Source organism: Perognathus longimembris, chromosome 28, assembly GCF_023159225.1.
Source record: "Perognathus longimembris pacificus isolate PPM17 chromosome 28, ASM2315922v1, whole genome shotgun sequence".
NCBI lineage: Eukaryota > Metazoa > Chordata > Mammalia > Rodentia > Heteromyidae > Perognathus > Perognathus longimembris.
The window spans coordinates 74,417,153-74,489,241 of NC_063188.1; the positions used below are offsets into that span (position 1 = coordinate 74,417,153).

General features: G+C 38.4%; 3 protein-coding genes across 8 annotated transcripts in view; 2 read left to right on the plus strand and 1 right to left on the minus strand.

Annotated features, from left to right (window-relative positions):
* Positions 1-5,817, minus strand: part of LOC125343800 (BTB/POZ domain-containing protein KCTD12-like) — an 8,964-nt gene extending 3,147 nt beyond the window's left edge. Inside the window, exons 1-3 of one of the 3 annotated variants that reach the window (XM_048336352.1) lie at positions 5,694-5,817; positions 5,227-5,283; positions 4,487-4,626 (exon numbers count right to left, since the gene is read on the minus strand). The gene's annotated coding sequence lies outside the window, so the exon portion shown is untranslated. Of the gene's footprint in view, positions 1-1,644; positions 1,788-4,486; positions 4,627-5,226; positions 5,284-5,693 lie in introns of those variants that run through there. The other 2 variants (XM_048336351.1, XM_048336353.1) reach the window with 2 other exon arrangements.
* An 11,977-nt stretch (positions 5,818-17,794) lies between these two features.
* Nbdy (negative regulator of P-body association) lies at positions 17,795-47,745 on the plus strand. Of its 3 annotated transcripts, XM_048336556.1 has the most exons (4): positions 17,795-18,129; positions 19,224-19,351; positions 23,532-23,609; positions 33,868-34,084. In XM_048336556.1, exon 1 carries the CDS (start codon positions 17,891-17,893, stop codon positions 18,095-18,097), a length of 207 nt encoding a protein of 68 aa, XP_048192513.1. In that variant the 5' UTR covers positions 17,795-17,890; the 3' UTR covers positions 18,098-18,129; positions 19,224-19,351; positions 23,532-23,609; positions 33,868-34,084. The 3 variants fall into 3 exon arrangements, with proteins under 3 accessions (XP_048192513.1, XP_048192511.1, XP_048192512.1); XM_048336554.1 differs by lacking the exons at positions 23,532-23,609; positions 33,868-34,084 and adding an exon at positions 47,361-47,745; XM_048336555.1 differs by lacking the exon at positions 23,532-23,609.
* A 21,836-nt stretch (positions 47,746-69,581) lies between these two features.
* Spin2b (spindlin family member 2B) lies at positions 69,582-71,862 on the plus strand. 2 transcript variants are annotated; one of them, XM_048335952.1, is made up of 2 exons: positions 69,582-69,804; positions 70,395-71,862. In XM_048335952.1, the coding sequence occupies exon 2, from the start codon at positions 70,417-70,419 to the stop codon at positions 71,194-71,196; it is 780 nt and encodes a 259-aa protein (XP_048191909.1). In that variant the 5' UTR covers positions 69,582-69,804; positions 70,395-70,416; the 3' UTR covers positions 71,197-71,862. The 2 variants fall into 2 exon arrangements, with proteins under 2 accessions (XP_048191909.1, XP_048191910.1); XM_048335953.1 differs by having other exon boundaries at positions 70,415-71,862.
* Positions 71,863-72,089: the final 227 nt, after the last annotated feature.

Here is a 72,089-nt window from a genome sequence, read left to right on the forward strand (position 1 = left end):
GTGCTTCTTTTGAACTAAGTGCTGGAGATTAAATTTATGGCCTCTCACACCCTAGACAAGTAGTTTACCACTGAATCACACCCTTAGCCCTTGCAAATTTTTCTCAAATGACCCTCTGAATTCTGTGTGTCACCTAATCCTTCATCTGAGTTCATGATAGGTTATCACAGTTCATGCCAGGCCCCTTTTCTGTGATTATTATTTAATTATAAGTTATTCTCATACTCCATTCTCTCCTGTATATACTTCTAATACAGGCTGACAAGTTTAGTATATAAAATGTACTTTATAGTTTTAGGTAGATACATACATCATTTTATTATATATTTCATTCTTTTTTTACTCTCAGCACAAAATTATGAAGATTATGCTGATGCTCATATATAGAATCCCTTGCTTCTAATTGAAAAGTAACATCAACTACATTTTACCATTCCTATTCCCAATAATTAAACCCAGATTATTTTCAACTCTCTCTTCTAAATGCACATTCTTACACATGTTCTCTATAATTACAAATTTTAGCCTCTTTCTCTATTTTAAACTTTAATTTTACATTGCAAGTGCTTGCTGACTGCTACGGGAGCATCTTGAATTGAGGGCACCCAAATTACTTTTATGCGTATGAAAGTATTTGGCAAATTTTTAGTTTTTAATTGGATTCATGTTTCTAGCCTAGCCAAGTTATATTTTCCAACCTTTCCTTGCCCCCAGTCAATACTACCATAATTTTCTCAGTAATTTGATTTTGAAATTCAGAAACCTCTGAGGTATCTTAATGTCTTATTAATCCTCCTTATTCACATTTCTCACAAACCTAGAAATCATACATTTGCTGTATTTTCTGTAATACATTGTTATTACTGTCACTTCTCATTTCATATTCTGAGCTAATATGAGATGAGAACATACTAATTGGTCTATCTCTCATTGCTACCCATTCACATTCTTCTGCTCCCTTGTCCAACCCAAGACACTCAAGATTCTGTTAACAGACTAACTGCTATCACATATCCCTGTTTAACCATCTTTAGTGGCTTTGCTTTGCTTATATATCAAATCAAAGCCTCTTACCTTAGAACTGAAAACTCCACAAAGCTAGTCTCGTTCTCTCTTTTATAATAAGAGTATCTAACACTGTACAGGACTTAAGTGGGTACTAATAAATATTTTGATGATAAACCCATAGAGAGAGATGATAAAAGGGTGACATTGTTCAAGATGTGTTGTGATACTAAATTGACATGTCAAATTGAAACTGCTTTGTGAAACTAATTAAAGATAATAAAAAATAATAAGCCAGGCACCAGTGGCTCATGCCTGTAATATTAGCTACTTAGGAGGCTGAGATCTGAGGATCGAGGTTCAAAGTCAGCCTGGGGAAGGAAAGACTGGGAGACTCTTATCTCCAATTAGCTACCAGAAAACTGGAAGTGGTGCCGTGGCTCAAAGAGGTAGAGCACTAGCTTTGTGCTGAAGAGTTCAGAGACAGTGCCCAGGCCCAGAATTCAAGCCCCATGACCAACAAAAATACTTACGTACATACATACATACATACATACAACAGAACTCAAGCCCCATGACCAACAAAAATACATACGTACATACATACATACATACAACTGGTAAAAATATTTGCCCGACCTATAACTAATAAGTAGCTGTGCTGGTGTCCAAACTCAGTCTCCCTTTTGATTATATCTGAGTACTTTACCTGTAAAAATAAAAGGGGGGGTTAGTTCATTCTTGCCTCCCCATGATACATTCATTTCTTTTTTGCTTTTACTCTCCTGCAAATCTGTGTGTGTGTGTGTGTGTGCACGCACGTGCGCACACACACGTGCACATGCACATGCCAGTGCTGGAGCTTGAACTCAGATCCTGGGCACTTTTCCTGGGCCTTATCTCAGACTGGTAGTCTATCACTTGAGCAACACCTGTACTTCTTAGTTTTTGCTGGTTAATTGAAGATAAGAATTTTCTGCCTGGGCTGGCTTTTGAACCAAGATCCTTATATCTCAGCCATCTGAATAGGTGGGATTACAGGTCTGAACCATAGCACCAGACTCTTTTGCAAATCTTAATCCACCTCTTTGACATCCATCTTTACTTCAAGGAAAACCTCAGAACCTTAGTAAAATTAGTGTCTTCATCATATGTCTACATTAAACTTGAGAAACCTCAGTGCTTTTTAACTAAATTGTTTTTCTAGTCTTTTATATAATATAATAATAGTAGTATTCATATAAATAATAATATATAACGTTTATGAAGCACTTATGATATACTTCTTATAACTCCTTTTCATATAACTTCATTGTTTTTAATAATCCAACAAGGTAAATATTATCATTCTTGATAGGACTTCTGCTTTCAGTCTTCATTCACGTACTAATCTGTCCTTCACACAACTAGAATTATCTCAGTAAAATGTAAAACAGATTCGGACCTTCCCAGCATAAACCTTGTCAAAGATACCTCACTGTCTACAGAATGAAATTCATACATGTTATATAAGTATATGAAAAAAATTCTACAATCTGGACTTTTGCCTTGCTCATGCTTTGTCTTTAATCCCAACATTCTCTCCATTTAGCCACACTGGATCAAGATCCAGTTCATCAAACTCATCCAATTTGTTATGCCCATATGCCTTAAACTTATCATTACCCTTGCTTGAAATGTTCATTTCATTTTTGCTCTACTTATGCCCAATCTCCTTGTCCCTTCTTGTGGAATAATATAAGAAATTAGCAAGTCTGGATTTGAATCCTAACTCTACCACTTACTAAGTGGGTAACTTTGGGAAAACTACTTAATTTGTCTGAGCCTCAGTTTCCTTATCCCGACCTGTATTAATAAGATAAGGAGAAAAGTGTAAAGCATATAAAGTACTTAACATACTACCTGGCATGTAGTCGGTATTTAACAGATGGCTGGCTATCTTAGCCAGTAAAAGAACATTTTTTAAACTGATATTTTTCAGCATTTCTCCTATCTAATACATGTCTAAAGAAAAGCAGTGAAAATTTTCTTTCCACTGAGTTGATTATGGCACTAGAAGTCTCATAATGATCCACTGAGATTCTGCTAAAATGAAGACTCCCCTTTAACTTTATTTTTAATTTTCTGCTGCAGCTTAAAAATACTTCTATTAGAGCACTTATCAGAGCATAGATAGAACATATATTTTCTGTATTGTTTACAGAAATATATAAATATATAACACTTCTCTCTCTCTCTCTCTCTCTCTATATATATATATATATACACAACTGTGCCTAATAAACCTTAAGATACAAAACAATCTTATATCACTATGGATCTCCAGCACTGTGAAGCTGGCAAGTAGCAAGTTTGTAATAATTACAAATATCAAATAAATCATCAACAAACAAATATATTATTAATCTCATTAATTTCCCCAAAGTGCAATATATAAATATAAACCCACTTATGGAAATCTCTTTGGAATAGATTTATATGAATAAGAAGTATACATGCACTAGATTTTGCAGACCTGATTTTTTAAAGGTGCATTTATTCCTTCCAAAATAATAACAAAAGTCCAATATGTATTTTCCCCATTTTACAGATTATTTTATAATGCAATTAAGGAGCCAAAAATAATCAGTGTAAAGAGTATGTTTTTTTTTTCTTTTTAGCAAGCTTGTTGGCTTTGGCAATTATTCTGCTCAGGTCATCTGAGGGTCTAACATCCTGTGAGTCAGAGTTACATTCAATTTGAGAAGTCACGCTGTGTATTCGATTCTGCCTTTTACATTTACAAAGGAAGTTTTAGTTAACTTCTGAAAACACAATCTTTATTTCTTGAGAAAGAAGACTGGTGAAGAAAAGTCAGGACAGAAACTGCATGGAACTTTCAGCTGCCACCGCTCTGAGGCACAACCACAAACAGTTTAAAACACAAACAGGAATTTTACTCTGAAAGTTATTCATGAGATGACTTACAGCTAGGTGTCTCAAAAGGACATTGCTTATTTTTTTAAGAAATAAAAAGAGAGGGCTGGGAATATGGCCTAGTGGTAGAGTACTTGCCTCGCATACATGAAGCCCTGGGTTCGATTCCTCAGCACCAGATATATAGAAAAAGCCAGAAGTGGCACTGTGGCTCAAGATGTAGAGTGCCAGCCTTGAGTAAAAATAAGTGAGAGACAGTGCCCAAGCCCTGAGTTCAAGCCCCAGGACTGGCAAAAAAGAAAAGAAATAAAAAGGTAGTTTTCCCAATAATGAAAGAAACTTAATTTTACAAAGCCCTTATTACTGTCATATATTAAGTCAGGCAGGACATACCTCTCAAACAGAAAAATCCCTATCTGTTTCCATGTATTTGAAATGTGCAAGTTTCTTTTATGAATAAAATCTTTTGATATTTCCTTTTTCCACTTTCTCTATCCCAACATTCTTGGTTTAGCGGGTTTTGCTTACAGTGAAGCAAAAATCACTTCATTCAATCTAGCCATACCTCAGTTTTTGAAATGCTTGCTTGAGTAATAGCCTTTTAAAGAATCATGAAATATCTCATTTATCCTCTTTTTTGCACAAACCAGAGGCTGATAAGGGCTTGTGGTTAGGTGCTCTCAATAAATCAAAGAAATAAAAGTCCTGTAAGGGAGAGGTAAAGAAGACAATGTGTAATGCAAATGGCTTAAACCACATGAAAAAATTGAACCCAGCTATATATTGCACACCCAAAAGAGCTGAGCTGTACATTTCAAGCAAATAGTAGAAAAGTAACTAGTTTATGCATTCCTTCTTTCTGCTATTATATTCTTCCTCCTAATTATAGTTCCTTGTAACCAAGAACCAATGTGTTTAAGGCAAAAAAAAAAAAATCAAAAGCAAATCAGATATGTCCAAACACACCATAATGCCCCCTCTTCATAAGGACATGTGATTTCTTCTTGAAAATGTGAAAGAATGATTTTCTAAGGAAATCAGACAGTTTATAAATGACCAATTTGCAATTTTATGAAGCCTGAAAACCTGGTATCCTAATTGCTCTTCTCTATTTCCCTTATCTCCCCCCTTCCTACTCCTCCCTCTTTGTCCTCCTCCTTCTCCTTCCCCCCTCCTCCCCCTCTTCCTTTTCCTTCTTGTCAAGGTCCTTCTCTGTCTCTGTCTCTCCTCCTTTTGATCAATCAATCCTAACTATATACTCATAAGAATGGAATCATCAATTTAAACTAGAAATGTGGCTCCCACCTTTTATGTTGCTTCAATTCAGGGAAATCCAAGAAATCAAAGTAGATAACAGCAGAACTAAAAGTACAAACAAAAAGACAAAACAACTTTAAGAACTGGGAATAGTTTTTCTTCTACTTGTAGGAGAAATTTCTAAGCAGGGTTCCCTTCTCATTCCAACTAGCTTATATCTGTAGCTTTTTGTCTGCTAGTAAAATGAAATGCTAGTACAGATGTTTTATGTTTGTAATTAACCAAATGATAAAATATCATCTGGATTTCCTCAGTTCTCTTTCTCAGCAAAAGCCTCCCTCTGCTTTTGGATCTCTAGTGTGCTTTTCCAATCAGCGGGTTTCACAAGCAGTCTTCTCTCAATAGAGAAAGGGCAGAGACAGGCGCGCCCCCCCCCCCACCCGAAAGGCAAAAGCTCCTGAATTCCAGAAGCAGTGGACTAGAAAGGAAAGACGGAGGAGGAAATCAATAGTTACCTTGAATCTCCAGCCACTAGGATATTGACAAGGAAAGCCTTAGTCCCAGTCTGCTTTGCTGCTCAGCTGGCTCAACTTCACTTGTGAAATGCCTTCCTGTTCTTCGTCTCCCTTTCCGTGTGCTTTAGTGATTTTAATTTCCCCTTTTAATACTAGCAATCCTGTAGACACTCCTCCTTGGCTATGACATACTTGGCTCCCTCTCCTGCCCGCCTCCCAGATGGAAATGGCAAGGAATTCTGCAGTTGGAGGAGGAAGTAAAGGGAGAGAGAAAGGAAAATGATTACAGTGGTGATGTTAATAAATCAGTGGAACTTGGGGGCAAGGAAGAATTTTTGCTCATTGTTTTCTTTGCACTAGCTGAACAAATAAACCTTTGGCAGATGCAAATTACGTGAATGTTTTTGTGTCATAAAAAAACAAATAGTTGCACAAAAGAGATTTCTATTTAACATGTGTAAGATGCATCTCAAAAGTGTCACCCCTTCCACCATCCCCCCAATCCTCCCATCTATCCCTCCCATACCTGTCACCTCAAGTTTTCTAGTCAGTCTTCATGTATGTACTCTCAATATTATGGCTATATTCACCCACAATTCTTCTTTTTTTTTGTTGGTCTTCCCAGTCCAGACTAATGTTCTCAGTCCAGACACGTTTCAAGCTTCCTAGTATTCATTTTGTTGAACTGCCTATTCATTTTTCAAAGGAGTAACACTGTGGGATCTCATATACTATTCTTTAGTCAATTTGATTGTGTAAATATGCATGTGGTCTTTGTGTTTTCACACATAGTTATAATTTAGATCTCACTTCAACATAGGAGAGAAAACATGTACCCTTTGTTTCTCTGAGGCTGGCTTACTTCACCCAATATAATTTTTTTAGTACACCCAGTGTATACATACATGTATACCCACATACATATAGTCATATATATATATATATATGTGTGTGTGTTAGAATTTTCTGATCCATGAGTTAACTGAAAAAATATAAAATTAGACATGCCAGCCTTCTTTTTGTACCTGCGTCCTTTAAGCCATTCTCTTCTGTAGTCACTTTGCAGCCATTTTGGAATCCAGGAAGGTCAAAGACCACAAGCAGTAAACCTAGTTACTCAGAAAGCTGAGATCTGAGGATAATGGTTCAAATTTATGCCAGGCAGGAAACCCAGGCCAGTAGGAAAGCCCGTGGGAGACTTATCTTTAATTAACCATGAAAACCCCAGAAATGGAGCTTTGGCACAAGTGGTAGAGTGCAAGACTTGAGCAAAAATGCTCGTGGACAGTGCTCAGACTCAGCATTCAAGTCCCAAGACTGACAAGCACAAATGTGTGCATGCACACGCGCGCATGCGTGTACATGCACCCCCACACCCCCTAGCAAAAAAGGGCTGGGAGCATGACTGAAGGGGTAGAATGCTTGCGTAGGATGCACATGTTCCATAGTTCAATCATCACTATATCCAAAAAATACATGAAGGAGGACAATTACAGAACAAGAAGGGACCAACTGGAAGGTGGAAGGACAAGTAGAAGAAAATATGAGAAATCTGAGATGTGATAGAAGTGAAGGTAATTAGAATGGAAGTAAGCATTTGCAATCCATATATCCATATTAATTAATATTTGTAATACATAGGAAAGCATTCAGTCCAATAGTAAAAAATACCCACAAACCCTAATTCCCTCTAAACAACTGAATTACAAAATGAGCAAATGACACGAAGAGGCATTTTTCCAAGGAAGATATGCAAATGGCCAACAGGGACATGAAATGTTGCCCAACATAACTAATCTTCAGGGAAACACAAATCAATACTACCACCTACCATCTGGCTGTTCTCAAAAAAGTAAAAAGAAGCCAGATGCCAGTGGTGCATGCCTCTAATCCTAGCTACTCAGGAGGCTGAGATCTGAGGATAAAGGTTTGAAACCAACTCAGGCAAGAAAACCCTTGTGACTCATCTCCAATTAACCACCAGAAAGCTGGAAGTGTCACTGTGGCTCAAAGTAGAAGAGTGCTAGCCTTGAGCAGAACCGCTCAGGGACAGTACCCAGGCCCTAAGGCCAAGCCCCACAACCAACAAAAAAAGGTAAAAAAGATAACAAGGACAAGTAAAGATAAGGACAAAAAGAGAACTCTTCTATACTGCTAGTGGATAGGAGGAATAACTTTTAGATCTATTTACTGGGGTCAATAATTTATTTCTCATATAAAAATATCTGAAAGTAAACCTCAAGTGCCTTACCTTAAAAATGATAGACAGGGTTTAAGGCATGGCTCAGCTGGAGGAGTACTAGACAATGAGTGAAAGCATCAGGTCCTGAGTTGGAGTTCTAGTCTTGGATCTATAAAAAAAAAAAATAGATAAATGAGTTACTAGATATTCAGCTTGATATCAATCAATCCACATTATTCGTATTTTAGGACATCACATTGTATTTCATGAGTATATACAATTAATATTCCTTAATTAAATTTTGCATTTGTTTGATATCTTCTCAGGTAGTCTACTTTCCATTTCTGGTTAACTTGTTTTTCTTCTTTCACTGAATATTTGTCCAAATCTGTGATGGCTTCTAAGATGGCCATCAATAAACTGTACTTCATCACCATTTGTAACTTCTCCCCCTTTAGTATGAATTTAAATTTAGTAACTCCTTACAATGGATAGAACATGGCAGAAGCGAGAGGACATCACTTTTGAAATTCAGTTATAAAAATATTATGGCTCCAACCTTAGGTTGCTCTCATTTTCTCTTTGATCACCCAACTTGGGGAAAATCAGAGCTTTCAGCTATCCTGTAGAGAAGCCCACATGGCTGGAGATCAAGCTTTCAATAATGACATGAGTGAGCTCGGAAGTTAATCTGGCATCAATGAAGCTTTCAGATAAAAGTGCAGCCACAGCTGATAGCTTGGCTGCAAGCTTGGCTGCCTCCACCTGACAAACCTGATACCCAGATGGACTGTATTTAGATTCCTAACCCACAGTAATTGTATGATTAATAATGTTCATTGTTTCAGGTTGCAAAGCTTAAGGGTCATTTACCTTTGTGTCTTTTTTATTAATTAATACTAATAATGCATCGTCAACTAATTCCTCTGCTGTTGGTCCATGCATACTCATATTTTAATATTTATAATCAGACAAATACATTGTCTAGGGATTAGAAATCTATTTGGCAGATTTTTGTTTGGTTGTTTCTGAAGCCAGGGCATAGCTATGTCTATAGATAGGAAATTTATGAGTACACAGTAAATAATCAAGCAACATATTCTTTAGAAAAATAAGACATTTAAGATTGCTTTCTTTCCTTTCAGGAAAAGTTTTGTAGGTCTTTAAGAATATATTTCCACCAGGAAATGGAGTCGAGAACAAAAGAATATATATTCATATTTTATTATAAAATCAATACAAGAGCACTATTGAAATTTCTGACATAAAAGATATAATAAAGAAAATTAAAGTCACCTATAGAGCTAACCACTGAAACCCTTTCCATTATAAAATTTATAAGCATAATCACACCCTTTTTTCCAGAGAAAACCCTAGAATTTAATTCATTAAGGATAAAACCTTAGTAAGGATTAATCTCTTCCTTGATCACACAATGGAAAATGAAAATTGTAGTACTCAATCAGTCTTTTCTGGGAATTCATTCTCTGTGTCTGTGTGTATGCATGTTGAGTGGGTGTGCACATGTACACAGGCACATGTGTGATTTTAAAAACACGATTGTTTCTCTAGTCCTTTCAAAACATTTTCCCAGGATTACTTTGGGTAGTTCTCAAGGCATTTTTCCCCAGATGTAATTGTCTTTTCTTGAAAATGATAGGAATATTTCTTTTTTTCTTTTATTATCCTTAGGTTGTACAAAGAGGTTTCAGTTCATCACATCAATTTGTGAGGACAATGCATATTGATCAATGTTATCCATTTTTATCTTTCTCCTCCATCTCTCCCAACTCCACCCTCAGTTTGCCTAGCTCCATTTTCACATATATTTATGGCTGCCTTTGACCCATCCAGAAACTGGCCACGTAAAAAGCAGGCTAAAATAGGGATAAAACATTCCAAACTAAGAAGAAACTTACACTTGACCTATAACTAGTAAATTGTGCTAATCACAAATTGGCAATTTATGTTACCTATGGTGCAGACAAAAAAAGACTACTAACAGAGTTAATTATGCTTACCAAGAAAAGTAGTGTTATAGGAAACAATGTTCTAGAGACAGAAGAGATTTTCCTGTGAGAGTGAAGGAAGATAATTGGAGAGATGGGAAATTGCTCATACTGTTTTTGTGTATCATTCAGAGATTGTTTTGTTTTTTGCCAGTCCTGGGGCTTGAACTCATGGTCTGAGCACTGTCCCTGGCTTCTTGCTCAAGGCTAGCACTCTGCCACTTGAGCCACAGTGCCACTTCTGGCTTTTTCTATATATGTGGTGCTGCTGAGGAATCAAACCCAGGGCTTTGTGTATATGAGGCGGGCACTTTTACCAGTAGGCCATATTCCTAGCCCGACAATGTTCTCATAGCTAGTAAATAGTGGAAGCAGTATTTGAAAACTGGGGAAAATGACTCCAGAAACTGTGATTAAAAGTTATACCACCAGGCACTGGTGGCTCACACCTGTAATCCTAGCTATTCTGGAAGCTGAGATCTGAGGATCATGGTTTGAAGCCAGCCTGGGTAGGAAATTCTGTGAGACTCTTATCTCCAATTAAACACTGAAAATGCTAGAAGGGGAACTGTGACTCAAGTGATAGAGTGCTAGCCTTGAACACAGAAGCTCAGGGACAATGCCCAGGTCCAGAGTTCAAGTCCTAGGACCGGCATTAAAAACAGTTATTCCATCTCTTGTGCTCCTTTCCTGTGGCTGTAACCCGCTACCACCATATCACATCTGAGTACCATGGATACTGTTTATATGTGTATTAGAACTGGGGAAGGGAGAGGGAATACCAAAATCAAGAGACAAAGAACAAAAAGACAAACCATTCAAAAAATAACACTTACAAAACCATTTGGTATAAACCAACTGTACAACTCTTAGAGGGAGAGGGGAAAGGGGAGGGGTGGGGGTAAATGAGGGAGGAAGTAACAAGTAGAACAAGAAACGTACTCACTGCCTTTCATATAAATCTGGAATGCCTCTGTATCTCACTTTGACAATAAAGAAAAAATGAAAAAAAAATAGTCTAATCATTCTGCTGGTTTCTTCCCTAGTAAGTTGGGTGAATTTTTGATTGATATTAATTCTCTATATAAACATCATGTGTTTGGTTTTTTTAATGTTATACTTTGGCTTATTTTCCTTGGTAGATATGTACACATATTTACTTCATTTTTGTAAGTAATTTCTTATGAGTGCTCATAGTAGTCAACTTGAGAGATTTAGTTTTCATTTGATATATTTCTAAAGTAGTTATTTGAAGTGAATTTCTGGGTTATTTAAATGAAATTGAAGTATTTGAAGGAAGAGTGATATGTGTGTGGTTAATTTCCAGTTTTACATTAAGTCTGATTAATTTCAGTGTCCTATGTTTCAGAGATTTTGTGATTAAGGAGAAATAATTTTCAGAATCTCAGACAGGGAATAGTAGAACTGCATGGTGCTCTTTATCATATTGAATGATACACGCTGATCTTAGAATTGGCTAGTGTTCTTTCCTAATGTTATGCTGCTTATCTTATTTATTAATCTGCTCTTGAATATTTTTAGAGTTTATCCAGGCAGGTAGATTTATGCTTCTACTTTCATATCTTTTAAAATATTCCTGGTGAAATTTGTTTAATAAAAAAATGAAAATTTTGTGTTTTCCCTTTTTTTTTCTCTCACTTTATGGGAAAGCAGGAACTGGTGCTCATGTGTGTAATCCTACCTACTCGAGAGACTGAGATCTGAGGATAAAGGTTTGAAAGCCAGCCAAAGCAGGGAAGTCTGTGATACTATAATTTCCAATTACTTATAAAAAAAAAAGCCAGAATCAAGCAGTATGGAGATTCCTCAGAAGGCTCAATATAGAACTCCCCTATGACCCAGCAGCCCCACTTTTGGGTATCTATCCAAAAGACCACAAACAAAATCACAGTAATGCCACCAGCACAACAATGTTCATCGCAGCACAATTTGTCATAGCGAGAATCTGGAAACAACCCAGATGCCCCTCAGTAGACGAATGGATCAGGAAAATGTGGTACATATACACAATGGAATTTTATGCCTCTGTCAGAAAGAATGACATTGTTCCATTTGTAAGGAAATGGAAGGACTTGGAAAAAGTTATACTAAGTGAAGTGAGCCAGACCCAAAGAAACATGGACTCTATGGCCTCCCCTATTGGGAATAATTAGTACAGGTTTAGGCAAGCCATAGCAGAGCATCACAAGGCCCAATAGCTATACCCTTATGAAAATATAAGATGATGCTAAGTGAAATGAACTCCATGTTATGGAAACAATTGTTATATCACAGTTGTAACTACTTTCAACGTCCTATGTGTATCTGTAGCTTCTATTATTGATGATGTTCTTGTATCACCTTCCTGTGGTTGTACCTACACTATCTCTGTAATCTTATCTGAGTATATTGGAAACCGTGTTTACTGGTATTGGAAGTAGGAAAGTCAAAGGGAATACCAAATTTGAGAGACACAGGGTAAAAAAAGACAAACAACTACAAAAGCAATGCTTGCAAAACTGTTTGGTGTAAGTGAACTGAACACCTCCGGGGGGGGGGAAGGGAAAGGGGGGGAGGAAGGGGGGTATGAGGGACAAGGTAACAAACAGTACAAGAAATGCATCCAATGCCTAACGTATGAAACTGTAACCCCTCTGTACATCAGTTTGATAATAAAAATTTGAATAAAAAAAAAAGAAAAAAAAAGCCAGAAGTGGAATTGTCGTAAAAGTGGTTGAGCTCCAACCTTCAGATAAAAAAGCCAGTTTGACTTCAAGCTGTATTATAAAGCTATAGTAATAAAAACAGCTTGGTATTGGCACAAAAACAGTCCTGAAGACCAATCGAACAGAACTGAAGACCCAGAAATCAACCCGCAGAACTATGCCTACTTAATCTTTGATAAAGGAGCTAAAAAAATAGGATGGAAGAAAGATAGCCTCTTTAACAAATGGTGCTGGCAAAACTGGTTCAACACCTGCAACAAACTAAAACTAGATCCTTATATATTACCCTGCACCAAAATCAATTCCAAATGGATCAAAGACCTCAAAATTAAAACAGATACCCTGAAAACACTACAAGAAAGAGTAGGAGAAACACTTGGGCTCCTTGGCACAGGACAAAACTTCCTTAATAAAGGCCCAGAAATGCTACACATCAAAGAAAGTTTGGACAAATGGGACTGCATCAAACTGCAGAGCTTCTGTAGGGCAAAGGACATAGCTCGCAAGATAAACAGAAAGCCCACAGATTGGGAAAAGATCTTTACGGACAAAGGCCTCATATCTAAAATATATGCAGAATTAAAAAATTAAATTCCTCCACAACAAAACCTCAAATAACCAACAGCCCCCTCAACAAGTGGGCTAAAGACTTGAAAAGAGATTTCTCTGATGAGGAAATGAGAATGGCCAAGAGACATATGAAAAAGTGCTCTTTGTCACTGACCATAAAAGAAATGCAAATCAACTAGGAATTGAAAGGGAATTGAGAGACACGGGGTAAAAAAAGAAAAACAACTACAAAAGCAATACTTGCAAAACTGTTTGGTCTAAGTGAACTGAATACCTCATGGGAGGAAAGGGAAAGGGGGAGGAGGGAGAGGGGTATGAGGGATGAGGTAAAAAACAGTACAAGTAATGTATCCAATGCCTAATGTATGAAACTATAACCTCTCTGTACATCAGTTTGATAAAAAAAAATTGAAAAAAAAGAAATGCAAATCAAAACAACATGGAGATTCCACCTCACCCCAGTAAGAATGTCCTATATCAAGAAAACTAACAATAATAAATGTTGGAGGGGATGTGGCCAAAAGGGAACCCTACTTCGTTGTTGGTGGGAATGTAAACTGGTTCAGCCACTCTCGCAAGTGGTATAGAGATTCTTCAGAAGGCTAAACATAGAGCTCCCCTATGACCCAGCAGCCCCACTTTTGGGCATCTACACAAAAGACCACAAACAAGAACACACTAAAGCCACCAGCACAACAATGTTCATCACAGCACAATTTGTCATAGCTAAAATATGGAACCAACCCAGATGCCCCTCAGTAGATGAATGGATCTGGAAAATGTGGTACATATACACAATGGAATTTTATGCCTCTATAAGAAAGAATGATATTGCCCCATTCATAAGGAAATGGAAGAACTTGGAAAAAATTATACTAAGTGAAGTGAGCCAGACCCAAAGAAACATGGACTCTATGGTTTCCATCATAGGGAATAATTAGCACAGGTTTAGGCTAGTCACAGCAGAGGATCACAAGAGCCAATAGCTATGCCCTTATGAACACATAAGATGATGCTAAGTGAAATGAACTCCATGTTATGGAAAAAAAATGTTTGTGGTTTTTATTTATTTATTTATTTTCGGTTCTGGGGCTTGGACTCAGGGCCTGAGCACTATCCTGGCTTCTTTTTGCTCAAGGCTAGCACCCTGCCACTTGAGCCACAGCACCACTTCTGGCTGTTTTCTGTATATGTGGTGCTGGGGAATTGAACCCAGGGCTTCATGTATATGAGGCAAGCACTCTTGCCACTAGGTCATATCCCCAGCTGGAAACGAATGTTTTATCACTGTTGTAATTACTTTCAATATGCCATGTGAAACCATATCTTCTTTTGTTGATGATCCTGTTGTATCCCTGCCTGTGGTTGTACCCATGCTATCACTTTATCTCATCTGAGCACCCTGGATACTGTATATACTTGTATTAGAAATAGGGAACCTAAAGAGAATATCAAAATTGAGAGACAAAGGATAAAAAGACAAACGACTCCAAAAGCAATACTTGCAAAACCATTTTGTGTAAACTAACTGAAAAACTCATGGGGGGTGAGGGAACGGGGGAGGGGAGAGGAAGGAGGGGGAAAATGAGGAAGGAGGTAACAAACACTACAAGAACTATACCTATGGCCTCACGTATGTAACTGTAATCCCTCTGTACATCACTTTGACAATAAATAATTATTAATTTAAAAAAAATTTAAAAAATAAGCCAGTTTGAAAACATGAGGCCCTGGGTTCAAGCCCCAGTATTGTCAGAGAAAGAAAGAGAGAAAGAAAGGAGAGAAAGAGAGAGAGAGAGAGAAGGAAACAAAGGAGAGAAAGGTGAGAAAGAAAAGTAAAGGAGGGCTAGGAACATGGCCCAGTGGCAAGAGTGCTTGCCTTGTGTACATGAAGCCCTGGGTTCTATTCCTCAGCACCACATATATAGAAAAGGCTAGAAGAGGCAATGTGGCTCAAGTGGTAGAGTGCTAGTCTTGAGCAAAAAGATGCCAGGGACAGTGCTCAGGCCCTGAGTTCACGCGCCAGGACTGGCAAAAAAAAAAAAAAAAAAAAGAAAGAAAGAAAGAAAGAAAGAAAGGAAAAAAAGTTAGTTACAAGCACTTCACTTTTTGTGTTTATATTTGTAATTTAGAACAATGGACAAAGACAGAGATCCTTTATATATGCATATGTGAGAAAAATTATTGGACTTGAGATGAAAAAGCTAGTTTCCAAAGGAGGTCACAATGAAGAAGCCAATTTCTCAATTAAAAAATAGAAATGGAAACTGTTGACTATCACCAAGAAATGAGAATGGTTTTGTTTTTTGATGTCATTCTTCCAGCATTATAAATTACAAAGAAATGTGGATACATAGTAAATCCCATATTGGCATAACAGTCCCACAATCCAATAGCACCCTCTTCTGGTTATATGGCTCATAGTTAGCTGGTTCATTTATGTGAGGAAAAAAGAAGCTTAATTTTAAAAAGAGTATTAGCTTGGAGAAAATAGAGGGGAAAAAGTCATTTTGGAAGGACATAGGCTGTAATTCTCTCATTTTCAGTATAACCAAAACAAAGAAAAATAGTTGTACTTATAACATACTTATAATGATGCTTACTAGGAGCTGGAGGGAGGGGGAAATCAGGACTTGTATTTAATGAGTATGTAAATTCCCAGGAGACTGGTTGTACAGCAGTGGGAATACGCATTACACCACTAACCTGTATATTTTAAAATGCCATGTACAAGCCAGCTGCCAATGGCTCATGTCTGTAATCAGGAAACTGAGATCTAAGAACCGAGGTTCAAAGTCAGCTTGGGCAGGAAACTTGGTGAAACTCTTATCTCCAATCAACCAGCAAAAAAGCCAGAAGTAGAGGTATGGCTCAAGTGGCAAACTACTAGACTTGAATGTAAAGGCTAAGGGCAGCATTCAGTCCTTTAGTCTGATCCCCAGCATCAAAAACAAACAAGCCAACCAAAAAAAAAAAAACCACAAAGAAAAAAACAACCAACCTCTATGTCTGTTTTACCACAATTGAAAATTAACAAACACATTTTGTGCAGTGTAAAAACGTACAAGTTAATTGCAACAGCTTTAAGCTGGGAGTGTTTTCACCTTCTAAAGTGTTTATCATAATTACCTACATATGCATTTTAATTCCTGCTCCTTTGCCAAAAATAAGCACATGCTTCTCTTAAGTTAGTACAATTATCACTATGAGCAACTTCAACTTTGAATGCCTTTTATTCTTGGACGATTTTCTTAAAAGTCCTTCATATTCAGTGAACCATGTTAAATGATTCTAAAAATGTTGATTTACATTGGAAAAACATGAAAAAGCCTTCAATTAAAAAGTCTTCAAAATTTGATTTTGAGAAGAAGGCTAGAAAAGCAACATGTTTGGAGAATTAAGGCTAGACCAATTGTTTTCAATGAAGGGGGAGGTTTTGCCCACGCAAAAGACATTTGGAGATAGTTGTGGCTATCACTACTAACCTGAATTTTCTGCACTGGTAGCATCTGATGCAAAACTATAGGGCTGTTTATTTCCTGAATATTTACTGAATGTCTAATTTACTGAATGTCTAATTTATGTGGGTACTTGGAGGAAATCAGGGAGATGAGATGTAGTTATGGCAGTGCTTTAACTGTATTATCTCAAATTGTGACAGCAGTTTGCACATGAGAAATTATGCGTGGAAACAAAAAATCCAAAAGCGTGTAAGTAGTATGGTTGATTAAAAGCAAGTTCTCTTTTGATATTAATGACTGAACTCTAGTCTACATTAAAAATATGAGGCTGATGCTGGAAAATTATGGTCTAGTTGAGTCTACAGCTAAAGTCATAGGAAGGCTGAATAATGATGGTGTACAAGGTCTAAAATCCTTTCCTGATAACACATATTGTAGCTTCTGCTAGTTATTTTTTTCTAAGCTTATATATTACATTGAATACACTCAAGAATATATAACATGCTAAGATGAGTCATTATGTTCCAGAGTTCTAAGGAAGAAAAGTTTCAAATTCAAGCATGGAGCAGTCATCAGCTGTCTGGTTTGAGAGTGTTCTTTGAGGTTGCTATATGAAAAGAAATACGGTTAGTTTTCAAAGATGACCAATTTGTAATAAAACAATCAAAAAGGGTGGAGGGGGCATCTTGGCTTCAGTGACATTTTCTGCACTCAATTTTCACAGCCAGTATGCTTTTATGCACTTCAGTCAGCATGTTTGTATATTGCTTTTGAAATGGTTGCACAGAGTTGCCTGTACATCTGTAAATGTTGTGTGCAACTGTATATTTCTTTCCTTTTTTCCAACACCAGCAATCCTTGCAGACATATTCTTAACAATTGCGGAGCTGACAACTTAAGAGGCAAACTGGAATTTCATGCATAGGATGGAGAAAACGCTCCTTAGATCTAGTTACACTGGCAGGCAGGGCACTGTGGGGAAACATCCTCTGATAAACACACATTCTTTCCTTGTCTTTCTTTTCCAAGTCTCATCTTTGCAGAAAGGTTAAAGTGGGATGGGGTATGGAGCAGGGCGGGCGCTGCGGAGGCGGAGAGGGGATGTGCGTCTCAGGATACAGGAAATACGGCAAGAGCGAAACCAGGAGGAAGCCAGCCCAGCGCCTGGAGGGGATCCGCCGCCATCTCAGATCTGTCGGCCTTGCCAGGGCCCACCGGAGAAAGCTGCAGCTCAGGTTCTATCACACTTATGGGGGACCAGCCTTGTGCCTCCGGGGGCTCTACGCTCCCTCCTGGAAACACGCGGGAAGCCAAGCCTCCAAAAAAGCGCTGCCTCCTCGCGCCGCGGTGGGATTATCCAGAAGGAACTCCCAACGGAGGTAGTGCAGCCCTCCCCTCCGCATCTCCTCCCGCGCCAGCCGGCCTGAAGTCGCACCCTCCTCCTCCGGAGAAGTAGTGAAATGTATTTCCCCCCCTACCCTACACCAGGTCAGACTATTTGGTTCTCATCTGGGACATCCAGGCTCTCTGAAAGTTAATTATGCATTTTCCCCCAGATCTCTTTCCCTGTTCCCGTGTCTACAATTTCAAAATAGAAGAAAGAACATGCAGGCTTTTAAATAAGCTTTCACAAAATATGCTTAGTGATATGATGGTATTTAGTGACACGAAATAATTACTGTTGACATTTTTAGATGTGATGATTGTGGTTATTTTTATAAGGAATAGGTTAGGTTAAATGTGATCATCAAACCCAAATGGCATAACATTTGCTTGTTTAAGATATTTAAGAAACAAAGAGGATGGACCAAGTCATTGCCATCAAAGAGGAAAAGGGAACTTTGGGAGCATCTTAAAGGTTGAGTGGCACGTGTCATTTTGAGGGGATGGGATTTTGTTTTAGGCCTAGAGTATACCAAACAAAAGCCCTAAGGCAGGCTTGTTCTGAAAACTGGTTTTCATTGTGAATCTTTGAAGACTAGAGGGTGAAGAGAGAGTTTGTTTTAGGGCCTTGGATGTTATACTAAGAAATATGCAGTAATCAAAAAAGCATACATGATTTTCAAGTAAGGATTATTCTTTGTGTTTTAGAAATCTAGTTCTTACTGTCAGAAAAACAACCCCTATTTAAATGAGCTTTATGTAATACTAGATAAATAAATAAAATCTGGCCTCACTTTCAGATCTTTACAATCCAAAGGAGAGGCATTCTTTATCCTCACAGTAAGTCTTTATGGAGCCTAGGTCAACATTGTTCTTGAAGTTGTAGGGGATAGATGAGCAAGGCATAGTACAAAGCAAAAGTGAAATAGATATTCTGAGTAAAGAGTAGTTCAAGAGAAGGTTATAACTTGCTGCAAATTATAAAATACTAAGTGGCTGAGCTGAGATTTGAATTCAGGATGTTTGGTTTCAGATTCTATGCTCTATAAACTGTTATGAACTACACACTTTCTAATATAACAACTGTCTTATAGAAATATGAAAATGGGGACAGAGTGGAGCATGAAGATTTGGAGAGGTCAGTGGAAAAAAGATGGACTGTAACAGAAGAAATGATTTTACCTTTTATTATTTTTCAGTTTTCAAGGGATTGCGGTATGACTCCATTTCTCTGGTGCATTTGTAAAATAATTTACCTAGTGATGACAATTTACAATGCTACTCCACTTTTTCTGATGTTCTGCACTTGGAGGTTGTGATTTTAAAGGTAATGTCTTTGTGAAAATTGTGTTTTGACAAGGAGGAATTTTGACACATTAAATATAATGAGCCAAATAACCAAAAAGGTAGCACTAATGATAAAATTGAATCTCCATCAAACCATTAACACCTAGGGATATTGTAATTTGCAATGTGATACTTTTGGTTACTTTGCTTCCCTTAAAGCTTCTGTTGTTACTGGAGAATGAATTTCTTTTTCTCTGTGCTGTTACCAAGGCTGTTTGTTACTCAGGGCATGAAGCGCTTGCTTACCTTTATGGCTCACAGTTGATGCTCTACTACTTGAGCCTCTAGCCCAGCATATTGCTAGTTAATTGGAGATCTCTTGGACTTTTCTGCCTGGACTGCCTTAGATTGATCACTTTTAAGAGGTTAATATGAGCAGTGCTGGTGGCTCATGCCTATAATCCTAGCTACTCAGGAGATTGAGATCTGGAGGATCTTGTTTTGACCCAGCCTGAGCAGAAAAGTTCAAGAGAATCCATCTCTAAATTAACTAGGTATGGCTCAAATGGTAAATTGTCAGGTGTGAGTGAATGAGTGGAGAGTACAAGGCCCTGGGTTTAAGCCTGGTACTGGCAAAAGAAACAAACTTGATTCTCTCTCCTTCCCCTCCCCTCCCCTCCTTTCTCAGTAATTCTACTTCCTTAACCTGCTTTCATATTATCTACATCCTTTGTCTTTAGAACATAATTCTTTATTGGTTTCATGTAGCTACCATAATAAATTTATTACAAATTCAAGAGCTCAAATCAATACATTTATTTTATACTGATAGAGGTCAAAAGTCCTGGGTGAAGTCAAAAGAGTTGGTTGGCCTTATTTCTTAGGCTCTAAGGGAGATTCTATATCCTGCTCATTCAGCTGCTGGCAACATTCTTGTAATTGAAGCTGTAGGTATGAGATCCCTGTTTTCTTACTGGATACTAGCTGACTGCTATTCTCAGCTTCTAGAGGCTATCTACTATGCCCTTGGTTTGTGGTTCCTCTCTCACTATCTTCAAATCCAGGAAGAAATTCAGTTCTTCTTAAGCTTAGAATTTTTCCATTTTCTTTTTATCTCATCGTATCTCTTTCCAAGCCAGCCAAGGAAAATTCCTCTTTTTTATGTACATAATGTAACTAAGAGTATGCTAGCCAAGTAATGGGCTTCTCTCTTCCCCAATCCTTAACCTAATTACATTAGCAAAATTCCCTTTCTTTTGTAAAATAACATAATCACAGGTTCTAGGAATTATGGTATAGACATCTTTGGCTGATCTGATCCTTATTCTACTACAAATTTCATTATAGAAGCTAGCCATAACCTGATGGCTACTATATGATCATCCATTTGCTCATTCAACCAATCAAATTCAATTATAAGCATTTTTCTAGGTGCCAGGATTCCAAAAATAAGATATCTAACTCACTCAAGAGCTTTATAAACTGGTCTGATAAATTATTTTTTTTTTGGGGGGGGGGGTAGTCCTGGGGCTTGAACTGGGGCCCTGGTCACTGTCCCTGACCTTCCTTTTTGCTCAAGGCTGGCACTCTACCACCTGAGCTATAGTGACACTTCCAAATTTTTCTTTGATTGTGGTACTGAAGAATCGAACCCAGGGCTTCATGCATGCTAGGCAAGCACTCTACCACTAAGCCACATTCACAGCTGGGTCTGATAAATTCTATTGCCAGAGATTAGCACAAACTACAATAAGAGAATACAATAAACTATATACCACATAGATTAAAAGTACCAAGTGTGACTTCTTGGGTAGATCAGTGTGTGAGCTGAGTCTTTCAAAAAGGAGTCTATATATAAAGTAAGTATGGTAAAGGGGAAAATGAGAGAGAATGTTAAGTAGTGAGCATGTAATCACCACATATCTTAAGTTCAAGATAGTCTCTTTGGGGGAGGAGTGTAGGTGATAGTGGCTAAATCTACAAATCATAGCTTCTTGGAGCAAAGAGCAACAGCTAGTGCTATAAGCTAGAGCATTCATATGAAGGCTATGTGCTGTGGTAGGTTTAAGATCAACATAGATTATCTAGGAAAATCCCCTTAAGATCAACAAATTATAGATGTTAATTATATCTACACAATAGCTTCTTAGCAACACCTAGATTCGTGTTTGATTGAATAACTGGCTGGGGACTCTATCCTAGCTAAAGGGACTTGCCAAAAGATGGCCAAAGATGTATCTTGTAAGGGAACTAGAATAATAGGGAATGTTTCTCAAATTTCTGGCTCTAGTATTAGGTTAAAAACACTTATCTGAGATACAGAATACATGAACAAGTTATTAATATTTTAAGTGACATAGGAAGGTGGAAACTCCTGGTAAGCAGGTAAAGGATCTGAAAGTGTAAGAGACATTTTGACTAGATAATTTGATTAAGAAACATTGTAGAGATGCTAGTTGAATCCAGAAGAGTTAGATACTCCAAAAAATACACACAGAACCAATGATGAGCTGTAGAGAATTAAGGGGCCAATCAACCTTTAAATGCAGCCTAGAGAAAGAAGTAGGATGAAGAAGCCTAGATCTTTCATGCTATATTTTAAGTAGTAATGTTATATATGATAGACGTTGCAATATTGACAACTATTCATTTACTTATAGACTAAGTTCACTGATGAATGTAGCAGTTTCAGTGTTGGGAAGACAAAAACTGGATTGTAAAGAGTCAAAAAGTAATTAGAAGGTAGCACAGTGAGACTAGCTCTTGCATAGGACTTGTAGATGAGAAGGAAAGATAAAAATTCAATAATATTAAACCTAGGAAAGTATTATGAGCCAAGGGAATATAAAAGATATTGGTAGAAGCTGTGTGCTGGTAGCTTACACCTGTAATCATAGTTATTCAGGAGGTTGAGGAGGAGGGAGGGGGAGGGGGAAGGGGAGGAGGGGGAGGGGGAGGGGGAACACGCCAGAAGTGGCAGTGTTAGCATTGAGCAAAAAGAAGCCTGGGACAGTGCTCAGGCCCTGAGTCCAAGGAAAGAATTTGTAACTGAGAAAGAAACAGGCCTGCTTGTTAGAGGCAGTTACAGTCCTAACAGTATTTCTTTTCTTTGGATGTGACTTGTAGTGGTTCTCAATGGAGTTGGTATATTCCTGAGGGCTTTGTTTAAAAGTTTGTGAAAAGTGTTCATCATAGTGATTGCAGGACTTCTTGGCAAATTGTGCACAAGATAATATGTGTACTAGTCCATGCAATGCGTAATATTTCTATATCCCAAACATCTTTTTAATATCCTGTTGTAAGCTTATATGGACAAATCCATATATATGAACTCCATTTTAAATGTATACAAGCAAGTTTTAATGTACCCTGACTTTTTCAGGAATGCAACTCCAATGTAAACCAAGATAACATCTTACAGTTTGTTCAGAATCTTGCCCAGAATGTATCACTTTAGAAAGTCCCTCAACCCAAATGCTATTCTTAGATATTTGAGATACCAGGAACCACATGTCTGTTTTAGTCAGCATTTGTAGCTACACATTTATAGACATTCACTGTGTATGTTCCTCCATACTTCACCACTCAGGTTTTTGACAAATTGTAACACATTTTATTTCATTATAAATTTCTTTGTTTTTTCTTTTCCTTTTATTTTTATTTTTTTGGTGGTATTGGGGCTTGGACTCAGAGTTCATGCTTGTTTGTCATTATTGTTCATGATTTGTGCTTTATCACTTGAGTGACGCCTCCTAAATTTTTTTGGTTTATTGAAGATGGAGACTTTCATACTTTTTCCACCAGGCTGGCTTCAAATCACAGTTTCTCAGATCTCAGCCTCCTAAATAGCTCGATCATAGTTGTGAGCCACCAGAACTCAACTTCCAATTGCTTTCATATGTCTCTTTGATTTTACAAATATAATACAGTCAAATGGGTACTAAAATATCTGAGAAAGGGTTAATCCAAGCAGGATTTTAAAACTCTGAACTAGGGGAAAAGACAATAATGAATGAAAATGCTGGGAAGTTTTAAGTAGAAATGCTTTGCTGTAACTCTGATGTTCAGATGAAGTGAATAGCTTTCTTTTCTGTAGCATTCTTCTGACTCTCCATTTATATATGTGACCATTGTTTCTCACTACTAGCACCTCTCCTTGGATCCTTGCACACAGTGGATCCTGAATCCCCTTGTCTTCTTTCCTTCTTTTTTTTTATCAGTCAAGTCTTGCTGTGTAGCCCTGGCTGGCATCACACTCATCTTTTCCAGCTACTACCACCCAAGTGCTGGCATTACAGGTATGTATTACACTTGCCTTTTCCCTGTTTTAATACTTCTGTTTAACAATCTCATCCACTGTAGTGAGTTAAACATATGCATATATACACATAAGTGTGTATATATCTATGTATATACCTGCATTAGTTATCTGCATACACTATGTTATCTACTACACACACACTCACACTGTGTGTGTGTGTGTGTAAAGATACTTTACACAGAACATGTCCAAAACTGAATCACCATAAACCTCTTTATTTCTGTGGCAGCAGCATATCATGCAATGTTTCTCCTGTCTCACACCTCTCCTATCTAATCTGTTCCCCAGTCCTAGTAAATATTCCTTCAAATTATCTCATGAATTTCTTGTGTATTATCAAAGCATTCCTCTCCTCTGTGTTGAACTTTCACCATTTCATATTTTTCTAACAGCTGTCCTGCCCACAGCCTTTAGAATGACCGCTACAAAATAAATATTCTATCTAACCCTATTATTTCCCTACTTAAATCCTTAATGATTTCCTTCTTTCTATTATGGCCTTAGCATGGCTTGAAAGATTCAGTATATCTCTTACGCAAGCCTTGTCTGTTGCCATTAATCCTGACATATCACCAACTATACATGAGCTTTCCTTTTTTTGTTGTTGATGTTCTGTTCCTGGGGCTTGAACTTAAGATCTAGATGCTGTCCTTGAGCTTTTTCACTTATGGCTAGCATGCTACCACTTGAGCCAAAGTGCTCTACTTCCAGCTTTTTGATGGTTAATTGGAGATAAGAGCCTCACAGACTTTCCTGCCCAAGCTGGCTTTGAACTGTGATCCTCAGATCTCAGCCTCCTGAGTAGCTAGGATTACAGGCATGAGACACCAGCACCTGGCAGTACACAAGGTGTCTTTTTTTTAATTTGATTTTTTATGCCACTAGAGTTTTCTGGAACTCAATGTTATTTCATGAACATTTCTTTGTGAATTTGGCTTGCTAATAGCTTTATAACATTGGCTACCTCACAGACTTCTTTTATTAAAGACGTGCTTATCTGTTGCACCTTCTAGAAATTTTACTCTCATTCCCTGTACTCAGCTACAAGAACTACTTCTTCTTTGTTATTTCTGTGTCTAAATATGCATATATAAAAACCCAGGGCTGGGAATGTGGAATGTGGTAGAGTGCTTGCCTAGCATGCATGAACCCTGGGTTCAATTGCTCAATACCACATAAAAAGAAAAGGCCAGAAGTGGCACTGTGGCTCAAGTGGTGGAGTGCTAGCCTTGAGCAAAGAAGCTTAGGGACAGTGCTCAGACCCGGAATTAACGCCCCCCCCCCAAGACTGGCAATAAAGAAATAAACCAAAATGGTAGCTAAATGTTGAGACTTCAGTATAGCTTAATTCTATTTCATTGATTGTGAATGCAAAATAGAATTATAGTACACAACTGTATTAATTTGGTTCTGTGAGGTGTGTGTGTGTGTGTGTGCGTGTGTGTGTGTGCATGTGTGCGTGTGTGTGTGTGTGTGAGTGTGATCCTGAAACCTGAACTCAGGGCTTGGACACTGTCCTTTAGCTTTTTCACTCAAGACTGCCACTCTTCCACTTGAACCACAGCTCCATTTCTCTCATTTTGCTTGTTAATTGGAGACAAGAGTCTCGTAGACTTTCCTGCCAGGACTGACTTCGAACCATGGTCCTCAGATCTTAGCCTCCTGAATAGCTAGAATTACAGGCATGAGCCATCAGTGCCTGGGTGGTTTTTGCTTTTCTTAAATTGTATTAAGATGACCTTGGGAATTCAGAGATCTCTGGCCCATTCGAATGTACTGAGGGCAAGGGCAAGATTAACCTCACTCTTTGCCATCTGTAGGGCACAATCAGGGTCATTGAATGCACTGAAGGGCCATCCCAAGAGGCTTACCCAGGAACCAAGCAATATGTGTTGATTCTCATTCCTTGTGTAGGTTACCACCCAGAAAAGAGTCACAGCAATAGGTTGGTTCATCTAGAACTAGGACTGGCATGAGGCTGGCATAAGGGTGTCAACCCTTCCTCTTTTCTCTCCTCTTCCTCTTTGCTCACTCATTCCTCTTTTTTTCTCTTCCTTCTTCTGCTCATGCTTTTCTGTCTCCTAAGTAGCCCTGCTTATTTGGACAGAGGGCATAGTAAGAATCAAAGAAGTGCTCTGCACAGAGGTCACAAGTCTCTTCAATGTTTCTTGGCTGTTCGGTGCCTCCTGTGAAGCACACAGGTGGGCCTGTGTGCTTCACACAGGCACATAGCACATAGATTGGCCTTCCAACCCATGGCTGAATGTTGGTCTGGTCTTTCCTGGTTGCTTGGTTGTGGCTGCTCAAGGTAGTATGGCCTCTAGTTGAATCCCCAGTCCTATAGCAAAATGACGAGCAAGCCAGCACTGTCACCAGCCTCTTTTGCTGTGGAAAACTGACCTATGGTTTGAATTCTCCTGGGGAATCACAGAGAGCTAAATGATTTGTCCTTTACCTTTTACTTCTTAGAAGAGCAAGAGCCAGGGAACTTGGACAGGATCAGAGGAAAGAGTATTCCCAAATGGCTGATGGGAAGTTCCACGCCCTAGGCTGACTCATCTTGCTGCTGCTACTGCCTATTTTGTCCCAGGGCCTCTAGAAATCCCACTTTCCCTTGGGGCCTACTGGAAGGCAGTCTTTTCTCTGATCTGTGGTCAAGGAAACCCTAACATGACCTTAGTTCACTCAGTCTGGCACCTGAAAGAAGGGAACTGTACCTCCTCCCTGGGGTTTTCAGGTACCATTTCTGATGGTTGACCCTGTGGTTTCACAAAAGACAGTCACCTGTTTCCCTACCCCCACCTTGCCTTTTTGTGGCATGAAAAGTACCAGCTACAGAGCCCTCAACTCACCTTCAGCTAAGCACCTTTATCTTCTTCATCATTCTGAGGACATAGTTGCAAGAGTAACCAAGTTTACCCTGGAGTCACCTGTTAGTGTGGGTGCCTGTGCACAGACCACTGACTAGAAAGCAATTCCATGAACCAGATCAGGTGGGGAGATTGCACATTCTTCATAAAGCAGCACATGCCCCCTAGACAAGCATATGGGTCTCTTGCTTGTGTACAGGTTACTTCCTTACTTTCCACTGGTCTCTCTCCTGCTCAAGCAGCAAACCCCTTGCAGTGCAGTGACCACAAATTAGGGTCAAAGCAGCCTGGGCCATCAGGGCTGTAGAAATACTTGAACCATTCTGCAAGTCCAGGAAAGTCAGAAGAGGCCACTCAGTGTCTCCCAGTGGTATCTATCTCATGTACAGGACTCTGGGCACACATTTGTGCCTGGTATGTAGGTCTCAAAGGATGAGATTCACAGGTGGCTTTCCCTACAATGACATTGGTGTGTTCACAGCTCTGCATTCATTGGCTTACAAGTTGGGATCTCACTCACCCTGCACATGGGAATTGCTAGGCAGGCTGGCAGGCTTCAGTTGGACTCAGTAACAGGTCTCTTCTGTCATGCTTAGCTTGTCTGAATCTTTCATTGGGGTGTGTGTGTGTGTGTGTGTGTGTGTGTGTGTGTGTGTATGTATGTGTGCACGTGCATGCTTTCACATGTATGCATGTACACACAACATTTTTGGGACTTGAACTCAGGGCCAGGGTGCTCTCTCTCTCTCTCTCTCTCTCTCTCTCTCTCTCTCTCTCTCTCTCTCTCTCTCTCCTACTTTAGTCACAGCTCCACTTCTGGAGTTTTTTTTTTGGTGATTCATTAGAAATAAGAGCCTCAGATTTGTCTGGGCTGGTTTTGGACTGAGTTCTTCAGATCTTAGCGACCTGAATAATTAGGATTTCAGACATGAGCCACCAGTGCCTAGCTTTTCCATGTTTGAATCCTTGAGTGGGGAAGCTGAGGTAGGTGCAGTGGAGGAGTATCTTTGGAGTTGGCATATGGGGGTGGGGTGAGTTTGCACCAGATAGATCTTTTGACCTCTCAGTCTGACCTCTGGTAACCATAGATTAGTCACTCTGTAAATAAAGTGAATACTTGGAAGTTTAGCTATTATATTCAGAGTGTCCATGCAGTCCCACAACTCAAGGAGCAGAGCCTTGGTTCATGGATCTCTCTGTGAGGGTTCCATATCCTCCCTATGCAGTGAGTGCCTGGAAAGTAGTGTGTGGCATAACCCTGGTGCTTTCCACAGTGCATATCAAATGCCTTCTCTCTTTGCTTGCACCTTTGCAGACGTGTATGCCACACTAAGAATTTATGGAGCTTTATGATCAACTTGAAAGTTGACCTCCTACAAGATTGCAGTTGTCGAAACTTTCCTATGGACTCTTTGAAGTGAAAAATCAACGCTTTGTTTATTTTTTCTAATCTAAGCTTATGCCTACAAGTAGAACAACAGTTAAATCTTTTGAGACAGGTCTGGGAATTTGGCTTAGTGGTGTGGAGTACTTGCTTGCCTAGCATACACAAAGCCTTGGGTTCCATTCCTCAGTACCACATAAACAGAAAAAAATGGAAGTGGTGCTGTGGCTCAAGAGGTAGAGTGGTAAACTTGAGCAAAGAAGCTCAGGGACAGTGCTCAGGCCTTGAGTTCAAACCCCAGGACTGGACAGAAAATCTTTTGAGATGAAACCAAAAATCAAAACTGAAAATATTAAAGGGGAGGAGCCTGTCACATTTAAACTGTGGAGCTTCTTTCCTGATCTGTACTAACCACAAAGCCACAAAAAGTGGACACATCCTCAACCCCCTCCTCCTCCAAGTATCATGTCATTGTTTTTTTTTTCCCTAGACCTTTGCAGTTACTTCTTTCTTTTTGTTCTTTGTCCTGTTTCCTCATAGCATGGATCCAGTTTCTTATTTCTTTCACCTCAGTGTATTTTGTGGACATTAATCCTTATTCTTTTGGAAAAGTAAATTTGTCTGATTCATTCATATTGACTATAAATCGCCAATCATTTGTATGAGTATCTTCTATGGATACGTTGGCCCCATGCATTTGTTATCATATTATTTGCTTTTCTCTGCTTGAGTGCTTTCTGAGTTATTTCCCCTTGGGATTATTGGTTTTAGATCTGTAAGCTTGTGAAAGGAAATAAATTATTTTGTTGTATGACAATTCTGGGACTTGAACTCAGGGCCTGGGTGCTGTACTTCAGCTTTTTTGCTCCCTACTACTTGAACCACAGCTCCACTTCTGTTTTATGTTGGGGTTCTTTTGGTAGTTAATTGGAGATAAGAGTCTTATAGACTTTCCTGCCTGGGCTGGCTTCAAACTATGATCCTTAGAGCTCAACCTCCTGAGTAGCTAGGATTTCAGGCCTGAGTCACCAGCTCCCAACCAAAGAATATTCATTTTTAAATATTTAAAATTATGTTTGGTCATTTGGAAACATGTTGTAGAATTTTTATTTTATTGTATTTAATTGATCCATGTGATAATTTCCTTGCCTGTGCCAATCAACTTAGGTCTTTAGTTATTCAAAGTTTAAAGCAATTTATAATCTGCTTTAATACAGATCAGATACAATCAGATTTGCTTTGGTTGTATACAGATACTTGTCTCATACCTGCAGGTATTGTATACAAAACCAAAAGGGACAAATATTTTCCCTTGTATTATGTATTCAACTTTTTAAATTTTTTCTGAATAATTATTTACTTATTGTCAAAGTGATGTACAGAGGGGTTACAGTTACATACGTAAGGCAGTGGGTACATTTCTTGTATTTCCCTCCTCCCCCTCCCCCTTTCCTTCTCCCCCCATGAGTTGTTCAGTTGGTTTACACCAAATGGTTTTGTAAGTATTGCTTTTGGAGTCGTTTGTCTTTTTATCCTGTCTCTTGATTTTGATATTCCCTTTCCCTTCCCTAGTTCTAATACAAGTATAGACAGTATCCAGGGTACTCAGATGAGATACAGTGATAGCGCGGGGACAACCACAGGAAGGGGATACAAGAGGCTCAACAACAACAAAAATCTATGGTTTCACATGGCATGTTGAAAATAATTACAACAGTGATATAACACTTGTTTCCATAACATGGAGTTCATTTCACTTAGCATCATCTTATGTGTTCATAAGGGCATAGCTATTGGGCTCTTGTGATCTTCTGCTGTGACTAGCCTAAACCTGTACTAATTATTCCCTATGAGGGAAACCATAGAGTCCATGTTTCTTTGGGTCTGGCTCACTTCACTTATTATAATTTTTTCCGAGTCCTTCCATTTCCTTACGAATGGGACAATGTCATTCTTTCTGATAGAGGCATAAAATTCCATTGTGTATATGTACCACATTTTCCTGATCACAATTTTATGAAATGTGGGACTTGGTTTGGATACATCTTCCTCATTCATCATGAAAGTCTGAGAGACATTAAAGCAATCTTGCCTTTAAAATTAAATTGTTTAAATAATAGTGCATCAAACACTGTATCATTAGTTAAGTATATAGGTAATAGGTTGAGCACTTGCTTATCATGTGCAAAGTCCTGGGTTTGAGCCTTAGCACCATAGCCTCTCCTCCCCAAAAATCCCTCCACTGACACAAAATCAAGACATTGTATCTGGAAAGAAAATTTAAACCTACCTAGCAAAAAAGACCTTTTATAGAGATTGAAATATATTTCATCTTTGAATGTGAAAATAGTAGATGATCATGAAAAAGGGTTTAAACATGAATGAGTCACTTAAAATTGTTAAACTAGGTACCCATGGCTCACACCTGTAATGCTAGCTGCTCAGCAGGCTGAGATCTGGGGATCACAGTTCCAAACCACCTCAGTCAGGAAAGTTTATAAGATCCTTATCTCCACTCAGTCACCAGAAAGGCCATAAGTGAGCTGTGGTTCAAGTGGTAAAGCACTAGCCTTGAACAAAAGAGCTTATATACAGTGTGCAGGCTCTGATTTCAGGCCCCAGTACAAGCACAAAATGTTATTTATGTATCCTTATGCTAATATATAATAAAATCAAATACCAAATTTGATCCAATACTTTTATAACTTTAAAGTATAATAAAACCTAGTTTTGTTTGAGGTCTGGATATCTTTGAAATATGGCTTACTCTATCCATTTATTATTTATTTTTTAATTAAAATTTTACTGACAAGGTGATGTGTAGAGGGGTGTACTCTACCCATTTTTAGAGAGCACATATCCGAAGGTTCTAGCAATGTATCCAGTCAACCCCAGCCCCAGATAAAAAAAATTTCCCTTTATGTAATCCCTCTGTACTTCACTTTGACAATAAAGAAGAAAAAAAAACACAAAAAAATTTCCTTGATTGCACCATTATCATCTACTCTGTGATTGCTTCACCTATACTGATTATGTTCAGAGACTTCTTTCTCTTGTGATTCCCTGAACAATATCATAAAACAACTATTTACCTACGATTTACATTGTGTTTGGCATTACAGGTAAACTACAAATGATCTAAATTAAAGAGGAGGATGTAAGGATTTGTGTAGGTTATATGGAAAAGGCATTTTATTTTATTTTATCTTATTTTGTCAGGCATAGGGCTTGAACTCTGGGCCTGGGCACTGTCCTTGGAGCTCTTCAGCTCAAGGCTAGCACTCTGCCACTTGAGCCACAGCGCCACTTCTGGTTTTCTGGTGGTTAATTGGAGATAAGAGTCTCATGGACTTTCCTGCCCGGCTGGCTTTAAATTGTGATCCTCAGATCTCAGCCTCCTGAGTAGCTAGGATTCCAGGTGTGAGCCACCAGGACCTGGCTCATGTTATTTTATTATGCGCTGATGCGCTGGCACTGGGTCTTGAACTCAGGGCCTCACCACTCTTTTCGCTTCTTATGTACAAGGCTTGTCCTCAATCACTTGAGCCACACTCTATTCAATTTTACAGAAGAGACTTGAGCATCAGTCAAGTTTGTGATCCACTCCCTGGCACATATGGAGGAAAGATTAGAATGTTGAAATTAGTTCACTTGGTGATTCATTAAGTGGGGAGTATATTTGCATACTTGTGAGTACAATTTGAAAGAAGTCTTAGTTCTCTTGGAGAATTATTGGAAAATTATGCTTAAGTTGTAGTGGGCTCTTATGGTAGAATGCTGTGTGCTTTATATACATTTTAAAATGATGTTAAATCTGCAATTGGTACTGTGAGAGATAGCTATTAACCTCCTTAGTAAAGATTAATTTCTCTTTTAATGTAAATTACATATAATTAAATAAGTACAACATACTGTGGAATAAAGTATGTTGTTTTTCTTTTTCAGGTAGGCCTCAAATTCACTGTCTTCCTGCTTTAGTCCTTGGAGCAGTGGAATTACAGGCCTGCACCACTATGCTCAGTCTACTAATGCCTGTTACATAAACTCACTTTTTGGTAGTAAACAAAAAAATGGTACATATCTTTCGATATATCTGTTTATGATGGTTATGGAAAAATATGACCTACAGGCTACAGATTTTAACATCTTGTGACCTTCCCAGAATGGAAATAGTATTGTAGGAGGGAGATTTCCAATCTTTGTTTCATTTATATTATTTCCATTGTTTCTGTGCTTATCTGTTATCCTTTAAGTTGTGTGTGTGAATGTGTGTGTGTGTGTGTGTGTAAGCATGTGTGTAAGCCAGTATTGGGGCTTGACCTTAGTTAGGGCCTCACACACTCCTGTTCGGCTTTTTTGCTCATCACTGGTAATTTACCTCATGAGCCATAACTCCACTTTTGCCTTTTGCTGGTTAATTGGAGCTATGAACTTTTCTGCCTGGGCTGGCTTTAAACCTCAGTCCTCAGATGTCAGTCTCCTGAGTTGCTAGAATTATAGGCATGAACCACAGCACCTGACAAATTCACAAAGAAAATTTTGTTCATAAAACTCTCAAACTTCTTGTAGTATAGTAATCTCAGAAAGTTCGTAACATAGTGAAGAAGTATTAACTCTTACCAACAACAAAATTAAAATGAAGTCATGTAATTCTTTGGCCCAGGAAAACATGAGGCATAGACCCAGTGCTTAGTCATTCTGTCCTTCTAGGGTAGTTTTTTGCACTTGCATTTATGGTATTTTCCTTCAAAAGTCTTGTCCTTCTTTCCATAACACTTAACTGAATGTATAACATAAGTGACCAATTGAAAATCAGTATTCTGCACCATTTTTAATAAACAGAAGTTGTAATCCTATTAATTGATATTAAACAAAAGAATGATTTAATATTATGATGTCATATAATGTAATATGAGACACTTAAATATTGGAGTAAGTCAATTTTGATAAAAAAAAAATTATCAAGGGGCTGGGGATATGGCCTAGTGGCAAGAGTGCTTGCCTTGTATACATGAAACCCTGGATTCAATTCCCCAGCACCACATACACAGAAAATAGCCAGAAGTGGCACTGTGGCTCAAGTGGTAGAGTGCTAGCCTTGAGCAAAAAGAAGCCAGGACAGTGCTCAGGCCCTGAGTCCATGCTCCAGGACTGGCAATAAATAAATTAATTAATTAAAAAAAATTATCAAGATGCATGAATGGGTAGCACATGTCTATAATCCCAGAACTCAGGAAGATTGTGAACTAGAAGCCAGCCTGGGCTACATAGTCAGACGTTGTCTCAGAAAGGGAAGAGGGGAAAGAAAAAGAAGATAAATTAAGAGGCCGGGAATGTGGCCTAGCAATAGAGTACTTGCCTAGGATGCATAAACCCCTGGGTTGGATTCCTCGGTACCACATAAACAGAAAAAGCTGGAAGTGGCGCTATGGCTCAAGTGGTAGAGTGCTAGCTTTGAGCAAAAGAAGCCAAGGACAGTGCGCAGGCCCTGAGTTGAAGACCCAGGACTGGCAAAAAAAAAAAAAAGGATAATTAAGGCCTTCTTAAGTGGTAGATGGGAAGAAGACTTGGAAATACTTAACGGGTGGTTGCAAGAGGACTTTTTATGTTACTGTTATGTAAATATGAAATTTCTAAAGTATATAAGAATATATATAGAATAGTAGAGGAACAGTGAGACTGGTTGATCAGTGAGTGATAGAAGCTCAGAATGGCAAGAGCCACAGAAGTAGACATCCCAGTCATTTTTGGGGGGTACTATGCTTAGGATTCTGGAAAAGTCTGATCCACCTGACAGATAAATCTGTTATCAGTGTCTTATGCTTTTGGTTTGATGTTTTTCAAGAACTCTTCTAATTTTCCTTCTCCCACAACCTACTTAGAAGAATGTTGCCTGCTCAACAAACATAATCTAATCTGTATGATAATGGTATTTCTCATTATAAATTAATAAACTTCCCTTCTGTTTTTATATCTTTCAGTCTGATGAGTGTGATTTCACCTCCTGAATTTGGACAAACTGCAGGACACGGGCAAGATCAAGTTGTAGATTTTTAAGACTGAAGGCCCTGACCCATGAAATGGTCCTGCGACAGTTAACCAATGCTCTCTTTTGGTGATGCCCAATTCTTGCTGTATAATTTTAAGACTCCACAGGTCCATTAAGGTTCAAATAAATTTTATTTCATTGCTGTGTTAGAGATATCTATTATCTAGTAAATTAAGAATTTCAAGTAACTATTTATTAGAAATCTATAAAACCTAAGTATCAAAATGTGATCCTCCTCCACAAATGGCCATGCACTCATTCATAGTAGTGTGAATATATCAGAAAGGGAGAGAGATAATACTATAAAGAATTTCTCAGTACATTTTGTTTACCTATTGTCCATTTTTCTATGTTATATGTATTCTATAATACTAACCTTCATTCTAATTCTTCTGTATCTTAAGTGTTTGTCCTAAATAAGAAAGTGTGTGCTTGTTTTTATAATTTTCTACTTCTAAAATGCTCAGTAATAAAGAGTATCCTAATTTAAAAACATTTATACAATGAGAATGGAAAAAGTGAGAATGGCATAACTTTATTCAAGAGCTTTCAATATTTCATAGTTCCTGAGTTCCCAAATGAGAGATTTAGAGACAGGAATATGGTGTATACATTTGTACTTCTGTGCCAAGGATATGAAAAATAGAATTCTTGTATTCTTAATTACAATAAAAGTTGCATATGATTTTTTAAATGCATAGTATATATGAAAATATATAAACATAATGTATATCTTAATATATAAAATCACATAATTTTGTTCAAATAAGCAATTAAAACCAACATTATAGAATAAATAGAGTGGTTGTGAAATCTGAGCATGTTACTCAATCTGCTGAAATTAGTGCCTGGCCTCAAAATCAAACTATTTAAACAATTACTTTAAAGATAGTATGATATCTCTATAGTACTTTGTTTTTTAATTAAATCATTAATTTCTTACTATCTTTAAGTAGTTGTACAAGGGATTTTAATTCAACATGTTAATTTATGAGTACAGTATATCTCAATGTCATCCCTTCCATTGATTTCTTTCATTTCTCCCAACCCCACCCATCCCTTCAGATTACCTGGTTACATTTTCCAGTTTAAGAATGTATTTGCCTACCCTTCTCTCCATTCATCTCTTTAGACTTCTAAAACAATTAAGCAAGTCCAACTATCACAAATTTAACCAGACTTATTGTTCAAAATGAAATCTGATGAAAGACATTTCTTGCATTGTATGATGAAGACGATGGTACTCTCCAGTTCAAATGTTCAGTGCAGTCTCTACAGAGTTCAAGTTACTCCCTTTGAGGAACTTTCCAGTGTAGTCATAAAATAATATGAAAATGCAAGGGACCCACAGTAGCAAAAACAATCTTGAACTAGACAAAATTGGAAGATTCCCATTTCTAAATTTTAAAACTTCATATAAAGGTATAGTAAGCAAATAGACTTAAAAGTCCAGGAATAACTACCAGAAGAGCTGTAAGTGGAGCTGTGGCTCAAGTGGTAGAGAATTATCCTTGAGCAAAAAACCTCAGGGACAGTGCCTAGGCTTGAAGTTCAAACCCCAGAACCAGTACACAGAAATAAAAGCTCCAGCTCCATTTCCAGCTTAAATTAAACTACCTAAAGGTAGTTAATTGGAGATCAATGTCTCATGGACTTTCCTTCCCTGGCTGGCTTTGAACCTTGAACCTCAGATTTCAGCCTCCTAAATAGTTAGGAATACATGAATGAGCCATTAGCTCTCAGTTTATTCCTGGACCAGGACCAGAACCAGCACCAAAAAAAATTCCAGGAATAGGCCCTCACATTTATAGACAGCTTTGGGTAAGAGAGCCATGACTAGTGGAGAAAGAACAATGTTTTCAACAAATGGTGCTGTGAGAACTTGATAGCCACTTGTAAAACAATATACTTAGACCCCTGCCTCACAATAATATAAAAATATATCATCAAATACCCAAAAACATAGAATAAAATATAGAAGCAAATGTTTGTGACCTTGAGTTAGGCTCTGGTTTTCTAGATAGAACACAAAAAGACATGTGACCAAAAAAAAAAAAAAAATCTAAACTGGATATGACTGCAATTACAAAGTACACCACTAGGGGAAACATGCTGGTTTGGAGACACAGCCAGCACTTTCCATTGTCTACATGAGCTTGAGGCAAATGCCTGGCTATAGGGGAAAGGATGCCAAGGAGGCCAGGATAGGCACTGGATCACAACAGTAAATAGTAGATAGAGACTAGGAAAAATCTAGAGACATTGGTCATCAAATTTGTGGGTACTTGGCAATAATCATAGGGAAAGGAAAAATCCACAATGGGGCTTTAGCAAAAGAAGAAATCCTTAGTGGGCTCCATAGGCACAGTCTGACACTGCAAAAATAAAGTTTGAAATGAAAGATCTGTGAGCAACACAGCAGAAGGTACTTGTTTCACTTTTTAGCTTATGGACTGATGATGTGGAGAGGAACCATGTTAACATACGTCTTACAATCAAACCTTACAAAGTGAGAGGGGAGAGAGAGGGGGGGGGAGAGAGAGAGAGAGAGAGAGAGAGAGAGAGAGAGAGAAGGAGAGAAAGATACTGGGGCTTGAACTCAGGTCCTGGTCACTGTCCCTTAGTTTTCTCACTTAAGGCTGGTGCTCTACCACTTGAACCTCAGCTCTGCTCCTAGCTTTTTCCTGGATAGTTGGAGAGAGTATCTCACGGACTTTTCCTGCCAGGGCTAGTTTCAAACCTCCATCCTCAGATTTCAGCCTCCTGAGCAGCTAGACATGAGCCACCATGCTGTACTGAGGCACTTGTATTTTTATATCTCCAAGTTCTGAAGACCTCTCTACTTTGGTTAGGTGAACAATCATCATAATATTTAATGTTGGGTCTACTGGTTTGTGGCTTGGATGCAGATTTGAAGGAAAAGATCTTTGTGGTGGGAAGTCTGGGTTGGGCTTCGTGGGAAAATGGAGGTACTTCCACTTGAGAACCACAGCCCTAACTCTGGCAAGAGGAATGAGAGCAGCTATAAGTTAGTAGCAGTGGGGGACTGGGATAGATTGACCTAGCCAGGGAAGGTGAGATCATTCAGTGCCTATACCTTACCTGTGCTTCCAAGGCAGATTTCTTTGGTTTGATCACCCGGATCTCAAAGCCCCAAAGACATTAAGGAGTACCTCTGTGGGAGGAGCATCCAAACAAGGGTCCAGAAGCAATGAGATTTAAGGGTGGTTTTTGCATTCATCCTGTTATTGGGTCCACTTAGGGAAATCTCTGGCACAAATTCAGTGAAATAATAGTCATTGCCTTATGTTCCCTATAGGGGACAAGGGAAGGGATGGTCCAGCCTCCATTGAGCCCTTGGAAGTTTGACCTGTTTGTACTTGAGAAAGAAAAGAATTCACAGCCCCATTCACATAATTAGTGAATTTCAAAATGGGGGAGGGGAATTGAAGCAAGTCTACCCTATGTATAAAAAAGAAAGAATTGTTGCCTAGCCTTAAAAAGTCGTTTTTAAAAAATTGTTTTATTTGGTTTTCCTTTACAATTATTTCTCTTACCTTCATTCCCTATGCTTCTCCCAGTTTTGCCTAGTTTTTGTTCTTTTTTCCTCTTCCTCCTTTTATTAATTTATTTTCAATCCTTTTACTGCTATGAATTTTTATCTCCCTAAGTACCCTATATTATCTTAGCCCCTTCTTTCGGGTCCTTATTGGGGGCATAGTTGCTCCCAACAAGGAGAGTTGTAACAGGGAAATTTATATCTCTTCTTACATGAAAAAATTAGGTATAGCCAGGCAAAGGTGGCTTATGCCTGAAATCCTAGATACACAGAAATCTGGGATCCATTGGATCACAATTCAAGGCCAGAACAGGCAGATAAGTCTTTTAGACTTCATTTCCAAAATCACTAGTTAAATGCAGGTCTTGGATTGTGACTCAAATAGGAGAGTTCCAGTCAAGCAAGCGAGCCTAGCAATTGTTAGGGCCTTGACTTCAAATCCCAGTACTGTGAAAAATGGGTGTGATCTCAAATAAATAGCCTAATGATGTACTTCAAGTGCCTTGAAAAATAAGAACAAGCCAAATACAAATTAGAAGGAAAGAAATACTAAAGACCACAACTAAAAATGAATGAAATGCAAATCAAAAGAACAATAAAGAGGAAAAAAAGTTAGCAAGACTATTTCAAAGAACAAATTGAGCATGATGGGTCATATCTATAATCCCAGATTCATGAGAGGAAGATGTAGGAGGATTGATGTCTAAGGTTATCCTGAGAAATAAACTACAGAAAAGAGGCTGAGGGCATGGGCTAAGGGCATGGGCATGTCTATCAAGCATGAGGTCCTAACTTCAAATGCTAATGATGCCAAAACTAATAATAAAGCAAGAAAACAATCTTATTTACATTTATAATAGCTGTAGAAATAATCTAGGAATAAAAGTAACTAAAAAGGCTGTGCAATGAAAATTTAAAAATGTTGCTGAAAGAAATTGTAGAGAGCACAAAAATGTAAGAAGACGTCCTGTTGTTTCTGAGAGATTATCAAATATCTATCAAGAATAGAGAGCCAAAGAAGAAAAAGTAAACTGGGAATCTATACTCAGTTGTAAATAATATTTATGTAATCATAATAAATTAAAAAGAAACATTGATTTAGCTAAAATGTAATACTTATTGGGGTTGATGTCCATCAATCTGACTAACATGGCTGGTGTTTCAAGGTTATCTATTCATTCTGGCATCATATTGGTTGCTACAGATTTTCAGTATTGCTACTGGAAAATGAGGAGATGGGAAAGGGGAATAAGATGCCTGTGGAGGATATCCTGCCTGATATCCATCCCCCTTTCTGCTCTGATTTGATTCAGGAAAGCACTTTTGGCCAACTAAAAGTAATCACTTCTCCCAGACGTAGTTCTGCTATTTCTGACTAAAGTGATAGGAGACAGAACCTGGGGAAATAGTCCCTCACTGGAGAAAGTCTTCACAGAAGAAAACACCTTTGCTTTTCCTCCTATATGTGATTTACATATGCAACACATAAAAGGAAAACTTGCTACATATTATGTGGGAAAGGAACTAGGCAACTTGTCAGGGAGGGAGAGGGCACTGGGCAAAGTGAAAGAAGGGGTAAGATTATCCAAAAAGAATTATATTCATTATTTGACTTATAAAACAGTAACCTCCTGTACAACACATTAATAATAACAAAATTATATTAAAAGTAGAAGACATCCTGTGTTCATGGACTGAATCTATATTGTTAAAATGTCCACACTACCTAAAGTGGTCTGTAGATTCAATGCAATATTTGTGAAATTATTAATTGCAGTCTTAAAAGAACTAGAAAAGTCGATTGAAATTTATAGATAATCCCATCAATGATTCAGGACATTAGACTAGCCCAAAACTTTAGGACATGGACTTCAAAGCATAGGAAACAAATGAAATCAGGATTACATAAACCTAAAAAGGCTTCTCACAGCAAATTAAACAACCAAGTGAGTGCCGAGAGAGCCTACATCATGGGAGAAAATATTTACAAACTATATATTCGACAGGGGGTTGAAATCCAGAACACCCAAGAAAGTCCAAAAATTTAATAGCAAAAAACTTGACTTAAAAATGAACATGACATCTAGTTATAGTTTGAATATGATTGTCTCCCATTGCCTTACACATTGGGGGCTTGTGGTCCATTGTGGGATTTTGGAAATTGAATAGATCCTGGAGGCTCTCACCTAAGCAATGGTTTAATTCTTTGATGGATTCCTAATACAATGGCATTATTGGAGGTGGTGAATATGAATGTCAAAGCAGTGGATGCTGTCCATCAATCTTTCTGACCCTCCAGAAGTAGCAAAGTGGTCCAGACAAGACAATTTGCAATGGCTGCACAAGGCACCAGACTACAATTGACCTTGATTTTCTTAGTCTTGTAATTCTTTGTCTTGGGGGTGGGGAGGGATGGCAGAGAATTCTTACTGTAATTCAGAGTTTATGTTGTAGCTCTTCCAGTGTAGTCTAAACATCATCAACTCTGGGACTATTGTTTTGGTGATTTTAGTCCTTGGGTTTCCAGCTGCCCTCCCACTGGCACCTGCCAATGACGTGGAGTCTATTGGTAAATCTGAGACCAAGTTCTGCGCTTAAGCAGTGGACTATATAATAGGTATATATGTATAATATTATATGTGGATGTATATATATGTATGTATCATGCATGCACTCAAATATATATGCAAACACATATGGACATGCATATGACCTCTTTATAGCCTCAATAAAGAATTCCTGACATTTTTGCCAATATAGGTGAAACTGAAGAACAGACAATAGATAACTGAAGTCAGGCACAGAATGCCAAATATTACATGACACATTTGTATGATAAAATAAATTAATAGAAGCAAAATGGTAGTTATCTGCAGGTAGATAAGAGCAGAGGAATAATGGGAGTTACAATCAAAGTCTATGAAGTTTTGAGTTTACAAGGTAAATAAATTCTAGATGTTTACTACAACATGGGCCTATAAGTAACTAGATAATTGAAAGTTGCTTTTACTTATATAGTGTTATGTACAGATGATATCCAATTTATGATGTTTTGCTTGTGATTTTTTAACTTTATGGTAATGCGAAAGTAATATGTGTGGGCTGGGAATATGGCCTAGTGGTAAAGTGCTTGCCTTGTATACATGAAGCCCTGGCTGGGTTCGTTTCCTCAACACCACATATACAGAAAAAGCCAGAAGTGGCACTGCAGCTCAAGTGGTAGAGTGCTAGCCTTGAGCAAAAAGAAGCCAGGAACAGTGTTCAGGCCCCGAGTTCAAGCCCCAGGACTGGCCAAAAACAAAACAAAAGAAAAGAAGAAAGTAATATGTGTGAAATTAGAGTTTGGGAGCCCAGGCCCAAACTTTAGGAATTCAATATGTCAGGTTTGCCATTCACTTCTATATGTCAAATAAGGAGATATGGTGAAGGGCAGAGGAGGAGATTTCTATGGCACACAGGCATGTCATGGGAAGAAAGCACTTTAGTTCCTTTTCATCCATCTTTGATGTACAGACATGAGCCTTAGCTTTAAATACACAAAGAACTTGGGATGCATAGAGTTATTATTAGCCAGTCAAATTTCAGCCCTTGTTTGGGTATGGATTCTGGAAACGTTGTTATTGCTGTTGCCTGTGTGTGGTTTTTCATGAGTAAGCTCTAGTATACTTTAGGGGGAGTTTCATTCCATCCTCGTGAAAATATTGATCATTCCTGTCCTTCCCAGATTCCAAGATAATTGCAAAGTAACTGTTGCAAGCGAGCATGGTTTAAAGCAAAAACAAATACAAAACATAGGCAATGAAACCAAAGGTTTACTCCTGAATTTAGTTACCTACTAAGTAGTCATTGCTTTTCAGCTTTTATGCTCCTGTTGAATTCATTAAGTGAAAACAGTGCTTTAAAGTTTGAATTTTGATCTTTTCATGGGCTACCAGCAAGGAATATGCATTATCACAATACAGGCAAATGGCAGAGAACTGCATCTCTCAGTCAGCCATGCAATGTTATGGGTAAACACAGAATATTGTGAAGAAAGCAGTGTTTATATGTTTCAGTTTGTGTTTTTCCATCTCATCATGTCTACAAAACACCCGTTCGTGCCTTCTGCTCCTCATAAGAAGAAGCAACAACTCTTGAAGTAGAACTTAAGATAATTGCATAGAGTGAAGATGGCAATCCAGTTGTGACCATTGCACATGAGCTAGCTTTCACAATTGACCCATGCCATTTTAACCATTATGAATGATAAGAAATGGTACAGTAAGTGATAGAGTATCAGTTGATTTGTTGTCACGATGAAAAAAAGAACTGATCAAGAAACACCGACTTAGATGGCCATGTTAAATTATAAGCCCTTTTTACAACTTTTTGAGGTTTGGAAAAGAAAAAAGAAATTGTTTCTTTGGGCATAAATACATAAATCCCTATCAAATGAATGAAGGATAACATGGAAGCACACACTACTTTCCTACTGGCAGTAAAGCTAAAAGTCCTTGATATGCTAAAAAAAGTGGATGATATTCTTTCATGTACATAAATGTTTACAGCAAGTCGGGGTAGTTCCAATGCTTTAAAGGGCATCATGATTTTATCATGTGAAAATCATTAGTGAGGTAACAAGTGCCAGTACTGAAGGTGCCAAGGATATGATGGAAGAATTTCACAGGATAATTGTGAAAAAATATTTTCCAGAAGAAATACATAATGTTGATAAATTTAGCTTATTCTGAGAACATATCCTAGAATATACTTAGAAAAGTGTGTGGTCCAAGACAATGAAAAGAAATTAAGTCAAAGACTGTGTAATATTAATTTTGGTAGAAAGGTTGTAGGTTTCAAGTGAAAACTTTTCCCCATCTGCCTCCTAGAAAACCTTAGAGCTTTCAAGGATATGATCAGTTGGGCACAATGAATGATACATGTAAGCCCAATTATTTAGGAGGCAAAGATTGAGAGGATCATGATTTAAGGCCAATTTGGGCAAAAGAATTAGTGAGACCTCAATTCAACAAATAAAATGGGTATGCTGGTACACATAGTCATCTCAACTACTAGGAGGCTTAAGTAGGAAGATTGTGATTGCTCCCAGGCAAAACACAAGGTCTTTTCTAAAAAATAACCTATGGTTAAAAAGGGCTGGATTTGTGGCTCAAGTGGGTACATGCTCAAGCCCAAGGCCTTGGGTTGAAAATCTAGTACTGTCATTTTTCCAATCCCCTTCCCAAGGAAAAAAAAGAAAAAGAAAAATTATTATGAGCAAGCATAGCTTCTTGATTGTTATTACTGTAACCAGAAAGCCTGAATGACATCAGTATTATTTAGAGTGGATTTTGAACTGCTTTATTCCATAGGTAGAGAGCATTGTAGGCACAACAACATCTTAGTCAAGATTCTTTTAATCTAACAAAATGCCCCAAGGGATTCATAGTAAATCAGCAACTAACATCTTGTGGAAAGGTTATTGCTACCCAATACAACACTCATTCAACCAATAGACCAATGCACAATAAGTACATTCAATACATAGTGTTTATGCCAAATGTTTCTTATTGAATTTATTGAAATGTTCTGAAACTTCTGAAAAGGTTTTTACCATTTTGAATGTTATCTGGAATATTGTTTCAGTATAGAAAGAAGTCATATATAGTATTAAAATGGCACTTAGAAGAAAATTTTTGAAAATACATATGAACACATTCAAATATCTTAACGAAGATTGCTCTAGCCATGAAATGGTAAGCAACAAGATATTAATGCTTGGGAAAACAGTTGAATTGAAGCATCAGTAAATAACATATTAGTGAGCCAGACACTACTGGCTCATACCTGTTATCCTAGTTACTCAGGAAATTGAAATCTGAGGATCACAGTTAGAAGCCAGCTCAGGAAGAAAAATCTGTGAGATTCTATCTCCAGTTAACCAACAAAAACAAACAAACATAAGTGGAGGGGGGTGTTTCTAGAGGCAGAGCACCAGAATCAAATGAAAAAGCCAAGTGTAAGTATGACTGCAATTTCAAACTCCAAGCCATCCCCACCCCCTTCCAAGATTCTAGTAAGCTTGTTGATATTGAGGAAGTTTCCAATGAAGAGTTGATACAGCTACTGGGAAAATAATTCAGGAAGGGAAGTTTTACCTGAAACAACAATATAGGTCATAGCAGCGAAACTGGTGGAGGCATTTGCTTTGATTAGTAGAGCATTACAAAAATAGCAATTATAAGAGATTTGTAAGATATGACAGGCAGATATAATATACTATTCTTCTATAAAAATATATTACAAAAAACCCAAATTGTACAAAGCTGATATCTTCCTAAACAACACAATGCCTGCTAACCATGAATAAGTGTTACTACAGTAATAGTTTCTATTGACTATTTGTGTGTGCAGGCCCTGGAGTCCTGATCTTTTTTGCCCAAGCTTAAGGTCTGTCACTTAAGCCACAGCTCCACATTTGAGTTTTTGGTAGTGATTTAAAGAGAAGAGTCTCACAGACTTTTCTGCCTGGGATCCTAAGGTCTCAGCTACCTGACATTTCTGGTTTGGCCCACCAGCATCTGGAGTTATTAGAACTTTTTTTAACATTATTCTGGCTTATTTTTCCCTTCAGAGCACTAAAGGGAAATTTCATCATTATTATTATTTAGTTGTACAAAGTGGTTACAATTCCATAAATCAGGTTGTGAGTACAACGCTTCATTCTCCCCCATTTTCCTCCTTCCAGCCCTCCTTTCAAGTTATATAGTTCCTTTTTTACATAGTGTACTTTGGCTATAGTGACTACATTTACTCACCCTTTCTCCCACTGTTTCTTTATCCTGCCTCCAATGCCTCCCCTAAAACATGTCTGTACTTCCTTATATTCACTTTGATAAACAGTATATTAGATGTTCAGAGGAGTTATACCTTTGGATTCCTGCCTTAAGTATGCCATCCTTTAGGCTATTGCTTTTTAAAAAATTGTTATTGTGAAGGTGATATACAGAGGGGTTGTGGTTACATAAGTCAGATAAAGAGTACAATGTCACCACTTCCCTTGCTGTCTCCCAGTTTTTCCCTCCCATTGCACTCACAAGTCATATAGTTCATTTTCAACATAGTGTCTACTGAGTGTTTACTGCATTTGTTCACCCTTTGCCCTGTCGTTCTGTGCCCTCCATACCCTCCCAAAGACAGATAAACAAACAAGAAAAGGAAACAAAAACAGCAACACATTTTTAAACCCCTCTTTTTTCCATTTCTTAGAGACTGTTTCCAAAATATTATTTTATATGATCGAATGCACATAGGCATTATGCCTTTGTGATCCTCTGCTAAGCCTATCCTCCTTTGGTCTCTAGATAAATGCCTAGAGACCTGTATAATTAATCATATCCCAGACTACTTTTTTTTTTTTAGTGGGAATGAAAACTCGTTCAACCACTCTGGAAAGCAGTATGGAGGTGACTAAGAAAAGGCTAAACAGAGCTTCCCTATGACCTAGCAATTCCACTCCTGGAAATTTACCTAATAGAACACAAACAAGGCCATACTAAGGCTACCAGCACAACCATGTTTATTGCAGCATTGTTTACCATAGCCAAGATATGGTGTCAAGCCAGATGCCACTCAGTGGACAAATAGATCAAGGAAATGTGATATATATATGCATCGTGGAATTCTACTAATCCATCAGAATGATATTGTACCATTCATAAGGAAATGGAAAGACTTGGAAAAAATTATGATAAGCAAAGTAGCCAGACCAAAGAAACATAGGTTGCATAGACTCCCTCATTTTTTGTAAATAGAAAGTGCCTATAAATCTACCAGTAAACACACTGGATGGCTATTGACTTTTTATTGGCTGTGGAGCTTGAACTCAGGGCTTGGGTACTGTTTCTGAGCCCCTTTGTGCTAATGGCTAACACTGTACCACTTGAGCCACATTGCCACTTCCAGTTTTTGAGTGGTTAATTGGAGAATCTCATGGAGACTTTTCTGCCTTGGCTGGCTTTGAACTGAAACCCTCAGTTCTCAGCCTCCTGAGTAGTTAGAATTACAGTATTACCCACTGGCACCTGGCTTGGCTATTGCTTTTTTGTATCTCATCAAAAAAGAGAAATTGATCACCTTGTCACTATAGTGTATGCATAAGACAGCAATTAATGCTCAATTCTTCAAGCAATCTTCAGGCCCACTGTGCTTTCCACTATGTGTGTTAATGTTGAAAACACTGAGCCATACTGATGTTCACATTCAGAGTAGCACTTAATAAATTCCACAACATAATTAACACTTGCTTATAAAATAGGCTTTGATATATCCTGCCTAACTGAAGGTTAATGTCAGTGTTCTAAGCATATTTAACATAGACTAAGTTGTTATGTTTTCTGTGGGCTGAGCTTATTTAATACATTTTTGTTTATGATTTTTCAGATTATAAAGGGTTAAATGAGGCCAGGCCCTGGTGGCTCACACCTGTAATCCGGCTACACAGGAGGCTGAGATCTGAGGATCATACTTCAAAGCCAACTTGAGCAGAAAAGTCCCCAGGAGACTCATCTCCAATTAACCACTCAAAAACACAAAGTGGCACAAGTGGTAGAACCCTACCCTTGAGCACAAAGAAGCTCGGGGACAGTGCCCAGATCCTGAGTTCAAGCCCCACAACCCACAAAAAAGTGTTAAATGGTATGCAACCACATCATATGTTGAAGAGGAACTGAACTTACAATGTTAATAGTCCTTAACACTAAATAATAATAGTGAACAATAATGAGAGTTGAGGCAGGTTCTGGAACTAATGAATGAGCTTACAACATATATTGTGATGATGTTTTACAGGTGTTTACTGACTTTCAACCTTATCAAGACCTTAAGTATGTCTGAAGTGGTATTTTTTTAAAGCAGGAAGCTGAATGTTATTTATCATACTTCAGTGTAGTGATATTTTAAAAAAGGAAGCTGAGCGCTGGGCACCAGTGGTTCATGCCTGTACTACTGAGGAAGCTGAGAACACAGGATCGCAGTACGAAGCCAACTCTGTGAACAGTTTGTGAGACTAATATGTTCTATTGACCAGAAAAAAAGCCAAAGTGGAGTTGAGGCTCAAGTTGGTTGAACTCTAGCCTTGAGGGAAAAAAAGTCAAGTGAGAATATGAGGCTTTGAGTTCAAGTTCCAGTACACACACACACACACACACACACACACACACACACACACACACACACAAGGAAGTTGAATAAAACTCACTAAAAACTATTGAGTAGTGGGGGTTATATGTATGAGAATGAGGAAAGAGTAGTAAAAAGGAAGTCAATCAGATTTTAAAACTACATATACATGTGTGAAATACTAAAGTGGAACCCTTCTGAACAATCAGCATACTCTAAAAACGTGAATAACAGGAATGTAAAATAGATTATTTCTGTTATGAAGAGGGTAAATTGAGAGGTTAGGGGGTATGAACATAGTCTACAATACTTTATGTGTGAAAAACACATGTGTGAAAACAGAACAATGAAACTAAAAAGGAAGCCAGTTTGATAGGAGACCATGAAACCTTCCCAAATGGTCGTGTTAATTAGCCAACTTAGGAACAGATTTTGTAGTTTTAAAGAAAGCTTTACATGTCTAATGCTACACACTTATTGGAGCTAGAAAGATTCTCTGTGCTTGGTACTCTTATAAGAATGGAGATCTTTTGTTACTCTAGGCAGATGTGGTATAGAAAGCAGTGTACTTAGGCCATTCTCCTATGGTTACTCTTACTATAGAAGTTGTAGACCCTTATCCTGTTTGTGGTTTCCACAGGCACTGTTGATATGAGCGCTGCTATTTGACAGTGGTTCTGGTACTGATTGTTTCACTCATGTTTTAGGGCACCTGAAGATCTGGACCTTCAGCTTGATTCAAATCTTGGGCTCCAGTAAGAATAGGATTAACCAAGAAGCATCTTGTGACAAAAGGCAAACTGTTCTTCAAATGGGCAATACCATCTTCTTATCTTGAAGAGAACAGCCAAAAGCTACAGATCAACCACCCACCAGGCTTCTCCAGACAAAGATGGAACTCAGGTATGGTCACTCAGGCCATACCTGTGACTTGAGACAATTTAACTATGCATACCTTTATCATTCCCTGCCCCTATTTATCCCCATTGAACTTGAAGTCAATGTCTGTACTTCTGAAGATGATTAACAATGTATGTACTGAAATGCTGTCTTCCTATGACTGTCATGTAGTAAACCTCCTTTCTCTGCTCTATATCATGTCTCTTTAATTGTCCCTTGTATGGGGGCAAATGGCAAGAACTAATATGGGATTGCTGGACTTTGGGCCTGGGGGTCTATAAACTTGGTTTCAGGACTCAGCTATGGCCTTACCAGCCTGACTTGGTGCAGCTGCAATCAATGAAGGAGTCCTATCTAGACATTGTGTTTTTCCTGTCTCCAGCTACTGTGGAAATGTTTGCTCAGGAGTAGGAGTAGGACCTCAGATACCCCCTAACAGTGTTTACCTGGGGTTGGGTCAACAGCTGGAAGTTCCTTTCCCATTTTCTTTAAATACAATGCTCTGCCAGATTCAAGTGGGACTGAGTTTTAGCCAGAACTTAGTTCCACCCACCTGAGCTGGGAGTTGAGAGTAGTTTAGAGGCTCAAGGGGGCTGGGTTCAGTCCTCAGCACTGGAAAGAAGGAACAAAAAGGTGGGGGGAATGAAAATGTTTTTAAAAAATCATAAAAAATGAGAAAGAAAACAAAGAACTTTGAACTAAAAATAAGAAAATAATTAAAAATTAATGATAAGCCCAGTGCTTATAATTCATACCTGTAATCCTAGCTACTCAGGAAGCTGAGATCTGAGAATAATGATTCAAATCCAGCTGGACAGGAAAGTCTGTGAGACTCTTATCTCCAATTAACCACCAAAAAGTCAAAAAGTTGAGCACTTTGGCTCAAGTGGTAGAGCACTAACCTTGAGGGAGGGAAAAGCTCAGGGACAATGCCTAGGCTCAGAGTCCAAGCCCCAGAACCAACCTACAGAAAAAAAAGACAAAAATATAATAGAGAAAGAAATGAGTGAAAAGTCCTCCTAGCTAATAGGATACTCAAAAATTCAGGAGAGAGTGAATGTTAATGAGGTATGATGAGTTAATTTTCTCAGGCTTTAAGAAAGGTTGGAATCTGACAGGTATGCGAAGGGGTGGTGGGTCATGGCTGCAGCTTGTTAAAATTCCTTTCAGTTTTCCAAGGAGTTGGGATGGAATGTAGACTGGGCCAGGTGCTTCTTGACAAACTGGATAGGGTAGAATGTTGATAGAACCAGGGGTATATTCTATCTGGAATTTTCCCATCTGTCTACCCTAACACATGGGAAATGCTAGAGTGATAGTGAGACCATTTCCTGACCAACCACCAGCAGCATGCATGGTACTCTAGGCAGCTACTCTAGGCATGTTATTTTCTATGGATGTTTCTAAAGTCTGAGGGCCCGAGCCATGACAATTGCCTACGCCACAGTGAAATACCAGATGCCTCTGAGGAGAAAGGAACAATTGAACCACCAAGTTCTGTGCTGGAAGGAGGGGGCATTCGAAACCTAGTGATCTGATACTTTCCATCCTGGAAACTTCGGGCCTGGCCCCTGCCTGTGAAACTGTTAAGAGGCAACTTAAAAGATGCTTTTGCTGGGTACTGTGAATGAAGTAAAAGTCCCTCAACTTTGAATCTGTGCTCTTTAGTCTGAGCTATTCTCTGCTGCAGTCAACTTTGCAATCACCGAGAAAGACCAGATTCATTGATAACCATCTGCGTGGAAGGGAAACTGCCCATCAAATAAGTAATGTCTCCTTATCTGAAAGCAAACAACCCCAAATTCAGGGGACCACCTTGTTCCTGTTCTGCTCCAGTCATAAAGTAATAACAGCTTCTCTGGAATTCCTCTTAGGACAAAGACTGAGCTAAAGGTCAACCCGGAGACTTCAGACTTTTTTTTTAGCTATCCACATCTTTCTTTTTTACTTTGTTTTAATTGTTATTATGAAGGCAATGTACAGAGTGTTTACAGTTACCTCAGTCAGGTAAAGAGTAGATTTCTTCTTGCACAATGTCACCCATTCCCTAGCTCTCTCCCAATTTTTCCCTCCTCTCTCTACCCACAAGTTGTATAGGTTATTTTCAACATAGTATCCAGTGAGTACCACTGTTGAATTTGTTCATTCTCCATATGTTTTGTAAACCTTGCCTCCAATTCTCCTTACTTAACCTGAAGCCAATGTCTACCACTGAGGATGTTCTGAAGTGCTGTCTTCCATGACTGTACTGTAATAAGTTTCCTTTCTCTGCCCTTCACCATGTCTCTTTATTTGGCATATGGGGACAAGTGGATGGAACTAACTTGGGATTCCTCGGGGCTTGGGGTCTACAAACCTGGTTCCAAAGCACATGTGACTGGTATTACTCTAAGACACAGGGAGGTTTGATGATAGTGATTCCAGAGCATACTTTCCTCCCATCATAGCCTACACATTCACAACATAAAACTCTCTGAGTCTGTGTCAAGGGACACTTTCTTCATTTTTGTCTAGTCAATGCTGTGGGGTATCCATGGAGACCCTAAAATGTGATTATGCCAGGTTTTATGACCTAAGAGCAAAGCATATTGTAGGCAATAGCATTTATCTCAGAATGGCTCATGGCTTCACACGCTCAAGAATTTGTTGAAGAATGCAATGAGTTTCTTATCTAAGCAAGCTTGTTGTGCAGTCTCCAGGTCACTTATGTATTTGAGCTGTTTGTCTGTGGGGAATAGCTTGCTGTGACATACTGTGACTTTTTTTGAACTTTTACTCCCTTTGGGAGAGAGAGTCCCCATTACCTGCCCCAGGTGCTAGGCACCAAGTTTTAGAGTATTCAATTTCTCTTGCTTTGTTTTCCTTCCTATACAAAAATTAGTTCTCTCCAATAAAAAGTGAAAATCCAGCTTAAAGACACCCTATAAATGAGATGCCAGAGAACATATCCTTATCCTTATAAGTAATAGCAGAGACATATTCATGTGCTAATTTATCCAGACTGCTACACATTACACTCAGGAAGAATACCTCAAATACTAGTTTCTTTTCAAGGGTTAAAGGGCTTAGTCCACATCTATAGCACCCATATATACAGTTTGCTAAATTTACAAACTTGGTTTTTGTTGTTGTTGTTCTGTTTGTCATAGGGCTTGAACTCGTGGCTTGTGCACTATCCCTGGGCTTTTTCACTCAAGGATAACGCTCTACCACTTTGAGCCACAGCAGCACTTCCTGTGTCCTGTTTAATTGGAAATAAGAGTCCCATGGGACTTTCCTGCCTTGGCTGGCTTTGAACCATAATCCTTAGCCTACTGAGTAGCTAGGATTTCCGGTATTAACCACAGGTACCAGGCTCAAGCTTGGCTTTTAAATCATCATGCTTAAGGAACAGCAAGGACGGTGCTTTGGAAGAATTTCCTCAAACATAAAGAACAAAGAGGGCATATTTGAGCTATGAGCCTTGTTAGCACTTCTCATAGCTGGGATCTGCTCTGCTTCTGACTTACCCATGGCCTAGGGCTTGTTTTACTCTTTTCCCAGAAGCTACTTGAAATTGTGACTTCTAACAAAATAACTGTGAGCCCATGAATCAAATAAAAAGTAAACCTTCTCTGGAGGAAACAGGCCAGTATTTTTGCATGGCTTATTCCAGCAATAATGAAGGCCTCAGAATCTCTGGGGGGGGGGGCATGAATGGAGATCTCTACCAGCAAGAATAAGAATTCAGCACTCCTTTCAGTCTATTCACTGGCTTGCTTCTAAGATAAATTAACACAATCCTTTTAGAGGGAAGTAAAGCCCTATTTGTGCCTGAATGGAAAAAGGAATGCTTCCTATTCACTTTTCTTGGATTCTTTCACTGGTAACTCCAGCACAGAGAGTTCCTTCTACAAGCAGGTAGAGGCCTCTTGCTTGAACAAGAGAATGAGCACTGCTGCATCTCCTGCCCTGGTTTTCTCCAATGATAATCACAGCTATGCAATCTCACAGGAGAGCTTTCTCCACAGCCTCCTGCTTTCTGTGGAGATAAACTCCTGTAATCTTTCTCTTCAAGGAATCTGGGTGACCTCTCAATTCTTGAAAGATAAAGTAAACATTCCTGGTACCAGTTTGTTTTGTGATAAGCAAAGTAAAGATATGCTAGAAGGGTGTGGCCTTCTGTTTGCTTAAAAAGGAGAATGGACAACCTGCATCTTCTTTCTTGGCTTTGACATCCTATAAATCCACATCTTCAGATACTGCTTAGAAGTATATTCTGGGAGCACCCCTACTTTTATAGTCTTCATTTAATGCCTGATTCTTAAATCATCTAGTTTTTTTTAAAAATACATATTGATGGAATTGTCTAATTTTGAATCTTATAGACAGCAGATAATGAAAAAAATGAAACTTGAAAATGTCCAGCATCTATTTTCTTAGGTTTAAAATGCATAGTGTGATCCCAGTGCCAGTGGCTCACATCTGTAAATCTAGCTACTCAGAAGGCTGAGATCCAGAGGACTGAAGCTGAAAGCCATCCCAGACAGAGAAGCCCATGAGACTCCATATTCAAAATAACCAACAAAAATCAGAGCTGGAGGTGTGGCTCAAGTGGCAGAACAGCAGCTGAGCAAACAAGCTGAGCAAGTGTAAGGCCCTATGTTCAAATTCCAGTACTAGAAAATATGAAAACTTGCACAGTATAATTAAAAAATTGTAAAAGCCTCTGTTTCAGACTGTCTCCTTGGTTCAGGTTAGGATGCATGGAATATTAATTTTGGTTCTTGGCTTTTGTACAAAATAGAAAAAAAAAGAAAGACATAAAGCACTTCAACCACTCCTGCTCATACCAAAAAAGTGGTTTCTAGCATACTTCCACCAAGATAATAATATAACTTGACACTTTCTTTTTCCTGAAGATCCTCTAGCAATGATCATACCCCCAAGTGCACTATTTCAAACAGCTATTCACACACCAAACCACCTTTTCAAAGGCTACATAAATTAAGTGAAAGACCAGAATTTGGTTTTAGTACAAGAAAAAAGAAAAGATGCATTAAGAAAAGAGCTGTGGTTGTCATCTATTTCCCATCCAAAAGCACTGAGATAGTACTCCCCAAATGAAAGCAGTACTGATATTGGTGCAGGAGGGAATTTAGTGCAGGCACTTAAAAGTCAGTATTAGGGGCTGGGAAAATGGCCTAGTGGTAAGAGAGCTTGCCTCGTATACATGGAGCCCTGGGTTCAATTCCCCAGCACCACATATATAGAAAACAGCCAGAAGTGGCACTGTGGGTCAAGTGGCAGAGTGCTAGCCTTGAGCAAAAGGAAGCCAGGGACAGTGCTCAGGCCCTGAGTTCAAGGCCCAAGACTGGCCAAAAAAAAGTCAGTATTAGGCTTGCCATGATGAAATTCAAAAGCTCTACCCCAAGGTGAATTGTAGGTGGAGTTCCTGGGAGTGGTTTAGGCAGGCTGCTGACTACCTGCCTCTATCACCTCTCCTGTTACCTCAGGCAGGAGAATCAGGAACAAGACTCCATCTGATGGAAATTGGGAGCAAAAGCCAGTCTATGAATTTGTTGGACCCAGTCTATGCAAAAAACCATAACACAAAAAAATCAAAGGACCTCTATTTCTAGGACAAAAATCACAGAATCTGTAGATCTGTATCAAAATAAAGTGGGAATCCTGTGTACCAGTTGGACAGACTTAATTTTTGCTTGCACCATTGTCAACCCAAGGTATACTTCACAGTCTGTGCAGATACGTATGGATGTAATACTCAGATGCAACCTAGTTTAGCACAAGTCAAGAATTGTCTCCACCATTATCTCCCAAATCTTGGGAAGCACAGGTAAATGCCAGGCCAGAAAGGTGGGGCCCTCTTAGTACCAACCTCAGATATCAGGCAAATCTCTACAGCCTGGTAGGATGGTCTTTTTCTGAGGCCTGTATCATAATGTGCTATATCATAGATTTGAGTGTACCTCTGAGATTTTGCATGTTCTTGTGGTTTACAATGAGCCTTTACTTTTTGGGGGGTCCAGGATTAGGACTCGTACCCAGTATTGGACACGTTAGCTCATTGGCTAACACTCTAACCTCTCACCATCAGACTTGGTGACAAAGGAACTTGCTCTATCAACACTACTGCAACCTCGGCCAGCATAGCAAGGAGTAAGCCTCCATTCATTGAGGATAGGGCTGAATAGTGTTCACAGGACCTTCCCTTGGAACTCAGAGCTAGGTTGGTAAAAATTAATACTTGGGAGCAAGAAATGGCACCAACCCCAAAGTCAGTGCATGGAATGTATCCTCTGGAACCAGTGAACAGATACATAGTTCCATTCTATAGGACTTCTATTATGGTCAGAATTATCTGTGGCTGGTACAGTAGTTTCAGGTAAGGAGTCCAATTAAGAAGTAGCAGCCCAGAGCAATGTAGGCATTAGCCCTAACTCAGCACTGCCCTGGTGTTAAGCAGATGGTGAGACTAGGATATAACACAAGATTTTAAAGCCAGGGGCCACAGGTGTAACCGAGAGATCATCACTTCTCTGTAATTTTGCTTCAGAGCGAGGCAGAGACTCACAGTGCCTGATAACAGGCTGATGATTATGAATGGTAACACCTGGGCTTACCTCAGTCCTAGGGAGAGGACTTGGGGGGATGAACTACCCTAATTTGTGTTGTATGGCTACCTACAGATGTGGGACACACATGCTGAAAAAAAATGATAACACACCAAGGGTGGACCAATAAAAAACCTTGACCTTGAGTTCCTATTAGAGCTAAAATGAGGGAAATAATTATAGTCTCAGAGAAAAATAAAAAGCCTGCTTAGAATTTCTGGGAAAAATATAAATACAAAGTCACAATCTGAAAACTAGAATACATATCTAATCTTTCAGTGCTCAGATTGCAACACACCCATCTAGCACCAAGACATTTTGGGGAAATCAGGAAGTAACCCAATGATCGAAATATGGTGCCAACAACTGACCAAGTTAATAACCAGTATAGGAAAACTCTTGAATAGGGAATTGAATGCATTGTTTAAGGAATATAACAAATTTCAAGAAAACACAGATAAATGATTTAATACACAAATAATATAGATTTGGAAACAATGAAAGACAATAAAACAAATATCCATTATTTGAAAAATACATACCAAATAAAATTTAAAATGCAATTTAAGCCATGTGCTGGTGGCTTACACCTGTGAAATTTGAGGATTGTGGTTCAAAGCCAGCTATCCTGGACAGTAAGTCCATGAGATTCTTATCTCCTATTAACTTTTAAAAATCCAGAAGTGGAGGGGTGGCTCAAGTAGAAGGCTTCTAGCCTTGAGCAAAAAAACCCAGGCACAGTGCCTAGGCCCTGAGTTCAAGCCCCAATTTAAGGCATCAATAGTAGAATAGAGAAAACAGAAAAATTAGAGAGCTGCAAAACCTTTTAGAAATAATGTACAGTCAAATGAGGCAAAAGAATGAGGAGGAATGAAGGAAGCTAATAAAATTTTAAGAATAAATATTAAGATAATAAATACTCCAGTTTAGGGAGTCAACAAGGACTTGAAAACGCCAAAGGGATAAAAGTTTATCCAAAGACATAACAGAAAATGCTTCAGTCCTAGAGAAGGATGCAAATATCCAGTTACAAGAACATTAAAACCACCACACAGATTTAAATTTAAAAAGTCTACTCCAAGCCATCTGATAACCAAATTCTGATGAAAGGAGTTTTTCAAACTGAGAGGAAACAATAAGAAGAAAATATTCTTGTGTGTAAAACTCACTGGTAAGAATAACTCTATAAATATACTCAGAATGTTTTTAATATTGTAAACATGATATAACAACCATTTATTTCTGTGGTGTTAGAAGTAAAAAACAAAAAAGAAAAATAATAAACACATTAGTGCATTAAGAGATAGTCAAGACGGAAAGATTAAAAATAAGACTTCAAGAATTCATAAATGGGAAGGAATGGAGTTCAAATGTAGCATTTTCATTAGTATCTTTGTTGCTTTATGATCATGTTACATTGTTATTACTTCAAAATAGCTCTTTTTAAACAAGACAGTTTTGAAAGATTCATGGTAGCCACCAAATAGACTCTCATAGGCAAAACCAAAATGATAATAATGAAATCAAAATATAGTGCTAGAACAACACCTTGTCAACAAAATTCAATTAATAAAAAAGAGAAGAAAAATATATACTGCTAGAGAAAATATATACTGCTTCAGGGAAGATTGTCTTGGAGGGAGAAAAAAGAAACAATAAAGCTAGAAAATAAGCCTCAGCATGGTTTTTATCAATAATTATTTCAAATGTAAGTGTACAAAAACTAGCAATAAAGGTGCTCTGATGGTAAGGAAAACATTTTGATTATTAGTATGGCTGGAAAGGAACCATCAGTACAATGGGATAAAGGCCCCAATGACATTTATGAGATCTTTGCCTCTCTGAACACATACCCAGGAGCCTCGCAGGGTAGAATCATTTGGAGGTACACAACAAGGGCTTGCTACCCAGGGATGCCCTGGCACTTTCTTTCCTTCATTCTGGTGCATTCTTTCACTGCCTCAACCTAATTTCAAGCAGCCAAATGTATCAGTCTTGCTGTAGCTATGGAGGGTCAAAAGAATAGGTATTTATATCTATGTGCTGCTAAGTCTGCAGGTGTGAATTTAAGAGTTATGATACAATTGTTTTTGTTTCCACTGTTAGAAATAGCTCAGCTTTTGGGGTGTCACATAGGAAAAGGCATACTAACTTTAACTCAACAAGCAAAGTTTACTAACAAAAATTCTGACAAGCTGGTGCCCAGGGCAGGCAGGCTGCTTCCTTTTAATCCCTAACCCAGTAGGCCCTGCCCCTCTGTTCAGATTGGTTGAGCTCAGGTTCACAACCTGCAAAAGCATGTGGCTTGATTAACAAAATGTAACCACTCAAGGAGCTCCTAACAGGGTGTCTCAGTTAAAGTGCAGCAGGAAAAGGATGCAACTAAAATGTAATTAAGAAGAGTCATAGCACTTAGCATCATCTTATGCATTCATAAGGGCATAGCTATTAGGCTCTTGTGATCCTATGCTGTGACTAGCCTAAACCTGTGCTAATTATTCCCTATGCGGGAGACCATAGAGTCCATGTTTCTTTGGGTCTGGCTCACTTCACTTAGTATAATTTTTTCCAAGTCCTTCCATTTCCTTAAGAATGGGGCAATGTGAATGCATAAGATGATGCTAAGTGAAATGAACTCCGTGTTATGGAAACGACTGTTACATCACTGTTGTAATTACATTCAACATGCCATGTGAAACCGTAGCTTCTATTGTTGATGATCTTCTTGTATCACCTTCCTGTGGTTGTACCCGCACTATTACTGTATCTTATCTGAGTACATTGGCAACTGTATATACTGGTATTAGAACTAGGAAAGTACAAGGGAATATCAAAATCGAGAGACAAAGGATGAAAAGACAAACAACTCCAAAAGCAATAAATTTGGTGTAAACCAACTGAACAACTCATGGGGGGAGAGGGAAAGGAGGAAGGGGGGAGGCGGGAATGAGAGAGTAGGTAACAAACAGTACAAGAAATGTACCCAAGGCCTAACGTATGAAACTGTTACTTCTCTGTACATCACTTTGACAATAAATAAGAAAAAAAAATCCAAGGGCTGGAGATGAGGAGTGGGGAGAAGGGAGAAAAATGAGGGAGGAGGTAACAAGTTTGATAAGAAATGTACTGATTGCCTTACATATAATAGTGTAACCCCTCTGTACATCACTTTGACAATAAATAAATTAATAAAAAATTTTAAAAAAGAAGGGTCATATCACTTGGCCAAAGCAGGAACTTTTCAGGAAAACAATTCTCACACGATTAACAGAAAATAAGCAAACGACTTTGATAGAAAAGAGGCTTTTCTTACACCACCTAGATTCCAAATGATGTCTAAGACTCCCTGGAAGTCCAGAGAGAAACTGGCCATAGGAGTAAAACTAAAACACAGAGGCTTCTGGGACAATGCCTAGTTGCTCTATGGGAGTATAGCCTCCATTAGAACCACAGAAGTGTACAGCCACCAAACAGCAACGCCAACTGACAAAACTTCAGACACATGATTCTGAGCAAACTGATGCTTTTGCCAGTAAAGTTGTTGGGTTATGCTTAAATCTTTGGGACTCAAACTATCCACTGAGCAGAACTGTACTCTGAGAATGTCTATCCTGCCTTTGTATTGTGGAAGTAGATAACATATTTGCATTTCACAGGATCACAGAAGAGACTTTGGACTCTTCTGTTGATGTTGGAGTAAGTTATAATGTCTATGAGAATTGGGTAAAATGATTATGTATTTTATTGTGAGAAGGATGTGAGTTTCCAGGAATTTGGGTCAAACTACTGTGAGCTGAATATAGTTTGTTCACTCTGGAACTCAATTTCAAATTTGATTGCATTTGATTGCCTTTGTGTCAGTATTGGGAGATAAGACCTTTAATAGTGGATCAGATTTTTCAGAAGGATTAAATGCCTTTATTGCCAAACTCAGTTAAGCCCCATGATGGTGAGTGGTACTAGGGTGTGAACTCAGGATCTTGTGTTTACCAGGCAGGCACTGCACCACTTGAGCCATACCCCTTAACCCAAGTCTTTTATCCTGATTTTTGGCAGTTCTGGGGTTTGAACTCAAGGCCTTATACTAAAAAGGAAGGTGCTTGACTGCCTAGTTTCTTCTTCTTGCAGAATAGATTTGTGATGGTGTGGCAAGACTGTCTTACGGCATGGATGTCTCTCATGACTTGTCTCTTCCATGTGCACCTGCTTGTAGTTTTGCTTTTCTTCCATGTTATAATGTAGTACAAGGCCCTCACCAGATCCAATCAACAGATTTTTGACTTCTGCTGTACAAAATAGTCCACAAAAATACACTTTGATTGTTATAAAACATTCAATATTCTATTTTAAGTACAAAAAAGACTAAGACAAGAAGAGAGGGAAAATTACCTTTGAAGGTAATTGGAATACATATGAAATAACATATTATTATTTAAAATGCAACTTACACTGTTTGCAGATTACTTATAGACTATACTATTGACTGTATTATTTCAAAGTGTAACACATTAATTTTACATATAATTTATATATTACTTTTACTAATAGCATATTAATGTATTACTTTATATTATAGGCTTGTATTATTACAAAGTGTAGGGCAATCATTTAATATAATAAATATGCTGAGAGGAAAGAATGCAGAAACATATAAAGTAATTAAAAATAGTGGAGGCAAAACATGGGGGGAAGAAAGAAACATTAAATAAAGACAAGGAACTCTAGCATAGTAATTGCAACTGTCATACACAGTAATCCAAAAATGTCAGTAAATACTATAAAAATAAGTTTTCTGAATACACCATATTCAGAAATATGCTGAAATAAACACTAGAAAACTATTTGCAATCTACAAGAAATAAGGTCAAGGCCATACTGCTCACTCATAGTAGCTTAACTTCGTGGTTCTTCTGATGTTGCTTGGAAAACTCTCAGATTGGATTCTGTTTACCTGAATATTGGCATAAAAATGTGAAAGAGGATCTTGGAGAAATTTATGGGGTTATAAACATTGGTGGATCTCAGACAAGGGAAGCTTGGCATGCGCATGTTTCCTGAGTTCTCTATATTACCCCAGAAAAAAATATTTTAAAGAATTAATTCATGCCTAGAATACTAAATTGGAATATGGCTGAATAGAGGTGCCCAGCATTCCTTCTCCACAATGAAAAAACAACACAATGGCTGAATAGTTAATTTTGAAGTAAATAACCATGAGCTAATGCCGTAACTGAGCAAGAAAGACACTGGAACCTCATAAAATTCAGAAACCTGGGACAAAAAGCCTGGCAATAGAAACAGAGTGTTCAGAAAATCCTACTCCAGCTCCCCAGCTGTGAAAGTAGAAAGCTTCCAAGTCTTGCAGCTCTGTTGGGGGAGAAACCTGGACTTTTCAGTAGCTGTGTTTCATGGAAGAAATAGCACATAATTTTCCTACAGGTCCCCAGAGCCTAGGTTGCAATGATTGAGTGCCATGTTGTCTAACTGTATATGTCATACTGCGTATTTCCATCTCTGAGAACCCACAGACAGTTAAACACACTGACATGAGTATCTAGCGCCTCAGGGATCCAACTTGGCCCAGCAGAACAATGTTAACCCCAAGCATCCACGTTTACTCATCCAAGTTCCCTGCATAGCAGAAGACAGGTGTTACAGCACAAAGAGGAATGATAAATGTCACTTTCAACAACAACCTGAGTGTTTGCCCTTTGGAAACAAGGGCATCACAATATACATGTGGTGACTTGTACAATATTAGCACTGAAGGTAACTGCCCAAACATTCCCCACTGGTCACATCCCCCTAGCCATGTGTGGGCATGTACTTTCCTCCTGTCTAGATTGGGAGCTAGTGCAGTTGCTGATCCAAAATTCCTGCTGTTCTCTTCACATTCATTCCTCCCTTATTAGTGCTAGGGACTAGTAATGTGGGTGCTGCTGCTCTTGTTTCATTCCCAAATAGCCTCAGAGTATGTACCACTGCCAAGGCTGGGGGTGAGCACCCTAGAGGGGGTGAATCAGGTCCTCCTGCTGCTCACCTCATTGAGTGTGAGTGTTTGCTACTCCATGGTCTGAAGGTAGGAGCTTCAGAAACCACACCACTTTCACAGAATATGAGCTGGGGTGGGAGCTGAAGATATACTGAAGTACTGTCTTCTCATAGCTGCCACGTAATAATCTCCATCCTCTGTGCCCCACTATATCTCTTTATTTGGCCTCTTCATATGGAAGCAAGTGGCCTGACCTAATTTTGGACTCCTGGACTTTGTGCCTGGGGTCTGAAAACCTGGTTTTACTTCCCAATCTTCACCTTCCAAAAGTAGTAGCCAGGATTGTAGACATGAGCAACCATACCCAGCTCTATTTTTAAGTTTTGAAGAAGATTCTTTATCAGTTTCCATCCTGGCTACCCGAACTTACATTCCTAGCAACACTGTATGAGGAGTCCTTTTCCCAACATCCTCTCCAACATATGTTGTTTTCTTGAAGATTTCCCTTCTGACTGTGGGCTAGCCATGTTCTCACATGTTTCATGAGCCCTTCTCCAGTTTGTGTACACAGGGGTATGAAGTATACAAGCTGAGGGGAGACTCCTGAGGACAACAGAGAGTGTGGGGTAGCAAATCAGTTACTAAGATCTACACTGGTTGGGAAAGGATGGAGGGACTTACCTCTATCTGCTGGGTTCAATGCTTACAGATCTCATCTAGTAGTTCACGTCCCTGTGGGTGATACTGGAAATCTGGATTCTTATTTTCACAAATTTACAAACAAGGAGACTATGGAGAAAAGGAACTAAGGCTTTATTAATTTTACTAGGCAAAAGGAGGACCATACACTGCTGTCTCACAGAAAAAAAATGAGCCCCTTTAGCCCTGTAGAGGTGAGAAGGATGTTATTTTAAAATTATCTTTAACTAATTATGTTTATAATTTTATTGACATTAGTCATGCAAAGGGGTTTCAATTTAAGGTATCAGTTTATGAGCTTAATGAATCTTGGTCAATGCCACCCCTTTCATCATTCTTCCCCATCTCTTCCAAGGAGGAAAGGTCCTTATGGAAAAACCCAGGAGCATGGTCTTTGGGCTGGACATATTGAAGCATGATGAGGGGCCAGCTGGAGACCTTGAGCTTATTTCCCAATGGGCAAACTTCAGTTGTGTCCTTTGTTATCCTGAATATTCCATCACTGGTCAGCAAGATCAAGATAAAAGTGAGGCAACCTTGTCTGTAGCTGTAAACACATTCTTGACTTCCTTCACATGGAGAAATCAGTGGATGGAGATAAGACAAGGAGAAGGAAAAGAAAAAATATTTTGAAAACTTGTGTAACTGAAAGCATGATGGCTAAAATGTTAGATATTGGGCTGAAGCTATAGTTGTGAGCACATTTAGGTATCTGTGCCCATTATGTGGTGAGGAGGAGGTTGTGCAAATATTGTGACTCAGAAAAATGTGGACTTGGGGCTGGCAGTCCTGCCTGGTTACAAACACATGCTGGAATAAAATTCCCAGAGGTCTCAGTGCATTCAGACATTGTTCAGTAGATTCCACCCCCAAGATGTCAGGTAGAAAGCTATGGAAATCATGTAATTCAGATGATTTGAGCTTAGGAATCTCAGACTGGCCTGGCAGCTATGCTAGCCATGGAGGGCAGTGCCTCTGACCATTGTGCTTTTCACTGCTAGAGATCCTTGCTGTTTGACTTTCTCGATAGGACCCTATTAGATTCTCTTCCTCAATAGAACTGTGTCTCAACACTTTCTGAGATTTGATTGTTCCTTGTTTGCAAGACCCCAATGTATCCCAGTTTCAAATAATAGATGCTTTCTCAAGGTAGAGCCTTAATACAGTTTTCTGAGATAAGTGAAGTGACTCGATGTCTTTGTTCTTTAAAGGTAACCTTCTGCACGGGGGCAGTCACTGACAAATCCTTTGATGGATTTAAGGTTTGGGTGATGTGTCACCTTATCCTACAGTTAATCTGTTGTCAGTACCACCTGTCTTACTTTGTGCTTGCATCTATAGCTTTTCATTTAATACCCAATTATTCAGGGTTATACTATTTTTTTCCTGCTTTTCCTTGTTGCCTTAGTTTCTCTGTCTTTTTCTGACATTTCTTTCATGGTTCTCAATGCTCTTATTCTCCATCTTCTGAGTAGTCCCTTGTGTTACCTGACTCTTTTTCCCCCAAGAGTCAAAACAGTGGATACTTCTACTCCCCTTTCCCGTGTTCCTTTACAGTCTCATCTTTTCATTTTTAGTCCATGTGTGTCATTGCCAGTGAGATATTTCTGTGCCAGGAAACACAGTAGGATCTATCTTTTAACTGAATAGTTAAAACCATTTACATTTAGAATTACTACTGAGAGGTGCTTGATGATTCCTGCATATCTATCTATCTATCTATCTATCTATCTATCTATCTATCTATCTATTTTCCTGATTGTATCCAGTACTTTTTCCTCTTTTCTTTTTTGAATTTGTTTTTTAATTGTTATTGTACAGGTGATATACATAGGTGTTACAATTACATGAGTCTGGTTATGAGTTCAATTGTTTTTTAACTGTATCTCCCATTCCCTCTCTATCTCCCAGTTTTTCCCTTCTGTCCCCACCCACAAGATGTACAGATTATTTTCTACATAGTGTCTAGTGAGGACCATAGTTGGATTTGCTCACCCTTTGTTCTACTTTTTCTGTGCCCCTTCCTTACACTCCCAAATAAAAACTAACAAGACAAAAGGAAAAGAAAGCAACAGCAGCAACTTTAAAAACTCTTGTTTATAGTCTTGGAGTTCATTTCACAAAATATTATTTTGTGTGATCATATGCACATAGGAATTGAGCCTTTGTGACCCGCTTTTGTGCATATCCTCCTTTGGCCTCAATGTGTTAATGTCGAGATCATGTCCCAGTGTATGTGATATATATATTTCAGTAGGTTTACTTGGTTTACTTATAGATTTAAAGGCACATTCTAGCTACAAAAAATAAGGGAAATGTTTCTTTGGCTTTGGCCTACTAAATATAATTTCTGAATCTTTCCATTTCCTTACAAATAGTACAATATCATTCTTTCTGATGGATGACTAGAATTCCATTGTGTACATATATATGTATGTGTATATATATATACATATACCACATTTTCTTGATGTATTTGTCCATTGGAGAGCATCTTTGTTGATTCCAGATCTTGGCTATGGTAATGCTGCAATAAGCATGATTGTATTGGTGGCTTTATTGTGGTCTTGTTTGTGCTCTATTAGATAGAGTTGTTTTTTTTTTTCCCTCTCTTATCTTGTTATTTTTCTTCTATACTGAGCTGCTAATATTTGGTTCTTTCCTAACTCTCATTCATTTTGCTATTCCTATTATTAAATTAATTCTTTCTGAACACTGTTGTTACTGTCTTTTCAGTGAGGAGATTATATATACACACACATATATGTATATATTGTGTATATATATGTATATTATGGGACAACTAGTTATCTACTTGCAGGAGGCAGAAATTGGATTCCTATCTCTCCTCATACAAAAATCAACATCAAATGGATCAAAGAACTCAAAGTAAGGCTTTAAACCTTAAATCTACTATAGAATAACAGAAAAACTTCTTAAAGATAGAGGTGTTTGGAATTAGATTATGAGTAAGACTCCATTTGCCCAAGAGGTAAGATTAATAAACAATATATAAAGGCTGTGTAAAATACAAAAATCTTTACATCAAAAGAGATAATTTCTAGAATCAAGAAATAGCTCAGAGAATTAGGTAAAAGCTTTGCAAGATATTCAGTGGACAAAGAGTTGTAGTCAAAATGTACAAAGAGCTAAAAATGAAAAGGCCTAAACAATAAAAGAATAAATACTCTAATAAATACCGAAACGAAATGAACATTTCTCAGAAGAAGAAATACAAATGGTTAATAGATAGATGAAAATATATTCAGCTGCCTTAGCTATCAAGGAAATGTACATCAAGATTACACAAGATTTCATCTCTTAACAAACAGTACAAGAAATGTATCCAATGCCTAATGTATGAAACTGTAACCTCTCTGTACATCAGTTTGATAATAAAATTTTTTTAAAGATTTCATCTCTTCCCTCTGAGACTGATAAGCATTAGGAAAATAAATAACAAATGAGGGGGAAAAAGACTCATACACAGTGGGTATGAATGTAAATGAATACAACTACTATGAAAATTAATATAGAAGTTTCTCAAGAAATTAAAAACAGAAAATGAGGAAGAAGGTAACAAATTTGACAAGAAATGTACTCACTACCTTACATATGTATCTCTAACCCCTCTGTATATTTCCTTGACAATAAAATTGAATTAAAAATAAAATAAAAATAGTCTTGCTTTGTGACTTCTCCACAGTCTTAAGCATACACCCAAAGGGCTATAAATCATCATACAAGAAACATGTGGACTCATGTTTACGGCAGCTGTGTTTATAACAGTCAAATATTGGAAACATTCAAGGTACCCAAAATCAAATGGGTAAAGAAAATATGGCACATATATACCATGGAATATTACTCAGCTATAAATAAAACTGCAATTGTGTAATTTGTAAGAAAGTGAATGGAATTGGAAATCAAATTGAGCAAGATAAGCCAAGTTCAAAAAGCCAAATATCACATCTCCTTGCTCATTGTGTAGCTTTTACATATAAAACAATGATGATGACTGATTATGCTAGTGATAGTGATCATGAGATATGAATGTAAAAGGAGGACAGGAAATGATAATGAAAGGTGAGAAGGGATGAAGATGAAGATGATATATTTATACATGGATATTGCATAATGAAACTCATTAAACACAGTTTGAGGAAGGAAGGAGGAAATGCAAATATAAAGTAGGATGTAAAATGTTCAGCATACATTGAATGCATATATGGAATCATTACAATGAAACCTCCTTGCATTATTAATGTATACTAGTTCAAAATTAAAAAGTGACCTTAATAATTGCACAAAAATAATATCTGTGAAAGTATAATTCCCTTGGTTAACCAGACATTAAAAGAAAAATAGAAAAAAATCAAACTTTATCAGTACAATAAACCACCAAACCACAAAAATGAAAAGGAGAAAAAATAGAGCACTTGATATACAATACAGACAGAAGCAATTTATTAAAATAACTGGAGTAGGTCCATACATATATACATTAACCATGAAAATAAACTGACTAAATTACCCACCTAAAAGACACAGGCTGACTGAATGAATTAAAATCAATGATATAATTTGTAGTATAAACTTATTTCCCCAGTAATGACACCCAGAGACCAAACATGAAAGGATGGAAAAATATATTTAATAGAAACAAAAATCAACAATGAAAACATGGAAGCCAAAAATATAAAAATGTATTTAAAATACAAATAATTGAAAACAAAATATAAAAAATGTAACAAATTCATTATATAATTCCCAAGGGACCAATTCAACTGGAAGATATAATTACAACCATGAATGTTACTAAAGTAAGTGCAGCCAATTTTAGAAACCAGTCTTTATTAGATATAGAGGGAAAGATACTACTGGGATAGTTCAACACTGTAAATTAGTAAGTAGACAGGTAATCCAGGCATAAAAGTGACAAAGCAACAGCAGAGTTACTTTATATCATACTTAAAATGTACCTAAGATAAATTTGTAAATCATTTATGCCAACAATATAGCACACATTCTTTCTATAGGGCATGAGGCATTTTTTAAGACATGGAACATTTTGTCAGGCTAGAAGATTTCTTAACTTGTAAAACAAGTTTTAACAAATTCAAAAACTTCAAATTGTATCATGTATCTTCTCTGACCATGTAAAGCTAGTAATAATCAACAAAAGAAAATTCAGAGGGTTGCATTGGACTCATAAACTGACTTAAAGGTAGTTATATATATGAAACTCCATAAACATTATATACTCATAAAGAAAATATTCCTTAACAAATTAAGGAATATTGAAGAAATCTAAAAGAAATTTAGAAGAACAATGTAGCACAACTAATAAGATATGTGGAAAAGAGTGCTAAAATGTTTATAGTAATAATCGAAGTAAAAAAGGAAAAGTTTAATAGTCTAAAGATACATATCAAGAATGCAGAAAAGCAAGAAAAAAGCCAAACCCAATACTAGTCTAAGAAAAGAAATAAAGTACAGAAAAGAAATAAACAAGAAACTGAAAAGTCTATAAATTATCGATAAACAAAGAATTGGAGTTTGGAAAATACAATAAAAATGGATAAATTCTGACCTATACTAAAAAAGAGAAACTAGGGATGAATCAGACACATTAAAACTCACCACCAAAAAACAAAGGATCATTCCACCCAACTATTTTCCAACAAATTGGAAAACCTAGAATAAATGAACAATAAAGATATACAAATTTTAAACAATAATGAGTAGGGAGATTCAATTAGTAATCAAAACTATCAGTGGAAGCAGAGAAGTGGTGAATCACACCTGTAATCCTAGCTATTCAGTAGGATGAGAGCTGAGGATCATGGTTTGAAGCCAGCCCAGGCAAGAAAGTTTGTGAGACTTTTATTTCCAATTAAGCACAAAAGAAGGAGGAGGAGGAGGATGATGAAGGGAAAGGGAGGAGGAGGAGGAGGAGAAGGAGGAGGAGGAGGAGGAGGAGGAGGAGGAGGAGGAGGAGGAGGAGGAGGAGGAGGAGGAGGAGGAGGAGGAGGCTGCAGCAGCAAAAGTGGAGCTATGGTTCAAGTGATGGAATGCTAGACTTGAACAAGAAAGATTGCCCAGACCCTGAGTTCTAGCCTCAGGACTGGTGCACGCGCGCACACAGAGTGAATGGAAATAAAAACTGAAGAAGAGATGGATACTTTTAAGACTGAATACTAATTCTTCTCAAGCAATTCCAAATAAATGAATGGGAAGGATCATTTCCAAAATTGTTTATTGAGGACAACATAACCACGTTACAAAAATCTGATGAGATAAAAACAGAAAGAAAACTGGAGACTAATATTCTTGATAAACACAGATGCATGACCTCTGAACAAAAGACTGGCAAACTGGATTCAACAGCACATGAAAAATGATCTTTACTAGGATCAACTTTGCTTCAATTCAGGGATGCAAAGTTGCTTCAACATATACAAATCAGTAGATGAAACAATAAATACATAGAATAAAGAAAAACATGCAACCTGTGATCTAAGGACGAAATGATGCCATTTGCATTGAATGGATGGAATTGGGAGATTATTGTGTTAACTGAAGTAAACCACATTCAATAGATAAAGGTTGCATGTTTTCTTTCATATGGGCAATCTAGAAAACCATATATATATATATATATATATAACCATATATATACATACATATACATGTGTATCTAAACATGATTGTAATTTTTGGATGTCTAGGGAGAATGAGGGGAAGAGGAAGTCAAAGAGAATGATGTAAGGTGAACATATTGTGAATGCATTGTGTATAAGGCATAAGGAAATCCACATAAGGCTGTTGAAAAATAAGGAGGAGTGAAGGAGATAGGGGAAAACAGAGTAATAAAGAGGATCATACAAAACATTCACAAAGGTTGGGAATGTGGCCTAGTGGTAGAGTGCTTGCGTCATATACATGAAGCCCTGGGTTTGATTCTTCAGCACCACATATATAGAAAATGGCCAGAAGTGGCACTGTGGCTCAAGCGGCAGAGTGCTAGCCTTGAGCAAAAAGAAGCCAGGGACAGTGTGCTTAGGCCCATGCTCAAACCCCAAGACTGGCAACAAACAAAAAAAAAACAAAATAAAAACATTCACAGACCAATGTACATGAATATATTGAGTTACATCTGAAAAAAGTCACATGTTCTCCAAAATAGGCTTTGAGTGTAGCAAGAATTCTTGATATAAAAGAGAAATTTAACAAAATTTTGAACAAAAAGTAAGATATCGAAAAAATTAAATAGATAAAATTTGCACTTTAAGTTTAGATAAGTAGATCATAAGACATTTTATATTTCTATTTTAGAATTTTTGGCAATGTGACCACCAAGAAATACTACATTTTCTTGAATAGTCAAGAATTATTTAAAGAAATATCCATTAAAGAAGATTATACACAGTATTGTTCAGTTTTACAAAGCATACAGCTGTCACATTCTTATCATCTATACAGTATATAATTAGGTTACCAAACCAAGAGCTATCTCCCCAAAATGTCAGGTGTAGGCCACTGAAGATAATTATATTTTTTCATATAGTACAAAAAAACCTCCCTTTCCCAATGTATTGAAAATAACACAAGGCATGAAATGCACAAAATATCATAATTTTAAATTTTACCCTAAGACGCTTTGTATACAAAATTCTGGGACAGAACAGGATTTGTACTAGAGGACAAAAGAAAATTACATTTCATTGGTATATTTTTATTTCTAATTTGAAACGGCTGGATAAAATGAAATACTGCTATTCTGCATAAGTAGTATTGCTGTATGAACTCTATTTTGTAAATCAAGCGAAATTATTTTACAAAGGATGTTAGCATCCAAATTTGCATACATGAGCCAAGCTTTCTATGAGCATAGAAAATTGCAGAGGAAATAATGAAGCCTTGTATTTTGCTGTAACAAAGGGGAAGGGGGAAAGGGAAGCAGGTGAAGTTTTACTTCCAGCCAATGTTCTGATGTTGTGGATGCAATTCTTCTGCAATGTGAAGAAAAAGAAACAAAAAGGAAAAAAGGACAAAAAGTATCCTCAAGAAGTGAAGTCTGAGAATAAACCGTCAGGGAAACTTGCCTAGAGATTGGGTCAAAAGGCAGATTGTACGGAGCACCGGAGCATTTCTGTCATCCTATCCCAAATTCCCTTAAAGGACAAGAAAGGGCAGGTTTTTGCATACAAAGAATAACTCCGTATGTGAATAGGGGAGAGGAAATGGCGAATTCAGGGAAGATAGCAGATGGGGATAAAGTGCTCCGAGGGGGCAGAGTAAATGATGGGGGTTGGGAGTCCCGGGGGCTCTGAATCGAAGGAGTGGACCCATAGGTGGGGAGGGAGAGATGGGGGTCCCCCTCCTCCCCTCCCGGTGCACTCCATACTTGGGGAAGGGGCGGGGCTTTCAGCACTGGAATGCCTTCTCTCCTGGAGTGGCTGGGATGGAGGGAGGGGGACGCAGAGCCTTGTTTGGCAGGAAGGGGCGGCCTCTCTCCTGGCAGGAAGCTCTGCTATGAAAAGAGGGAGGAGACTGCGAGACTGCAGCGGCGGCTACCGCTACTGAAAGCCCTAAGTGGCCGAGGTGCAGTCGCCTCGGATTCCCAAGCAGAGAGCCAGCGAGCCCAAGCGCTGGGGACTTCTCCGACGTCTTGTTCGCTTGCTCCGCCGACCTTCTGGACAAGCTCCTCGTCTCGGAATCCTCTTGTCCCAGCTCTTGCCAACACTCGTTCGGCTGGTGGTCGACTGGTGGCTCCTCTTCGCTACAGGGTCGCCGCGGAGGCAACAGTGAGGTGTCCGATTTGGGCACGTGAACATCGCGACCCCTGACCGGTGCATAGGTGGGATCCATACTGCGAAACCAGAGGAGTGGATGTTGTTGGGTGTCCAGCAGGAGAATTGGAGTGCGTGCTAAACATTTAAGGTGAGGGAAACTCGGAAGAGTGATTTGGGGGCGGGGCAGGGAGCACTGAACACCAGGTTGGTTTGTATACAAAGGTGGCTAGAAAGGGAACTCGATTTGTGGTGGGAGCACAACGGGGAAAATGAGAATGGTCAGGAAGAGATATGAAGGGAAAAGGGAGCACCAGGGAGCAGGCATGGTTATGGGCTAAATGGTGGGATGAATAGCAGTGAGCAGTAGCTGGGAGTCAAGGCAAATGCATGCTTGTGAATGGTGACATGAGATCAGCGCTGAAAATGGTAAATGCTTATGCTGGGGGATGGGAGGGACTGGGGTGTTGATAAGAGTTAGGAAATTGGTTCTGGATTGCACTCGCTCTTGCTAGTGTCTCCATTGCCATGACTTCCACAGCCACATCTTCTCTAGCTCTCTTGCGCAGCCAAAGAAGCTTGGAAAGAGGACATTGCAGGCAGAAATCCAAGAGTGCCTTGATATACAATACTGCTACTGGCCACATGTGAATAACTCGTGTGGTGATATGCATGTTATATAGGAACTTAACAATAGACAGAAAAATCCTCACCTCTATTACCTGTAATGTTTGTCCCTAGCCTTTCTCCTCCCTTTTCAGGTATGAAGACTCCCCACAAGAAGACAGCTGCAAAGCAGCAGACTAGAGAAGCTGTAGGTCACCACACTGGATCTACAAACATAAGAAAGAAAAAGAACACTCAAAAGAAGCACCGGGGGCGACCTGCATCCCAGCCACACAGGAACATTGTGGGTTGCAGAATTTCTCATGGATGGAAGGAAGGCGATGAACCTATTACACAGTGGAAAGGAACTGTTCTGGATCAGGTGCCTATAAATCCCTCTCTTTATCTGGTGAAATATGATGGAATTGACTGTGTCTATGGACTGGAACTTCACCAGGATGAAAGGATTTTAAAACTTAAAATCCTTCCTGATAAGGTGCCATTTTCTCGAGTCAGAGATGTGCGCCTTGCAAATACCATCATTGGCAAAGCAGTAGAACACCTGTTTGAGGGTGAGCATGGTTCTAAGGATGAATGGCGTGGGATGGTACTAGCTCAAGCACCTATCATGAAAGCCTGGTTTTACATTACTTATGAGAAAGATCCTGTTCTGTACATGTACCAGCTTCTAGATGATTACAAAGAAGGTGATCTCCGCATTATGCCAGAGTCCAATGAGTCTCCTCCAACAGAGAGGGAGCCAGAAGGAGTTATAGATGGCCTGATAGGTAAACATGTGGAATATACCAAAGAAGATGGCTCCAAAAGGACAGGCAAGGTCATTCACCAAGTTAAAGCCAAACCCTCTGTGTATTTCATCAAGTTTGATGATGATTTCCATATCTATGTCTATGATTTGGTGAAAAAGACCTGTTAGGTAAAATTTGCAAAGTGTGAGGAGACAAATGTATAATTTGTAGATGCGCAAAATACTAATTTTTCAATGTATTCAAAGCTTAAGGATCCCTAATAATCCAACATCTTTGCCAGCATAACGGTTTTCTGAAAAAAAAAACACAATTTTATGTGGATATCATACACTATATGTAAGTACTTTGTCTTGTGGAAAAGATTGGGTTGTTTGCTTTAAGGGTCATAAAAGAAAGGAATAGCTGTCAAGTCAACCTGTGAATAAAGTGCAGCTAGTATGACCAGTTGCTTAAAGATTAAATGAAACTTAGCTGATACAGTCTGTGGGGAGGGATTGAGCTAGAGATGGGCTGTGGAAAAGGCAGGGAGGAGGTGAGTGCTTAAGAAGAGGTAGAAAGTTACCAGAAAATGGAGAGGATCCCTGAGGGAGAATCAGGGGGAAACATCCAATAGAAAAGAGAGTAAAGGATGACAGAGAATGAGAATTTGGGGTTTAGGGGAAAACAGACACAAATTGAGTAGAGTGGGAAACAAAGAAAGCTTAGAAGAGTTCTAGAGTAGTTAGGGAAAAATCAAGTTGGTGGGGTTCTGTGGAGAAGCTAAGACACACAAAGGTAGGGTCTATGCAAAGTTAGGGTGGCCAGCCAGGGAAGGATATTGGAAAGACAGATTCCAGAAAGAAAGAATGACTGAGGGAATGAGACTGTAGAATAAAAAGAATGTAGAACATATCCCAAGAGGTCAGGGAAGGCCCAGGGACAAGTTGTATTCATAGTATTAACACATCAACCCTTTCTGATGTGCACTAGTGAAGTGGTGAGTGTCCAAGAAGGCAGGTACATTGTACCTCCCCAGAAGGGCATTTAGACAAGGATACCATTGGAAGTTTACTAGAGGCCT

Coding starts and splice junctions, on each gene's coding strand:
- Nbdy (XM_048336554.1), top strand. CDS start 17,891: ATGGGGGACCAGCCTTGTGCCTCCGGGGGCTCTACGCTCCCTCCTGGA.
- Spin2b (XM_048335952.1), top strand. CDS start 70,417: ATGAAGACTCCCCACAAGAAGACAGCTGCAAAGCAGCAGACTAGAGAA.